This window comes from Camelina sativa, chromosome 9, assembly GCF_030686135.1.
Source record: "Camelina sativa cultivar CO46 ecotype springtype chromosome 9, ASM3068613v1".
Classification (NCBI taxonomy): Eukaryota; Viridiplantae; Streptophyta; class Magnoliopsida; order Brassicales; family Brassicaceae; genus Camelina; species Camelina sativa.
The window spans coordinates 9,889,282-9,961,370 of NC_141888.1; the positions used below are offsets into that span (position 1 = coordinate 9,889,282).

Here is a 72,089-nt window from a genome sequence, read left to right on the forward strand (position 1 = left end):
TACAGTGTTGACCAATGAAGTTGTTGCTGAAGATCCATCCACATCCCGCTTGCTTGTCTCCTTACTCCAAGCAGCATCCACTTGGTATACCACTACATCTCTTCCCATAGATTGAGGGGTTTCTCTAATTACCCGTGGTGTTGGTGTTTTTGGTGCTTCTTGGGCTTCACACCACTCTCTCCCCATCTTAATTGCATAAGTAAAGGTCTCCATCGGGGAGTATGATATATTCCTGAATCTTTTGTGATTTCGTGTGATCCATAGTGACCACAAAATCCACGGGTACAAGGGTCCTGTGCCTAAGCCACAGGGGGAAGGCAGGTCCAAGGCTTAGCAGCTTAAGCGTTCTTAAGCTTTGTATGGTACTGAGATCCGGTTGGGGTTGGAACCGGGCCATTCTCCAAATCTGCTGGGCGAAATGACACTTGATGAATAGGTGGTCACTTGATTCCGGTTCGTCGCAGAGGGGGCAGATGGTATCAACCCTTATATTTCGTTTCCTCAGATTCTCCCCCGTAGGTAAGGCTCCTTTCATTGCTTTCCATAAGAGTAGTTTATTCTTTGGAGATGTTTGAAGGTTCCAAATTTCACTTAACCAATTGAAATCTCTGACTGCAGGTGGGGGTAGAGAGTTGTGTGGATTTTCTCTCTTGATACTCTCAAAATAACCTGACTTGGAAGAATAAACACCATTCTTTGTTGGTAGCCATACAAAGGTATCTTCTGCCCCTTTAACACTCACTTTAATTTCCAGTATATCTTGTTCCAATCCTGGTAGCAGACGTTTGATTTTGTCTCTGTCCCAGTCTTTTGTGGTTGGTGAGATCAAGGTCGCTACAGTATCGTCTCGGGTGCTTTCAGTTGGCGGTCCCATTGGGGTCAAAGGGGAATCCAAATAGATCCAGGGCTTGCTCCAAATTGAGGTTTGACTACCAGATCCAATTACTTTTTCTAGCTGCTTTTTAGAAGCTCTTTGCCAATGCAAATACCCCTCCATCCATGGGAGGTATTAAGTCGAGGTGAGCTGCTTAGGAAAGGTTTTGAATGGCAATACCTGCCTAGAAGGATACGGGACATCAGGCAGTTTGGTGAAGTAAGTAGCCTCCAGCTTAATTTTGCTAGTAATGCATCATTGTAGCTTTCAATATCCCTAAGCCTAAGCCTCCTTCACCTTTTGTTCTGGTTAGAGTATCCCACGATATCCAACACATTATTTGCTTCTCTGGTGATGAGTCCCACCAGAATCTTGTTAACACCACTTGGATGAGTTTACAAAGGGAACCCAGTAACTTAAAGCGAGACATGGTGTAGGTTGGCATTGCAGCCAGGACAGATTTTAGCATCACCATCTTCCCTGGAGAGGATAGGAATTTTGAAGAACAGCTACGTGCTTTTTGTCTGATTTTATCCACAATACTAGTGAATAAATCCTTCTTCTTTCTTTCAAACAGTTCTAGGAGTCCCAAGTATTTTCCTTTTCCCCCCTCTTTATGTATCTTCAGTTGGGCTTTGATTTGCTCCTTGATGACTTTGCTTGTTTTTGCCGAGAAAGTAATGGCTGATTTATGAGGATTGATCATCTGACCACATGCCTCTTCATATTTCTTGAGGATTTCTAGCAGATTGGCGCATTCTTCTTTGTCTGCCTTGCAGAAGAACATGGTATCATCAACGAACAAGAGGTAGTTTAGCCAAGGGCTGTTTTTCCCAAGATTGATTCCTTCCATCTTCCCTTCTACCTGAGCTTTGTTGCATAGACCCGAGTGGACTTTGCTACATAGGATAAAGATAAAGGGTGATAAATGGTCTCCTTGCCTAATTCCACGCTATGGTAGGACTTGTCCTTGAGCTGTTCCATTCACCAGGTAAGAGTAAGATACTGTTGTTAGACATTGCATAATCCAATTAATCCAGATCTGATGGAACCCCATTCTCTCCATCACCATTTTAATGAAATCCCATTCCACTCTGTCATAGGCTTTGCTCATATCTGTCTTAACTGCCATGTAACACCTTTTCTTTGCTTTTGAAGTATGTAGGTAATGCAGTGCTTCATGTGTAATCAAGACGTTATCAGCAATGAATCTTTGGGGAACGAAAGCGGATTGGTTCTCTAACACAAGTGAGTGAAGATGTGGTATTAATATCTTGGTAAGCATTTTGGAGATGATTTTATAATACACTGGACAAAGGGCAATCGGTCTATAATCCTTCATGGTTTGGGGGCTCTTAATTTTTGGGATCAGTCTGACATGGGTGGTATTGATTTTTTCAGGTAGGCTTCCTGAGGAGAAGAATTCTTGTATCTCAGATACAATTTGTGATTCCACTGTTTTCCAATTGGATTGGAAAAAGCTAGCCAAGAATCCATCTGGTCCCGGGGCTTTGTTAGCATGGATGGAGAAACAAGCGTTCTGAATTTCCTTCTTAGGTTGTTTTGCAATCAGTTGGGAGTTCATAGCTTCAGTAACACAAGGTTGGATTGCCTCATCAATAACATGGCTTCTATCTCCTGGTTTGATAGTGAACAGGGTTTGCTAGTAATATGTGATTGCTTTCACTATCTTTTTTTTCCTCATAAAAGACTTCACCATTTTTGTTCTCTAAAACCGAAAATTTATTAATAGTTGTCCTTCCTTTGGTAACCGCATGGAAGAAGCCACTATTCTTATCGCCCAGGTTGAGCCACAATTGTCTACCTGCTCTGTTTCCAGAACTCTTCCTCCTCATTGTAGGCCTTTTGAAAATCACCAGTGATAGAGGCAGTGAGGACAGTTGTGCTATCTGGGTCGCTCATGACCTTCTCTAGGTTCTCCTTACACATGTTTATTTTTGCTTGGCTATTCATGTGTTTTTGTCTGCTCCATTTGATAATTGGCATCTTTGCATCTTCCAAGCTTAAGATCGAATTTTTCCTTTATTGTAGGTTTCCAGGTCTGGAACACCAGTTGTTTGATCTCCGGGTTCTTCCTCAATCGACGATCATATCTAAAGAGGCATTTCCTCTTTTTCTTCTTCAGGTCAAAATAGGTGATGACAGGTTTGTGGTCCGATGCTTCGAATTTGAGATATTCACTTCGTCCAGTGGGGTGAGCAAGAGCCCATTCAGAGTTTGACATAGCTCTGTCTAGTCTGCATAAAACTAGGTGTTCATGTCGTTCTCCCCTCCACGACAGGAAGTTACCCGAGTGTCTAAGATCATACAAATCACATTCAGACATGAATGTACGCAGGTCTATAAACGAGCCTTCTGGTCTTGTTGGGCCACCAGATTTCTCATATGAGACAATTATTTCGTTAAACTTCCCTGTTAGGATCCATGGTTCCTTCCACTCTTTTCCCACATTGGCTAGCTGATCCCAAATCTCTTTGCGTTTTGTTTTCTCAGGGTCGACATGTACAAAGGTAGCAAAGAAGGATCTTCTTTCAGCCTCGATCTGGATATCAATGAAGTTGTGGCACATATAGGACTTGTATTTTTATATCCGGTTTCCATAGGAGTTCGAGACCTTCACTTCCAGGGCTTAGTGGAGGTATTAGTTTAAGATCCGTGAAACCAAGGTCTTGTACAGTCTGGAGGACAATAGAATCCTGGTTCTTTGTCTCTTTGAGGAACATGATAGATGGAGATATAGCCCTGTTGATCTCATTTAAACGCCGGACTGTCATGGGGTTCCCCATCCCACAACAGTTCCAGTTGAGAAATCTTAAGGAAGAGGGGGAGGGGGATTGTGAAAATCTCCTTTCTTCTTTACAATTCTCGGAATTATGGTGTTTATGGGTGGGTTTGTTGGGACAGAAGGGCCTGCATCCGCTATGTAGGTTCCTCCTTGGACTCCTTTGTTCTGATTTAGTGTGGGAAGAGAAACTTCTTTAATCTGATCGGCTTTGTTTGAGCCAGTTCTTCTCTTAGGCGAGTTCTGGACCAACGTTAGATTACGCTTACAACTTTTTGTTCCTGCAAGTCTAAGGGGGCTTATGTTATCAGCCTTTTTGAGTGGGGGGCGACCTCGCTTCTTTCTTGGATCATTTGCCGTTAAAAGTGAGGTTGTTTGCATAGCTTCTGATGGTTGTAGCTCTTCAGTCGGGCCTAGGTCCTTGGGGGGAACAGTAGGTGAAGTTCTTTCTACTTGTTCTGCTATTTGTTCAGCTGTCTGAATTATATTAGCCACTGTTTCAGCCATTAAGCCTTTTGCTTCTCCTTGTAGGACTCTCTGTTTCTGAGCAAGACTTTCAGTTGGGTCCGCGCAAGAGGTGTATTGAATAGTAACTTCCCGCAGTTCCCTCATAACTTCCTCATTGGTGGGAATGGATAGTGGTAGGGGTAGCATTCTTTCTTGGTTTGAGGTTCTTTCCAGAGGTGGTCTTCTTTCTCTTGAGGTTTCAGAAGATTCTGACCAGAGTAGTTCTCTTGGTGTAGTTTTTTCCCTCCACTGGAGTTTTAAGGTTTGAGGACCGTCGTAATGTCTATTCCGGTGACTTGATGAATCTCGTCGGTAGGGTCCATAGGACCTTGGAGGGGATCTGGTAGGTATTGCTCCTTTGCGGTTATACGTCTTTGCTGAGTACTGTCTTTTTTCTCTACCATCTCTATCCTCTCTCGGTCTTTTTCCTAGAGTATGCCCCTCCTGATTACTTGGTCTGGAATAGATAGGTTTTGGGGAGTAGTGATGTTATCTACTTGTCCTACTGGTAAGACTTGTGGTTCTTCCTTCTTTGGGAAGATCTCTTAGATTAAGGCCCAGTCTATCCATGGACGGGACTCTGAAGTTATCCTTCGGTGTATAGTAGTCTCTTGAGATAGGTTTTTGCTGTACGGATCTTGGTGGTTGAGATGTAATCCTATCAGGATTCTGATGTTGTAGGCCTGGGCACGGCTTCTCCTCATGAGTAAGGGGGGGTTATTGGTTTGGGATTTAAGGAGAATTTTAATGACTTTAAAAGTTATGTAAAATATGTTGTTATTCAATCAAGATTTTTCAAGACTCTTTTAAAATTTTGTGTTATTAGTTGTGGATTTGTAAAAAGTTATCCAAAATCTTCATAAATCTAGTGTTATTGGATTAAGAGTTTGATCAAGTCATTAAAAGTTTTATGTTATTCAAACAAAACAAAAGAATCGTGGATTGTTGATGAATTCAACTATTATGTTATTGGTTTAGGATTCTATATTATTTTCTTCATAAAAAAATCATGTAAACACTGGCATCAAATAGAGAGATTGTGAGAATCATAGTCCATGACTTTTTGGGAAGCAGATAAGAAGATCCACGTTTGCAAATTCCCAATCATCTTCTATCATATCTCCACCCATCTCAACCAAACTCATATACCCAGCAAAAAAAATAGACAGAGTTACGTTTCACAACTCCGGTCACCAGAAAAATCTCCTACCATGTGCATGTGAAATAGAGAGAGGATCATGTGTAATAGAGAGCAGAGACGAGAAGAGAGCAATGAACAAAATACACAAAACAAAAACTTCTGAAATAGAGAGTGGAACATGTGCATCCTCATGAGACAGAGAGGTCAATGTATATAATATTCATCTCTCTCTATATCTCTTTCTTCTATGTGTGTGTGCAAGTTTGTTTACGTCACGCCGATCATGATATCTCCCTTTTTTGTATCATCACTTACGTAAGAACAAGTGGGAAACAGAGCAAAACCTCCCACCATCTCCTCCTCCCAATCTCTTTCTCTCTTTGTCTTTATTTATTTTTTACTTTCATTTTTTGACAAAAGAGTTGATTAATCAAGAGAATATTGTGCAATATATTTTGAGAAAGTTTGCAAGATTTTATAAAAGATTTTACAAGATTAGGAAAAACAAATCTGTCAGATTTTAAAGAACTTCCAAACAATCTCTTAAAATCCTTCATTTTAAAGTCATTAAAATTCTCTTTAAATCTCAAACCAATACCACCCCCTAAGTCTGTAACAATAGTTACAGTGATTCTTCAAATTTTTATACTCCTGATGAACTACTACTTCACTTCCATTTGAGAATTCGATTACTTTGTCTTTTGTCCGGTGTTGGAGGCCATCCAGAAAGATCTTTACTTTGGCATAGGAATAGGTAATATCGAAATCCAGGAATTCACCTAGCTCATCTCCAATGGTTTGGAGCATCTCGGTCTTCCAGAAATGTTTTGGTAAACCTTGAACTTCTACCCAAAAAGGTATCATAGAGGGGAAGGTTTCTAAGATGACTGGTTCCCATTTATGCAGGATGATTATCCATTGTCGAAAGGGTACGGTCTGTTATCCAAGACTTTATGGAGGTCCTCCTCATATTCAAACTTAAACTGGAAACATCCTCTGCCCAGGTCCGCCCCCGTGGCTTTACGTTTAAGGGTCCATCGGTTTGCAAGGAAAGGAAACAAGGCGTAGATTCTTTGGATCGAAGGGTTTGTTAGGCGTCCCATGAGGGTGGGCAAGTCTTCCTCAATTGGATCTGAGTTATCCATCTCTGGCGCTTAGATTCTTTTCTTGGGAGGGGGAGAATAACCTCTTTCTAAACCTTTCCTTTTTGCAGGTAAGAAAGGCACTTTTCCATGGTTAGGTTTACTGGGGAAACTATGTAGTAGCAGAACAGTCTTTGAGGGTGGAAGCAGTGAGGGTAGGTTTTGCAAGGGTTTACAAGCTTAAAAGTATTGAGAAAGAGAACGTCGAGGGTGATCGGTCTAGTCCGTACAACTGTCTGTACGATTATGAGTTGGACCGTCCGTACAAGTCCATGAGCCCGATCACCAAGACTTGAATAAGAGGCCAAGTGTCTCCTCTACAAAGGCCCATGAGAAGAGAAGGATCAAGAAGACATCTTGTAGCCGTTGGAGTCACATGTTTCCTTAAGGGAAACCCCGAGATGTCACTATCACCATAGGGAATCGTCCCCTCTCTCTCTTTGTGTCATTATCAAGCTTGTAAAGGGTGTAGCCCTAGTATCATTTTCTATTTAAGGCTTCTAGCCGACATTGTAAAATAACTATTCTAATAGAATCTCTTTTCTTCATTCACTTTGTCCAACCTTATATCTTCCCTATTCTCTCTCAACGATTTACTCTTACCATACTAAACTCACAATTCTTCACTCTTGTTCCGCTTAAACTAACATGGTATCAGAGCAAGTTTTTCGATTCACCACTCTCTAAAATCACTCTCTCCTTACTCTGTTCCTTTACTCTCTAGAAAACTATATTCTCTGTCTCGCCAGGGAAGCCGCAAAGCCGATAGTTACTCGGGTGGTCCTCAAAGGCGCTAACTATCTCTCGTGGAAAAGAACAACGAAGACCGCTATTAGTGGCCGGGGACTCTGGATTCATGTTGAAACAAACCAACTCCCTAAGAAAGCCAACAAAGAATACGGCAAAGAAGAAAAGGAAGAAGACAAGGAGGCTGAGCTCGAAAAGGAAATCAAATGGTTCCAAGAAGATCAGACCGTGCTTGCTATCCTCCAAAACTCGCTAGACGCGCCCATCTTAGAAGCCTACTTGTATTGTGAGACGGCGAAGGAACTATGGGACACGCTAGCTAATGTGTACAGGAATGTTACAAACCTAACCCGTGTGTTTGAAGTTAAAATGGCTATTAACAGTCTTCATCAAGAAGACTTGGAGTTTACCAAGCACTTTGGGAAGTTTCGGTCCTTATGGGCCGAACTCGAGATGCTCAGGCCGAGTACCATCGATCCGGCAATTCTGAACGAAAGGAAGGAGCAAGACAAATTCCTTGGCTTGCTTCTCACCCTCAACCCTGCTTTTAACGATCTCATTAAGCACATACTCCGCGGTGACAAGCTTCCCACTCTCGATGACGTATGTGCTCAAGTTCAAAAAGAACAAGGGTCCCTCGGTCTCTTTAGTGGAAAGGGTGAGCTGATTACCGCTAACAAGGGAGTATACAGACCAGATGAGAGGAAGACTGTGGTATGTGACCACTGTAAGAAGAAAGGTCACGTGAAGGACAAGTGTTGGATCCTTCACCCACATCTCAAGCCGGCTAAGTTTAAGGCGAACATATTGCATGAAGGTACAAGTGGTCAAGCACCCGGAACGGTGAACCAGGGAGAGACGATGGCTATCACGCATCCTACGGAGACTTTATGAGGATGTCGGACTTGGAGGCTCTCATTAAGTCCATTGTTGCACTCAAAGATTCCGGTACCACCTTCTTTGCTTCTAAACCTAGTAAAATGCTTGTCATTGACTCGGGGGCTTCTCACCATATGATTAGCAACTGAGTCTATTAGACAATATTCAACCGGCTCTAGGTAATGTTGTTATTGCTAATGGAGATAGAATTCCTGTGAAAGGGGTTGGTAACTTGAAATTGTTTGAACAAAACTCTAAAGCGTTTTACATGCCAACCTTTACCTCTAATCTCCTATCGGTAAAGAAAGCAACTATGATTTGAATTGCTATACTGTTTTTGGTCCTAATAGCGTTCATTTTCAGGATATTAAGACCGGAAAGATACTTGGGGAAGGGAATGGAACCGGAGATCTTTATGTCTTAGAGAATACTTCACAAAGTCCCTCTAATTCAATCTCTTTTACCTCTTGTCTCTCGTCTAATAATAATAATGCACTGTGGCATGCTAGACTAGGCCATCCCCACTCTCGTGCCCTTGAGTTGTTCTTGCCTAATGTTTCTTTTAATTGTTCTAGTTGTGAGTCGTGTATTCTTGGAAAACATTGTAGAACTGTGTTTCCTAAATCCTCTACTATTTATGAAAACTGTTTTGACTTAGTTCATTCGGATGTTTGGACATCACCATGCTTGTCTAGAGATAACAACAAATATTTTGTGACATTTATTGATGAGAAGTCAAAATATACTTGGTTAACGTTGTTGCCCTCTAAAGATCGCGTGTATGATGCATTCATAAATTTCCAAACTTATGTTACTAATCATTTTAATGCCAAGATCAAAGTACTTAGGTTCTATAATGGAGGAGAATACACAAGTCAGAAGCTCAAAGAACATTTATCTAGGCACGGCATTCTTCAACAAACGAGCTATCCATACACTCCTTAACAAAACGGTGTGGCGGAAAGGAAGAATAGGCATCTTATGGAAGTGGCTAGGTTGATGATGTTCCATATGAATGTACCAAAGAGGTTTTGGGGAGACGCGGTCATGACAGCCTGCTACCTTATCAATAAGACGCCAACAAAAATCCTAAGCGACTAAACTCCATTTGAAGTTCTTACTAAGACTAAACCTTCATTAGACCATTTACGAGTATTTGGCTGTGTGTGTTTTGTCTTAATTCCAGGAGAACAGAGGAGCAAACTCGATGCAAAGAGTACCAAGAGTGTGTTTATTGGCTATTCCACTACACAAAAGGGCTACAAGTGCTATGATCCGGGCAACAGCCGTATGTATGTGTCTCGAGACGTCAAATTCATGGAGGATCAAGGCTACTATGAGACGAAGGATTGGAAAAGCCTCAAAGACCTCTCACATTAAACTACTGATCGTGCAACAAACCTTCGGTTCCTCCTCGATCATCTTGGTGTCACCAAACCACCATATCCCGAGGCGTCTCTACCAAAACCACCATTCGATGGACCTACAATATTACCGGAACCTCCAGAAACTCCTGATGCTTCTCCTTCCCGTTCGGAGGAAACTATTCAAGAGCCAAGAGAGACACAATCCGAAGGAGCCTTGACTACATCACCTGATCTATCACCTGACGATAGTACAGCTGAGACAGGCTAGCCCACACCATCTCCACCACCACTTCGGGGCAGTGAACGTTTAAAACAACCGCGGCGTAGTGAAAGGTTAAAGAATCAACGAGTTTACTACAACAATCAGGCTATCTCCCACCCTATTCAAGCCGTATGTTCGCTTGAGCTTATCTCCTCGGATCACGCTGCCTTCCTCGGTAAGCTTGATGAGCACTTTGTTCCTCAAACCTACGAGGAAGCTAAGCAATATAAGGAGTGGCTTGATGCGGTGGACGATGAAGCGGCGGCTATGATCCGGAATCGAACGTGGGACGAGGCTGATCTCCCTAAAGGTAAAAAGGCTGTCAGCTCCAAGTGGGTGTTCACTATTAAATACCTTAGCACTGGAGACATCGAGCGTTACAAAGCCCGCTTGGTCACACGCGGCTTCACTCAAACCTATGGGCTTGACTACACGGACACCTTTGCTCTGGTGGCCAAACTCCACACAGTCCGGGTCGTCTTGTCCTTGGCCACTAACCTCTCTTGGGTGCTCTGTCAAATGGACGTCAAGAATGCCTTTCTTCAGGGGGAGCTGACCGAGGAAGTCTACATGCATCCTCCACCGGGTTTAGAGCACATTCTTGCTCCGGGTAAAGTTCTCCGGCTCCACAAGGCGATCTACGGTCTCAAGCAATCTCCAAGGGCGTGGTACCACAAGCTCAGCTCTACCCTACGCACGAATGGTTTCAAGCGCTCTGAGGCTGATCATACGCTGTTCACTCTCCACACCAACGGTGGCCGAGTCGTCGTTCTCGTCTATGTCGATGACATTATTATCACCGGTGATGATAAGGAGGTTATTTGTGCCACTAAGGCTCTTCTTAACTCTACCTTTGATATTAAAGATTTGGGTGAACTTAAATACTTCCTTGGTATAGAAATCTCTCGCTCTCCGGAGGGATTGTTTCTTTCCCGAAGGAGGTATACACTTGACCTTTTACATGAGACAGGAAAGATGGGAGCCAAACTGCTGTCGACGCCAGTTGAGGAAGGTTACCAGGTCAAGCGAAAGGGGGAGAAGCCAACACCCGGTGCTCCAGTTAACAAGTCGCACGAGCCATATGAAGATGTGGGACGCTATCGGAGGCTGGTGGGCCAGCTTATCTATCTCACGATCACGAGGCCGGACATATGCTATGCGTTGAACCAAGTCAGTCAACACATGAAGGCTCCAACAAACTTTGACTTGCAAACACTCGAGTGGATCCTATGTTATCTCAAGGGTAGTCCAGGGCAAGGCATTTGGATGGGAAAGAACAACAACACGGAACTTGTCGGCTACTGTGACGCGGACTATGCTGGTGATACAATCGATAGGAGGTCCACGACAGGATATTGTACGTTCGTTGGAGGGAACCTAGTAACCTGGAAGTCGAAGAAACAGAAAGTTGTATCTCAATCAAATGCCGAGTCGGAATATAGGGTGATGAAGAAGCTAACCAACGAGCTCACATGGCTCAAAGGCCTCCTCATGGATCTTGGAGTGGAGTCTGATCAACCAATCACTATGCATTGTGACAATAAGGCGGCGATACACATAGCAACCAACTCGGTCTTCCATGAAAGAACTAAACATATCGAGGTAGATTGTCATAAAGTGCGAGAAAAGATCGAGGAAGGTGTAGTCTTACCTTGTTACACGCCCAGCAAAGACCAATTGGCGGACATCTTCACAAAGGCCACTAGTCGTCAAATTTGCGAATACATCTCCAGCAAGCTTGGACTAGTAGATCCTACACACCCATGAGAAACTCCTCTTATCCGTAGGGATCATATTCTTTTCCTTAACATGGTTTTGTCCCACGTGGTTTTCTATGTTGAGGTTTTTAATGAGGTGATCCTTTACGGATTCCAAGCTTAACCGTTTCACTTGGCTAAGCTTGAGGGGGAGTATGATCGGTCTTGTCCGTACAACCGTCCGAACGGTTATGAGTTGGACCGTCCGTACAAGTACATGAGCCCGATCACCAAGACTTGAATAAGAGGCCAAGTGTCTCCTCTACAAAGGCCCATGAGAAGAGAAGGATCAAGAAGACATCTTGTAGCCGTATGAGTCACATGTTTCCTTAAGGGAAACCCCGAGATGTCACTATCACCATAGGGAATCGTCCCCTCTCTCTCTTTGTGTCGTTATCAAGCTTGTAAAGGGTGTAGCCCTACTATCATTTACTATTTAAGGCTTCTACCCGACATTGTAAAACAACTATTCTAATAGAATCTCTTTTCTTCATTCTCTTTGTCCAACCTTATATCTTCCCTATTCTCTCTCAACGATTTACTCTTACCATACTAAACTCACAATTCTTCACTCTTGTTCCGCTTAAACTAACAAAAAGGGTTCAAGTAAGGAGCAAGCGAAGGGGTAAGGTGGTGAAGAGAGGCGTTACCTGGTTAAGGATGGAGGTCGGAGCAAGCTTTAGAACACAGTCGCTATGGGGTTTTGAGTCTCAGGCCGGCAGGAGTCGTCGGAAGAAGTCTCGGAAGCATTGACAGTCCGTTGGTTTGAAACATTTTTGGTGAAGGACCATTGGTTCTTACTCCTTTTGGTACTAAAAGGTTGGTGAGATGCGGTTTTTCAAAAGCTTTATTCTTCTTTGGGCTTGCATAGGGAGCCGGGCCTGAGAGAAAAAAGTCGCGTCCACCTCTTATTTACAAAGTTAATCTCATACAAATTGCAAAAAAAAAAAAATCAATTAGATTCCTAATATCTCTACAAATTTGGTTTATAGTTTCCTAATATATCTAAATTTATTACACTTAATAACAGATGCCAAAAATACTTTTTCCTTTAAAAACTCTAATATTCAATAATAAATATACTAATTGAGATGAACAATTAAAATCTTTAATGGTTATTTTTTTTGTTTTTTTTTTTTTTGTCAACCAAACATTAAAGGTTGGTAGCCCAAATCGGAGGAAAAGAGTTTACAAAAGAAATTGCATAAATTAAAGATCTTGAAGAGCGGGCAAGACAATCTGCCTGTACATTGGTCGTACGTGGAATCCTCGAGAGATTGAAGGAAGGAAAGGATGAACGAAGCAAACAGAATTCATCCGGTAAATTGGAGAAAGCTGGCCATTCATCAGGACATTGCACCATCGCCACTAAATCAGCACAATCTGACTCGAAGATCTGACAGTCAACACCAGACTCCAATATAGATTTCATTGCCCAAATCAACGCTTGCAGCTCCGAGTGTAAGGGTGAAGGACTGCATCGCTGACTCAGTGCTCTTAGCAGTAACGTTGAATCCTCACTGCTGCATAACCACCAACCTAAACCTTCCAAAGGATCTGATGCCTTCCAAGATCCATCAACCTAACACCGGGGGACAGGATCCCAAGACTCCAAAGATAAAGGATCCAGAGGAACCGCATTGAAAGATTTGGCCTCCTCCCATAACAACTTTTCAGAAGCCGCCTGATTAATAACCTCTACTGGCGCTGCCTCACAACCCTGAAAAACTTTTTTATTCATGTCTTTCGAAATTGACCAAACAAGCCACGGTAAGCTCAACCTTAAATCCGAAGCAATCGGCGCCCTCCAAAACAGGAAATCTAAATTCGTAAATATAGAACTATGGGGAAATCCATCACTACAGGAATCCACCAGGGATAAAACCCAGATCCGACGCGAACGGGCATACTCAAAAAGTGCATGATTGATAGTCTCCGCTTCCATACCACATCTTTGACAAAGAGTATCACATCAGACCCCCCGATGAGCCAGACGATCCATCACGGGGAGGGAACCAGAGGCGATTTGCCAGAAAATATGCTGAATCTTAGGGGGAACCTCAAGTTTCCAAGCCTGAGCCTTAAGAATCGTGCATGTCGGTCCGTACTCAACCTCTTTAATTAAATCATGTGCCAACCGATATCCCGAGTTAACCGAATACCTTCCTGATCTTGAATAATGTCAAATCAATTTATATGGTTTAAAAGATTTACTGATTTCCATCGATAGTATGATTTGGATATCCGCCGGATCCATGAACTCTTCCAGGATCGGCAAATGCCACTCCTTCGTAATTGGATTAATCAAATGATTGACCATTAGATTTGGATGTAAATACCTTCCTCGGCCATTTACAGGTCTCGGCTGACTGTCCGGAATCCACGGATCTCGCCAGACCGAGACGTCACATCCAGAACCTATCGCCCATCGCGATCCATATTCCACCAATCCTTTAGTTGCAAAAATACTCCGCCAAGCAAACGAAGGGGAATAAGGCTTCTTAGCGTGTAGAGGGTGTTTATTCCAAAAATATCTACCTCGCAAGACCCAAGCCATCAGAGACGATGGATAATGAATTAACCTCCAATACTGTTTAGCCAACATTGCATCATTGAATTGTTCCAGAGCACGGAAACCCAATCCGCCTTCACATTTATCCATACATAACTTATCCCAAGCGACCCAGTGACCGATTTAATCATAACTTCCTTTCCACCTTTTGATAAATACTTTGCAGACCAACCATTTACACGATCATCCAAACGCTCATTAACGTAACTAAAAACCCTAGATCTCGAACCCTGAAGATTTTTAGGAATACCCAAATACGAACCCATACTACCTTCCTTGGAAATTCCCATTACAGATTGTAATTGAACCCTTAATTCCGCGGGCACCTTTTTACCAAACATGATGGATGACTTCTCCAAATTAACCTCCTGTCCCAATGCTTTCTCGTAATCACTTATGATTCCCATAACCGCAGTACATTCAGCTGCCTCTGCCTTACAGAAGAACAAACTATCATCAGCAAACAACAAATGTGAGATGGTGGGGCTATCCCGAGCGAGCTTGATACCCGTGATCCTCTGTTTGCGTTCCGCCTTTTTGAAATTAGCAATCAAAACCTCCATGCATAAAATAAACAGATAAGGAGATAAAGGATCCCCCTGACGTAACCCTCGCTGTGGCTTAATATATCCTCTAGCCTGACCATTTATAAGAACCTGATACGAAACGGAGGATACACACCACACAAACCAAGAAATCCATTTTCTATCGAAACCCAGTTTGACCATTACCACTTCCAAAAGATCCCACTCAACACGATCATAAGCCTTACTAATATCCGTCTTGAAAGCCAAAAACTCCGATTTACACCGTGGATTGGTGTTTAAGCCATGAAACATTTCCTGGGCTACTAGAATATTGTTTGTAATTAAACGACCAGAAACAAACGCCGATTGTGTTTTGGAAACAAGAGATGGGAGAAACCGCTTAAGCCGGCACACAATATTTTAGAGATGATCTTATAACACACATTACAAAGGCTAATGGGCCTAAATTCTGTCATCCGTTCGAGCCTTTCCGTTTTAGGGATGAGGCAAATATTCGTTTCATTCAACCGAGGATCAAAACGATCTGTACGAAAAAAAATTTCACCAGAGCCACCAAATCTCCTTTAAGAGAGGACCAAAAGCGTTTGAAAAATAATGCTATCATCCCATCTGGTCATGGGGTCTTCTCAGGATGCATCGCAAACAAAGCTTTGCGAATCTCTGATTCCGTGATCTCCTTGGTTAAAGTTCTATTCATACTATCGGAGACTAAAGGAAGAACTTCCTGAAGCAACTGTGAGACACCCCTCCCATCCGACCGTTTAAAAAGATCTGCAAAATAATTTGATGCAATAGCCTCCATACCTGAATCCGACTCAGTCCAGGTATCGTCAGGCCCAAACAGACCCGTAATCCTATTCCTTACCCTCCGTTGTTTTGTGGATGCATGAAAGAATTTCGTATTTTTTTCACCCACCCGTAACCGAAACTTCCTACTTTTCTGCTGCCAATATACTTCTTCATCCCTATAAGCCTCCTATACTTTCCTTTCAATACTACAAATTTCCTCCTGTGAAATCGAATCATCCATCTTTGCCTCCTGCAAGGCCGTCTTCAGAGAGGAAATAACCGTAGGCCTAGTAACAAAATTATTCTTCCTCCACCAAGAAATCGAATTTCGACAGTTTTTTAATTTATCCACAAAGACCGGGACTCTAAAGTTCTTAGTATGATTCCATCCAGACTCTACCGCTCCAGACAACCCGTCTTTCCCTAGCCAGCGCTTATCAAAACGAAACTATCGATGCCTTCTCAAATTTGTTTTAAAACAAGTTGCCAAAATAGGACAATGGTCAGAACCAATCATCTCTAAATAATCAACCTTTGAATGTGGAAAAAAACAATGCCAATCCTCATTCCCCAATGCCCGATCTAGTCTACACCGGACAACCTGATTATTCCGTCTATTACCCCGCCATGAGAGTTGCTCCCTGTAACATGGAAATTCTAACATGCCACAATGTCGGATCATAGAAGAAAAGGGTACAAAGGAAGAGGCTGGTCTCAAAGCCCCTCCTGATTTCTCATGATTGCCTATGAGTTCATTAAAATCGTCGATCATAAACCATGGATCAATCCGGAATGAACCAATATCAATAAACTTATCCCAAACCTTATGTCTATGTTGAGGAACGGGATCCCCATAAACAAAAGATAAAAAAAAACACTTATTGTCCAAAATAGGCTTGAGCATCAATTAAACGATTGCTCTCATATAAAATAGAAAGTTTTATTTCATCCATATAAAAAACAGCCAAACCACCCCGGGATCCGCAAGGATCAACCGAATACAATTTTTCATAACCAAATTTATTCAGAAACTTCTATAAATAAGGAAAACACTTTTTTGTTTCTGATAAAAATAAAATATCTGGACGATGCTTTCGCCACAAATCTCCCAAATAGCTCGATGTCAGGTCAGCCCCAATGCCCTGACAGTTCCAACTCATGATTTTCACGTTTGAGCCGGCGGTTTCGGGAGAGCCACCATCCCCTTCTTAATTGGTCGACCACCACCAGCAGGTTTGCCTTCCATGTCCTTGTTCCCTTGTTTCCCTGACCCTTTCTGTTTGTGACCTTCACCTGCAGGTTTAGATAAAGCTTTAGCTAGCAAACGTTTGCCGGGAGATGCTAAATACACAACCGGTTTTTTGACTACTTTCTTTGTCTGAAAAGTAGACCTCTGTAAGACGTCATTTGTCTTGCGACCTAGAGAAACCTCTTGCAAGGCAGAACTAACAACATTCACAACCAAGTCAATCGAAGAGGAGGAAGGAATACCTTGCAGTTTGTCCTCAGTGACCGCATTACTGCCCAATCCCATACCTCCGAAAGACACATTTCCCTGCCCAGCCTCAACCTCACCCTCCTCATGAAAGTTACCGTCTAGAGTTTCTCCCTCCTCTAGGAGATCATCATTGGCTTCATCAAAATCCAATCCTACCACATCCTTACCAATTCCGTTTGTAGGAGAATTCTCCATGTCTGTATCCCGTTGAGAAACACCCTAATCAGTAACAGCCGAATCATCTCCAAGGACCTCTTGCAACTACTTATCCTTGTGACCAGATTTAGCCCTGTATAACGGTTTCGGCCATGCAGTCCCTGTCCCCTTGCGGTTAAGGGGAAGGGGATTAGCCTGCCCATGTACACTCCTGGGCCCATCTTAGCCCCCCGCTTACCTCCCATATTCATAGCAACCACACTATACAAATGTTTTTGTTCCCAGACTACACCATGATCTCGATCCTACTGGTAAGACCCAGAGCTACCCACCCCAGCTATGAACTCATGAGGATGAAAATCCAAGGCTCTCTTAGCAGACTTCCTAGGCTTCTCCCAGTCACCATCATTGTGATACCCACCTTGTTTTGCTACCCCATGATGCCGAGGAGCAGCACCTCGTTTATCCGCTTGGTTCTCAAAAACGTGACCCCTAACTGCCTTGTGAAGCTCTAGACAACTTCTCTCGTCATGAGTGAGTCAATAACAAGTATCACAATAACCCGTTAACTTCTCATACTCGAGAGTCACAGTCACTTCATCACCCGATTTAAAAGGCAAAACCATCTTGAAAAGGAGAGGGTTGAAACCATTGACGGTAACACAAACACTACCAGTCTCTTCATCAATGTCTCCAATGATACCAATCTTCTTACCAATAGCCTCCAAAGTAGCAATCTCCCAAAGATGCATCGGAATACCAGCAACTCTCACCCAGAAATTGATGGCGGAAGGATAGGTGGAAGAAATGATAGGCTCCCACTTCACCAAGGAGATCATCCAACTATCAAAATGGTAAGGACCATACTGTAAGACCCCTTGCAAATCAGACTCTTCAGCGAAATTGAATTGAAAGGTACCTTGTCCCAAATCAGCACCCACCACTTTGTCTTCAAGCTTCCAAATCTTAGGCAAAGTGGATACCAAGGGCTCCATCCTCTGAACCGAAGGATTCATCAATCTCCCTATAAGAGTGAGAGAGAACTGCTGAATCCTCTGAGCCAGCACCGAGTTGGAGATTTTGACAGTCTTCATGCGCACCAAAGGGGCCTTACCCTTGAGAAACGTTGATTGAGCCATGAAGAAACTCGCAGACGTCAATACCCAAAAACTTATCACAACAAGACACCTCCAATCGCACCAGACAAAACGAAGAAAACAATAGATGGATCGAATGAAACCCAGTCCCCAAATAAATACTCGAATGTCCATCCTAATACCTCGACGCAATTGATGGGATAATCCAATCAACGAGATTCGAAAACAGCACCCCCAGATCATGGCACCATCAATTCTGTATCACAGGATCCACGCAATATAGAAGCCACACCTTCCAAAACAATGGTACCATTGAATCGTTGCCATAAAACACACGACCAAAAGCTCCAACATAAATATCAACAAATCCCAATCCGGATCCAAAAACAAACCCGCAATCCCGAACCTTTCATCCCCCCCAGATATGAAACTTCAAATCCAGCCAGATCAAATCATTATGATCCGAAATCAACGGAATTCTCCATTTAAAACCGTGATCTGATACCAACGGGAAACCTATTGAAAATCAGAATCAGACTTCCGATCTGATCCCGATCACTCTTACCTAATGGAGAACGTGAGAGATCCTCTCTCCATCTCCCAAACACACCGGAACCCAACATTCAAAACTTATATCCAATCGTCGCCGTCGTCGTCATTCTTTTCGTACAGGTATGTTTTAAATGTTATTAAGCAATATAATGGTCATTAATATGCTGGAAAAAATTTGTAAAAAAAAAATATTTCACGGGTTAAATCTAATAAATTGGAGTATTTATAATATAATTTAACTCGCAGCATAATAACTTTTACGGATATAATTCTTTCACCGGTTAAAACTAAAAAAATAAACTTACGGGTTAAATTTAAAAATACTAAAAATTTGAAAATATAATAATGTAAGATTAATTCTTTCATGGGTTAAGTCTAAAAAGCATAAAACCTTAAATTTTAATAACCATAAGAAATTCGATACGGTAGGTCAAATTTGAGAATTAACAATCAAAATACAATTATACAATCTTAACCACTAAACAAAAGAAACAAAATTAAGAATCAATTATAATTTTATAAATTTTTAGTTTTTTATATAAAAATATTATCCCGCGGTGTACCGCGGGTTAAATTCTAGTATTATACATTTTTGTGTTTTTGTGTTGGTTGCTGGTTGTTGTTGTTGTATGTGTTAAAGAAAAAACAAATTAAATAACATTTTAAAAGGTTAATTATATATTTTAATTTTAGAGACTATATGATATGTATCTTACATTTTTTTATGTTTTTTTCAAGATTCATCTCTATTGTCCCTAGAACAAACATTCTCAAAATCAATCTATATATTACAACTTACCACTTAATGAGCTCATATTATAAATAACTCGTGAACATACAGCTAGCCTAGATTTTAAAATTAAATTTTTTCTCAAATAGCATATATTGCTTAACTGAAGCCCTACTGATGGAACCTGGGACAACGGCCAGGAGGCGTACCAGGACGGAACCGGACAGGTAGAAGCGGACGTGGCCGCGACCACATCAAGACGGTCATCGACCCATGCACCAAATTTGATGCCCGGAGCAACCACAAGGAGCGGGACAGCAGCTAGGGCGGCCAAAAAGAAGTGCCTCATCTTTGTCCAAGCATTCGTGCGAGATCAAGAGGAGTTCAAGCATGGAGCCATTCAAGCCGCAGGACGGCTGACCGGGGTTCCTCTCTTGGTCTTCATCATTACTCAAAGGTGAAGACCTCCAAGTCATTAGGGGAAATAGTACTCTTTTCTTACCTTAGGTTTGTCCCAATTGGTTTACCAAGGAGGTTTTAACGAGGCTACGAACCCTAGTGCATTGTCACGGCCGTGGACCACTCCCGGCCACGTGGCCATCCTATCTTTTGCTTTTATCCTTTGTTTTACCTTTGTGACCGTTGTCTTTTAAATTTGTTCTTGGACGCTGCATTTTGTTTTAACCCATGTGTTTAGGGTTTGGGAGTTCCCTTGTAATGGCTAGCCTATTTAAAGGACCTAGACCCCATAATCCAAAGGCAGATTAGTAATAAGAATCAAAGTTGTTTCCTTTATCTCTCGTTTTCAGCAATTGAACTGAAACCCTAGAAGCTTCACGAACCGGGTTAGTAACCTTCTAGCTTGGCCGTATCACAAGGAGATCCATCCCTTGCATGTTGCTACATCGATCCACCTTCTATCTCCAACAAACCGAGAGACTAACGAGTTGAGCATCTCCTCATGAACCTCTTCCGCCTCTATCTTCATTGTACCAAGAGACTAACGAGTCGAGCATCTCCTCGTGAACCTCTTCCATCCGTTCCTATCGATCGTTGGAGCCGCACAGACCTGATTCCATCAGTTCCAGTCCCGTCCGTACGTTCGTGAATCACGGCCGTCGTCCGGGGTTACATCAGCTGGTACCAGAGCTGAAAGTTCCTTGCAAGGTCGTATCTTTCCACTCTTTACGTTTCTTGTTTTCTATTTTGAGTTTTGAGTCTTAGTGTTAAAGGTTTGTTCTTGCTAGGTTCGTTGGTGTTCTTGAGTGTTCTTAGTTTTGCTAGTCTAGATCTTTAAAGTTAACTCCTTTGCGTTTGGTCTTTGTTTGTGGTGGCCTAAAAATTACGTGTGGTGTCGTTAGTCCTAGCACGTGTAGTCAGTCGTTTGTTTGGTCTTAGGTTATTGTCTCGTAGTGCTTTGCTTTTTGCTTTTGCTTTTTCTTTTTGTCCCAATCATTAGCTGTCCAAAGAGTTTGTGCTGTGTTGATCTTGTTGAACAGAGAACCCACACGTTGAATATTGTCTTGTAGAATTCGTCCAAACAGTCACGCGTCACGGATCGGCCGACGAGAGCACCCGCTGCCGACCAACGTTGCCATACACCGGAGGATCTCTTGACAACCGTCGCACCTCTCTGCGACCGCTGCTGGTACCACTTCTCCAACCAGCCCATACTGGAGACCGCCGTCCGACCAGTACCTAGACGCCGTCCGTTCAACCGCCGCCGTCCGTTCAACCGCCCTCCATACAACTCCTTCAATGAACTCTTACATATCGCGATGCAAGTCGAGCAACAGATCAAGAAGAAGATCAACAGCACCAACCGTGCTCGCGTTCAAGGGACGCCCAGTTGGTCTCCTAATTCGTCCCGACGGCCGGAGGTCATCACGGCCACGACAAGTCCAAGGCCATTGCCATTGACTCGCGGTTCAAGTCAAGGGAGCTGGCCAGAGACGCACGTAATGAACCAAAGCCGCAGCAGACCAAAGGAAGAAGCAGAGATATCGTGTGTTACAAGTGTCAAGGCAGAGGGCACTATGCCCAAGAATGTCCTAACCCATGCACCATGACCATTACCGCGTCCGGAGAAATTGAGTCTGTGAATGGTGTTGACCAAGATGAACAGGACGACGCCTTGGAGATCGAAGAAGCTGTGGCCAAGCCGGACAAGGGAGAACTACTCATGATCCGACGAGTCCTCAACACCAGCCAATCACCGGACGATACGCATCAGCGAGACAACATTTTCCCTATGCGTTGCATTGTAAGTGGGAAGGTTTGTGGATTGATCATCGATGTTGGATCTTGCACTAATGTTGCAAGTTCTTACATGGTCAAGAAACTATCTCTTAACACCAAAAGCCACCCAAAACCTTATAAGCTCAAATGGTTGAATGACAAAACCATGATTCAAGTTAATGAACAAGTCACGGTTCTGTTTAGTGTAAGCCCTTATAAAGACCAAGTCTTGTGTGATCTGGTGCCAATGCAAGCTAGCCACCTCCTTTTGGGGAGTCCATGGCAGTTTGACAAAAGGACCTCTCATTGCGCCACACCAACCAATATTCTTTTGTGCATGATAACAAGCGTTATTTGTTTGAAACCTTTGAGTCCTACACAAGTTTGTGAGATGCAATCGAAATTGTCTAAGGATCCAGACGCTAAAATGAACTTTTTGATCACTGCTAGTGTTGTTAGGAGATCACTTAGTGACTCCGCTTGTCAAGTGTTATTGATGGTGTTTAAAGATGATGTGAGTGCAGATCATGAACAGGATGATGTTCCGGCCGTGATCAAGTCACTCCTACGGCGTTATCAAGACATCTTTCCAGAAGAGTTACCGCACGGCCTACCACCATTGCGAGGCATTGATCACCAGATCGATCTCCTACCCAGCGCACAACTACCTAATAGACCCGCGTACCGCGTGAACCCTGAAGAGGCCAAAGAGTTAGAACGTCAAGTAGCCGATCTCATGAAGCAAGGATACTTGCGAGAGAGCCTAAGTCCGTGTGCGGTGCCGGTCCTGTTGGTTCCAAAGAAGGATGGGACGTGGCGCATGTGCGTAGATTGCCGAGCAGTGAACAACATCACCATTAAGTACCGCCATCATATCCCACGCCTGGACGACATGCTTGATGAACTTAGCGGTTCCACCATCTTCTCCAAGATATTCCTTAAAAGTGGCTATCATCAAGTGAGGATGAAAGAGGGAGATGAGTGGAAAACCGCGTTCAAAACCAAGCAAGGTTTGTACGAAAGGTTGGTAATGCCATTCGGTTTGTCGAATGCTCCCTCCACCTTTATGAGATTGATGAATCATGTTCTTAGAGCTTACATTAATAAATTTGTGGTGGTATACTTTGATGATATTCTTGTTTATAGCAAGAGTCTTGATGAGCATTTAGATCATTTGTCCTTAGTCTTGAACACTCTTAGGGAAAACAAGTTATATGCTAATTTGAAGAAATGTGTGCTCGGAGCTACTAAACTTGTTTTTCTAGGCTTTGTTGTGAGTGCGCAGGGGCTTAAAGTGGATAATTATAAGATCAAGGCCATTGAAGAGTGGCCAACCCCGACCAACATCAGTCAAGTCCGAAGCTTCCATGGCCTAGCCAGTTTCTATAGGCGGTTCGTGCAAGACTTTAGTTTGATAGCAGCGCCGCTCACAGCCACCATCAAAAGAATGTCGAGTTCAAGTGGGGACCAACTCAAGAGGCAACGTTCCGCGAACTTAAGAGGCGGCTGACGCAAGCGCCACTATTGGCCCTTCCGGACTTCAGCAAGACTTTTGAAGTGGAGTGCAATGCGTCCAGAGCGGGCATCGGTGCCGTCCTGACACAATGAGGCAAACCTATTGTGTATTTCAGTGAGAAGCTCAGCAGATCGACGCTCAACTACCCGACCTACAACAAGGAGCTGTACGCATTAGTTCGCGCCATGAAGACTTTGCAACACTATCTTTTGGCCAAAGAGTGCGTCATTCACACCGATCACGAGACGTTGAAGCACTTGCGCGGGCACATTAACCTCAAGAAGAGGCACGCCAAGTGGCTGGAGTTTTATAGAAACTTTTCCTTACGTGATCAAGTATAAGAAGGGAAAAGAAAACATGGTGGCTGACGCCCTTTCACGACACCACACGCTGATCACCACCATGGACGCGCGAATCCTCGGGTTTGAAAGTATCAAGGACACTTACGCCACCGATCCTGAGTATGCGGAGTGTTATCGAGAGCACGGCAAAGGCAACTATACCAAGTTCTTTGTGCATGATGGGTTTCTGTTCAAAGGGAGGCGGCTATGTATTCCAAGCGGATCGATGAAGGAGGCACACGAAGGTGGGCTTACGGGTCACTTTGGCGTGGCCAAGACAATGGCTGTTCTGAAGGAGCATTTCTATTGGCCTAAGATGAAGCGCATGGTGGAAAAGTTTTGTGGTTGGTGCATTCCGTGCAGGGCGGCCAAGTCAACTACGCGTCCCTATGGTCTCTACACGCCACTGCCGATCATTTCAAGCCCATGGGTTGACCTATCAATGGACTTTGTCCTTGGTCTTCCCCCATGCGACAAAAAGGACGCTATCTTCGTCATAGTGGACCGATTCTCCAAGATGGCCCACTTTGTTCCTTGCAATAAGACCAACGACGCCACCAATATCGCCGATCTGTTCTTCTGCGAAGTGGTAAGGCTACATGGCCTGCCCTTCACGATCGTGTCCGGCCAAGAGCCCAAGTTCCTCGGTCATTTCTGGCGAACCTTGTAGAGAAAGCTAGGCACGCGGCTTTGGTACTCTACCGTGTGTCACCCGCAGACGGACGGCCAAACAGACGTCGTCAACCGCACCCTTGGAGCGTTACTACGGACCACTGTAAGCGGTAACAAGAAAAACTGGGTTGAGTGCCTGCCCTTGGTGGAGTTCGCGTACAATCTGGTTGTTCACCGCACTACTAAGAAGTTGCCGTTCGAAGTTGCATATGGTTTCAAACCTCTTACCCCCATTGATGTGCTGCCTTTACCACCCGGTGAAGTAGTGAACCAAGACGGAGAAAGCAAGGCCGATCTCGTAAAGAAGATTCATGCGGACGTAAGGGCCAACATCGAGAGGCAATCGAACACTATGCGCGGACGGCCAACAAAGGCCGCAAGACCATGGTGTACAAGGAGGGCGACTTGGTTTGGTTACATTTACGTCCAGAACGGTTTCCATTGAAGAGGAAAGACAAGCTGAGCTCGCGCGGAGATGGCCCATTGTGAGTACTTGACATCGACATCGTTCAATGTTTCTGACTTGGCCCCATTTGATGCAGGTACCGAGGAAGATATTTTGAGGGCAAAACCTTTTCAAGAGGGAGGGAATGATGGAACATGGGACGACGGCCAGGACCAGGATGCGTACCAGGACAGAACCGGACGAGAAGACGCGGACGCGGCCGCAACCGCATCAAGATGGCCATCGACCCATGCACAAAATTTGATGCCCGGAGCAACCAGAAGGAGCCGGACAGCACCTAGGGCGGCCAAAAAGAAGTGCCTCATATTTGTCCAAGCATTCATGCGAGATCAAGAGGAGTTCGAGCATGGAGCCATTCAAGCCGCCGAACGGCCGACCGAGGTTCCTTTCTCGGTCTTCACCATTACTCAAGGGTGAAGACCTCCAAGTCATTAGGGCAAATAGTACTCTTTCTCGGTCTTCACCATTACTCAAGGGTGGACCACTCCCGGCCACGTGGCCATCCTATCTTTTAAATTTGTTCCTGGACGCTGCGTTTTGTTTTAACCCACATGTTTAGGGTTTGGGAGTTCCCTTGTAATGGCTAGCCTATTTAAAGGACCTAGACCCCATAATGTAAAGGCAGACTAGTAATAAAAATCAAAGGTGTTTCCTTTATCTCTTGTTTTCAGCGATTGAAACGAAACCCTAGAAGCTTCACGAACCGGATTCGTAACCTTCTAGCTTGGCCGTATCACAAGGAGATCCATCCCTTGCGTGTCGCTACATCGATCCACCTTCTATCTCCAACAAACCGAGAGACTAACGAGTCGAGCATCTCCTCGTGAACCTCTTCCGCCTCTATCTTCATTGTACCAAGAGACTAACGTGTCGAGCATCTCCTCGTGAACCTCTTCCATCCGTTCCTATCGATCGTTGGAGCCGCACGGACCCGATTTCATCAGTTCCAGTCCAGTCCCTACGTTCGTGAGTCACGGCCGTTATCCGGGGTTACATCACCTACCTTCCTGTCTCCAAACTAAATTACCAAAGAGTTCCATAAAAAGTAGTAATGTCTAAATTCTCTTACCATATGAGACACACATCCACTTCTGAATCCCGATAGTTCAAGAACCGCCGCTCTATTAGGTGATTAGTCACATATTTAAAGTAGATATATTTTATATGTAGATTATATTATATTAAATTTAGCTGCTTCCATCAGCTAATCCCTATTTTTAATTTTAAAGCACCACCAGAAAAACAAACCTATTATCAAAGAATCTGATGAGAGTTTGGTGAGTAGGCCACAGTATGATCATGCCCTGGAAGATGATGTACCACTCTCTCAATGAAGATACAAAAAGGGATTCAATGTTAACCTTCTTTCCTCATCAGCTACATTCTGCTTTTTTTTCCTGGATTTTAATATATACGCCAATAATTAACAAAAATATTTTTGTATATCTCAGAAAGTAATTAAAAATTCCTCATATCTTTTTATTTTATTAATTCTTATATATGAGCTTCAAGAAGATATATGAGTTTTATGCACGCTCATACCACACAAACTAAGCATACCACCTGTCCTATCAAGCTCAAATATTAAATTGTCACTCTATTTAAATCAATTCATAACGCAAACCTCCAGCCCAAAGGTTTATTACTACTTTTAATTTTAACTTCCAAAACTATTGCAAATAAATATTACAATCCAAATACAAATTACAATAATTATATTATTCTCCTTTTCTAAAATACATTTATATTCAAATTTTTGAAAGCATATATTTGGGCTTATGGTTTATTTTAAACTAAATTTGATATTTAATTATATCCCAAACTATCAACAAAATCATCCAAACAAAAATAAGGTCATCGCCTATATAATTATGTGTTCTAATATCATACTTACACAATATATTACTTTCTCTCAAAATGTTCTTATTACCTATTAATATTAATTCATTTGCTGATTAGGATAGAACAAAGATATAGATGTGTCGTTATGCTTTACCATCCTTTAAATTCTTCGTATATATAGTGCATATTTTTATAACGATTGATTTTTGTAGTAAATATGATCATTTTGTTAATTTCTTTTCATAACACATACGAGGAATGGATGACATCGAAATACATAAAAGTAGTTTTTTTCCAAATACATAAAAGTATATTTTTTCCATACTATTTTCCGACGGAGTTTGTGTATGCAAATATAGATCATTTTTTGGGTCCTAAAAAACCAGGTTTTCAAATATCGGCTTTTTCTTCGCTTATTTGGTAAATCTGGAAAGCGAGGAACACACGAGTTTTGAGAATAAGGACGAGCGGTCCGAAGAGGTTGTTCGGATAGCAGAAGGTGAGGCGAAGATATGTCATCAAGCTCAGGTGGAGTGTGAAGTTGAGGATCTTCCCTAAACCCTGATCGTTTCTAACCCTCAGCCGAGGTGGCTGCAGATTCCCTTCCCACTATTTATTCGGGTTATGGGTGATTTGTAGATGGATCATGGAAAGAGAGTGATAAATTTGCAGGTGCAGGATAGTTTTGTACGTTGTTTCAGGATTCATCGCCGACTACGGGAGCCACCAATTTTTGTTGTAGTCTCTCCCCCTTACATGCTGAAGTAGAAGCTTTCATTTGGGCATTGTGGTGCATGGTCGGACATGACTATCGGTATGTTGCTTTCTATACAGACTGCTCAGACTTGGTGAAGGACCGTAGATTCTCTTCCTACTATTTATTCGGGTTATCGATGCTTTGTAGATGGATCATGGAAGAGTGTGATAAATTTGCAGGTGTAGGATGGTTTTGTACGTTGTTTCAGGATTCATCGCCGACTATGGGAGCCATCAATTTTCGTCGTAGTCTCTCCCCCTTACATGCTGAAATAGAAGCTTTCATTTGGGCTTTGTGGTGCTTGATCGGACATGACTATCAGGATATGGCTTTCTATACAAACTGCTCAGACTTGGTGAAGCTAGTGTCTTCTCCTTTAGACTGGTCATCATTCTCAACGTACCTCAACAATATCAAGATTGACAGGGAGGAGTTTACTTCTTTCTCTTTATCTCTTATTTTTAGAAATGCAAATGTAAGTGCGGATTTTTTACCATGCCAAGTGCGTATATCTTCGCATAATGTTTTGTATGTAAACAGTTCCCACCCAATTGGCTCATATGAGCTAATCTTTTACTGTCAAAAAAAACAAAAAAACTTGGTCAACTCCCAAAATTATTTATATAGGCAAATTATATTTTATTATTATTAAAAGAGAATTATTATCAGGTATTTAACTAAAGGGAAGATGGACTTAGTTTTTGTATTGCAAAAGTAAATATGTGTAATTTATAATGGTATAGTACGAAGATTTGTAGATATAGTAGTGATATGATGTGAATATTGGCAAGCATTACCAATAAGAACTACTTCGAAAAAATATTTTTCAAATATAATATTAATCAAATTTGAAAGATTTTACACCACAAATTTTATCATGAATGTATTGCAGGCTGGTTACTTCACAAAACAACAAATCATAATTGTAGAATAGATATAGTATAAGTTTTAATACATTTTTTAATCCAACAAAACAACCATAAATAATAAAATTATTTTCAAACTACGTAACTTGTTTTTACTTCTTTAATCATTTAAAAAAGGTGAGCAAATATTGTTATATATATTTAAAACAAAAGGCAATGAAAAAAAATACAAATTCTAAAAATACAAAAACACATATAAAATAAATAAATAAAATATATAAAAGAGAATGTCTATTCTCTAATAAGATGAACAAAAAGTAATTAGAATTCAATTTATAGAAAGAAAAATGTTAAAAACAATAAACAACAAACAGTGCAACGCATGGAACTATACCTAGTAACAAATATTTATTGGTACTATATAATTGTATTTTGTATATTTCAGAGCTCCCTTCAGTTTCTCAGTCTGTAGTAATTCAGTTATGGTTCTTTGGATGATGGAGGAGTCTAGGATAAATTCGAGTATGTATATCGGTTTCGGTTCAGTGGTTTCCAATTTGGATTGGTTCCTGTTTCATTCTTCGTATCTGGATATTTTAATTATGCCTAATTGGGGATTTGATCTCGCAAGGTTTCAGAGACAATTTTTTTGTTAGTTGTCTTTTTGTAAAGTTTTTGATTTTTTATTTCCCATCTTTGGTAAAACTATTTTAAACTGACTTAATTCTGATAGTATTTTACTCTAATATAGTTTTAATTTCTATCTTAGCCTATTATGCTGCAAAGTATTTGTTATCTAACTTATTCGTCCACAAAAATTTACAAGAATGTTTTCTATTAGAAGATTTGAAGAATATTAAGGTTTGACTAAGAAGAGATTTGTTACCAAAAACGGATTCTTGACTTTGAAAACATAAGTTATCTTATAGATGATGTATTCATGCATGTTTTAGATAAGAATGGAGTGTCTAAAGTATACTGGAAAAAAAAATTATGTTAAAACGGTTCGATCAAAATGATTTATTTGAATACAATTTTACTATTCGAAACTCATGGGCATATAATCTGCAAAAAATACTTCAAACTATGTCTTTGGGCATGAGAACAAAGCTTCACTTCTGTTAGAGATAGATTCTCATCGTTTGGAACAAAGAATTTGAAAACATTACTTTGATCACTTGATGACTTCAACATATATTCATGTCTAATGATATTTTCATTTCAATTGGGATTTCTTTAATTCTTAAAGAATTATTCTGAATTTATAATGCTATTTCGGTAGTTATATACCATTTTAGTTGTATCCTAGTTAACTATCCCATTGTTGGGAACTGCCGTACGTATGTGTAAGCTATTACTGGTGTGCATTTTGGATTCTTTGTTTGGTTTTGCAATCAGAGTCAAAGAAAAAACAAAGAAAAAGAATAAGTGAGATTTACCCAGTTTGGCACAAATATGAGATCTAATTACTAGTTTAACTCTCGGAATTATACTCGAATTAGATTGACCCAACATTTTTGTAAAAAGACTAAAAAGGCTAAGTTGTTTTTATTACTCAATTGTATTTAACAAAAAAAAAAAAAAAAAAAAAAATATTACAAAGGGGAAAAAAATCTACTCGACCATATTTTTTTTCCCCGACGGACACTTAACCAAAAAAATAACTTTGGTTCTTCCTCTTTGCATCTTTCACTTCCCCGGCGAGGTAGAGGTCGAATCGCATCAATTTTTTCGTCAAATTGACAATAAGAACCCTAATCGCCGCCGCTGCTCCTTGTTTTGTTCGCCGGCGCAGTCGAAGCTTTGTTACAACCGCTGCTGCTCTCTGTCGATTTCACCACAAACATAATCCGGCGAATCTAAAAGCCATGGAACCAAAACGAGGAGTTTGTTGTTGGTCTGATTTGGTAAGTATCATGTGTTGCATGTTGTTTGGATTCAATTTAGTTTCGGGTTGATTATAATCGGTGGTGCTCTCGATTTTTGGCTTGTTTAATTTATCCCCTTTTTGTTGCAGATCTTGCTCCTCAATTGTTTCGGTGGTCCTCAAAATAATCGGTGGCTTTTAGTTTCATAAATAATTTCCCCCAATTTGACAGTGAATGATTTAATTTGTGAATTGTTACAGCTACCGACCACTGTGTTTTCTCAAACCGGTGACTGAAATTTCCGGCAGTGCTGTTTACCTTCCAGCAAGAAGTTCTTTCTTCCATTGTTCTCAAATTTAGTCCTTTGGTGAGTTTCGTTTAACTTCATCGGGATATCTTTTGGTGATTTCTTTGGCCAAATTCTTGTTTGATATAGATTTTTATTGATTTAGACACATATTTATGCAATGTTAAATATTGATTTAGACACATATTTATGCAATGTTAAATATTTTGGTGATCAATTTTTATTGATCTCATTCACACATGTTTTTGTTCCCGTTTTGTTGCAGATCTTGCTCCAATATTGCTTTGGTGGTTCTCAAAATTATCGGTGGATTCAATTTTCAGTGGGTTCAATTTTCTGTGGCTTCAATTTTCATTTTTCTGGTAAGAATTATTTCTAATTTGATGGACTTTCTTTAGATAAATTAATTTGCCCCCAGTTCAACAATGAATGATTTGAAAGTTGATTGTTATAGCTACAAATTTATTTCATTGTTTTACTTAAGTGACAGTTTTTTTTTTCATTCTCGTGGTTGAGAATCGGATATGTTTGGTCTTCAGCCAGCTAAATTTTTTAGATTGTTTTGTTGGATTAGTGTAATATTTTACAGATGTTTTGTTTGTGATGGGTTTAAAATGTGTTCGAAGCTAATCCTATCATTATATTTGTTGACTCATGATTTAAATTTCAATATTTATAGGAATGGCATCCTCGAGTACAGTCTCAAAATATCCTCCTCGCCTCTATGAAGAAGGAAGATCTCCCTTGCAAAATAGGAGCATGAACCACAATTGCTATTTGTCAAAAATTGGGAAAATGAAAGAGGGTTTAGGCTTGGATGTGTGGCGTAAGTTGAAGGAATCATCGCTTGGAGTATTTATTAAGTTATCTGAAGTATCATACATATGGTCTGCTGCAAAAGTTCACTATATCCTTACACATCCGCTAGCAGTCAACAATTCGCATGAGGTATGGTTGTTGATTGATGGTAGACCTATCAGATTTTCGTTAAATGAGTTTGCTGAAATAACGGGAATAAACTGTCATCCAATTGACTCGTCGGAGAACATAGATGTTGATCATCATGCATTTTGGAGAGAAATGGATATTGAAACAACTTCAGACGGTCCAAAGTACACTGAGTTGGAAAAGGTTATGGATTTTAGTAAGAACTGGTCTGAAGAGAAAAGGATGATGGTTGGTAGGCTAATGTTATTATCTGTTGCAATACATGGCATACATCATGGCTCTAGGATCCCTCTGTAACGCCCGTGTCCCAAGGAAAAGTGGAAGAACCGATCAATTTATGTGAAATCATGAAATTGCCCGGTTTGGTTTAAGTTCACCCGGTTTAGAGCAGGTTTTGGGAAACCCTAAGTGATATATTTATAATGAAATGGACGCCTCTTCTCTCTATTTGGTCGTGGCTGTTATTTAATACTTGTGTTGAGAGGAAGAAAGAGATATAGAGAGAGGAGAGAGCCTATTGTGGTGTGAAGGAGATTAAAGGAGAAGGAGCAGAATCGTTAGGGTTTAGGAAGAAACAGTTTCGATATATCAAATCGTTGTCAAAGATAACGAAATTTGGTAATATTATTTTCAAGCCTTTCATCGTCATTCTCCTTTTTACAGAAGTGGATTTGGATTTAAACTCGATGAGTTATATGCAGTTTCGTGAGACACGTTTTCTCAGACGCGAGTTGGAACCATCGGGGATTGTAACTAAGATCGTGGTCTCGTCTGGTTTCTCATCGGCACGAAATTTTGTGGGAAGCTTCATGACGTCTCGGACTAGCTTTTCACTGGAGGGATTTGATAGTTAACGGTTGGTTTTTATTTTAGGGTTTCGTCTTTAAGATTGTTCTGTTCTGATGTTTCTGTCCAGTTTGCTTCAAGGTTGTTTTTGGTTGTGTCACTTGTTGTAGGACGTTTCTGGACTGTTTCAGACGCAAGGAGAATTTCTCAACTGGTTATATTTGTTGTTAGAATCAGCTTGATAAGGTGAGTGCGTGACCATGAGCTTATCTAAGCGATTGGGTTGTATAACTTGTTTTGTGTGAAGTTGTGTAGGTGTGATGAATGTGTTATTGGATGTTCTGTTCAATGTCTGGTTTGTTATGTTTTATTTGTGGTTGTACTCTTGATTTGCTTGTGTGTATAGCTCGTAGATGGGAGGATCGTCTCACTAGGTATTTCTGGTAATACTCACGCATCTCATTGTGTTTGTGGTGCAGGTATTGTGTAGTGTGGAATCATGGCGATGAGGAGGAGGATGATCTAGGGTCTCGGTTGTGTGTTGTTGGACTTGGTTATATTGTTTATGTTGGAACCTTGGATAGAGTTATGCTAGGTTGATGGATAGAATGCTTAGGAATGTTATTGCATTGATGATGTGTTGGTTCTGTATGTTGGTATGTTTCCGCTGTGCATATTGGTTGTGATCGGTTTAATGAGGAATTGTGGTTTGGGTGGTTTAATTAAGTAGTATGAGATGCTTAATTATGTATTGTACTTATTTTAAAAAAAACGGGTCCGGTTGTTTTACCCTCTTTCAAGTGCTAAAAGGGTGTTCGATCCAGATGGTTTTGAAAAACATCCTTGGGGTCGAGTGGCTTTTACTTCCTTAGTCAATTCAGTCAAGATTGTTGATTTAGATAAAGACTCTTAGACCGTACAAGGATGTGTGCATGCTTTGTTGATTTGGTTGTATGAGAGTGTGCTTGGCATTGGAAAACTGTATGGGTTGAGAAGGTCTACGAGTACTGGCATTCCTTTGCTTGATTGGTAATCAACACGGAAAGGTATCAAGATGAATGAATTGATAAAGGATGAGTATTCTAAACATGGACAGGTTTGTTTTCGAATTTATGACAACACCATTTGTTTTATAATTTGTCTCTGTTTAGCCTTTTTCATGTTACGATGAACACTTATATTTTAATTCTATGATATATATAGGTCCGTGTAAAGCATATGGTTCATGTTTCAGAGGATCATATGTATCCTGAATAGAGTGACGATGAAGAGAATAAGGATCCAGCCCTAGACAAATTGATTAATGATATTGTCCATGATTGCTTACCTTCAGATGTTTGGAGAGTTGACACAACAGTGAGCATGGGAAGAAAAAAACGAAAAGCTAAAGGAAATGAGACTGGCGAGTGTCGAAGCAGTGCTAAAAAATTGAAAACGAAAGCTGATTTCACAATCGATGAAGAAGGAGAAAAAGATGTAATGAAGAAGGAGAAGAAAGGCAAGGAACATATGGAGGTTAGTTATTTATTCACTTGCATATTCAATATTGTTTCTTAAGTTATTATTAACAGTTCTATAAACACATGCTTATTTCTTAAGTTATTAAAACACATGTTTCTTAAGTTATTATTCACTTGCATATTCAATATTGTTTCTTAAGTAATATAGTAACAATTAAATCACTGCAGGATGTTGAAGATGAGAGAAAAAGCTTGTTGGATATTTGGAGGATGATAGAAAAAATGAATGAGTCAATTAGCGACTTGGGCAAAAATTTAATCAGTAGGATGGATGCATTAGAAGGTAAATTTGAAGCTTTTGTTGAGAAGAGAATGGTTGTGTTAGATGAGAAGCTTAGTGATAGGATTAGAATGGTGGAGGTAGATCTGAAAGGGATGAAAGAAACAAAACCCACTAATGTCCCAGTTGATTCGACTGCAAACAACAATGAAGAGGATGAGGCTAATAGTCATCAACCAGTAAGTTTTATTTTGGTATTTAATTTGCAGTTTTTTAATTTTGTCTCCAATATTGTAATACGATTTCATTATGTCATTTTTTTCAATCTTTGCAGTCTTGGATGGTAGAGATGAAAGAGACATCAAAAGATGAATTTCCAGTCCATCAAGTGGTGAAGAAGACAAACACTGTGAGTAATAAAAAGAAAAGTCAGAAACTGAAGTATCTGCTGATCTTCCTCTGTGTGAGCAGACTTATGTCACTCAAGATCATCAGAAGAACTTAGTGGGTGATGTTTTAAAGAAACTTGGTCGCAAGAATGTTCGGCCAGCTGCTGTCAAAGTTGAAAAGGACAAGGGAAAGAGGCCAACTGCTGATGGTAGTGAACTTGAAGATATTACTGACAAAGTTGTTGCTCTTGATACAAAAATGGCTTCTAGTTCAGAAGATACATGGGATGACCCTCAACAACAGTTGGTTAGTAAAAGGCTTGATGCAACATTGACACGACTTGGAGAGCATTTAAAAATTTTGGATGGAGATACGACACTAGCAAAACGAGTTCCGCAGTTGGCAAAATCTCAAAAGTATCCATTTGTTGGTAACTCTAATGTGAAACGAATAATCTCTTCCAACGTGTCTTATGATCATCTAAAGCCAGCTGAAGATGCTAAGTTACAGAAACTTATGGATTTCCTGAAGCTTGATGAGTAAGTATTATCTTTATGATACTTTGTACACATTAGCCTTATGTCGGTTTACATGTTCTTGATGAGTAAGTATTATGCTTTGTATTTTCTATTAGTACACATTAGCCTTTTGTCGGTTTACATGTTTACAGGGAGGCACCTTTGCAAACTGGGAATCCAGATGTTAGATGTTATTGGCAGATTATGACACCAATATTGGACTGGCCTAGTTTTTATTATGGATGGTTGAAAGACTTTGTAAGTGTATACATATTGGTTTCTATTTGCTTTTTTTTTGTGGTGTTGTTATGATCATTTCTAACGTGAATTTGCTTGTAATGTAGCACATGGGCGCTGCCATGAAGATGTTCCGCAACAGATTCATCCGTGATCCTTCTCAGTACTCTAACCAACACATAGCCTTTTTGGATCAAGATATGCTCTCATCACTATTGAGAGATTTCGACCAGTTTGCACTTTCACGAAGAAATTTCTTGTTCAGAGACATGTACTTGGAGCACTACAATATTTTAGCTCATGTTGACTCGCAGACAAAGAAGAAGTGGTACGTTGATGTGGATCATTTATACGCTTGCCTTTTTGTCAACAAAAATCATTGGGTGGCTCTGGATATTGACTTGCCAGCTAGAACCATATACGTGTATGATAGCATTCCATCCTTGGTGAAAGATTCTGATTTGGTGAAAGAATGCATTGCACTTAGGCGAATGATCCCTGCATTGTTAAGTCAAGCAATTTCTCCACAGTTTCGCAAGAAAAGCTATGCCATGCTAGAGGTGAAACGAGTGACACAAGGTGTGCCATTGAATAAAGATCCAGGCGATTGTGGTGTGTTTGCTCTAAAGTATATTGAGTGCTTGGCCCTTGGGAAAAAATTTGATGGGATATGCGATGAGAACATCCCGGCGATTCGGATAAAACTTGCATGTGAGTTATTTGATGAAGTTGGTGAGAGTCTTGGCCATAGAATGACTACTATTTTGTCTCAGCCTAATCAGTTTGTAATACCCCACCTTATTGATGAATCCCTCACTTCATTGATGAGTGATGAGTGATAGTTTGTTTTGGGTTTAAAACCTTTTATGGTGGTGTCTTTGTTTTTGTTGTAATTCATGTTTACTAACGATCATGTGGAATTCATGTTTACAAACGATCATGTGGAATTCATGTTTACTAACGATCATGTATTTGTTTTGGGTTTAAAACCTTAGTTTACTAACGATCATGTCTTCGTTTTGGTTAAGTGTCGTAAGTCAAGTCTTGTTTTATGTTTAAGGCATTGAATTTGAATTTGAGAAACCTGCAGTTTTTGAGAAACCTGCAGTTTTAAGTCAAGTCTAGTTAAGTCTAGAGCCTCTTAGTCAAGTCTGGTTAAGTCTAAGTCAAGTCTTGTTGTCTTGCTATTATTTTTGCAAACCAAAAATATTACAGTCGAAACTAAAACAAAATCGAAGATAGTTTAACAATTACCAGAAGTGTATTCGAAGGGCAAAAAAAAAACAAAAACACAAACTGAACTGAAAATGATACTCTAGTTATTACATGTCTTTCTATTATGTCCTACTTGATTGCAATTACCACAAGTGTATTGTTTTCTTGGTTTTTTCCTTTGCATCGCAATCTCCAAAGCATACTTCATTCTTGAATTCTTTGGCCTTCCAGGTTTGTTTTTAGGTATCGGTGGTAAAGCAACCTTGCTCACAACTTGTTCAGGAACTGGTGTACCAAAATCTCGTGGCATGATGGCAGTTGCATAGGAATCACACAAGTAGCTTCTACGGAAATAAGGATGACACATCCTTATTCGAGATATGTTCCTCTTTTCACAAGCCGCAATCGCATGTGCACAAGGCAACTTCTCCAAGTCAAACCTGCGACATGTACACCTTCTATATTTCAAATTTACAACGTGGAGAGATGATCCACTTGTAACTTGTACTTGATTAGCATCTATATCTTGCACAGTAAGTAGCTTAGCATACTCTACACGACTCTGTCAAACAACATAAAATCATTATTAGTTTAACAACAAGTTATGATTAGAGAATATATACGACAATAAGAAGAGAATATATACCTGTAGAACTTTCTCAACACCACGAGTTAGAGATGCAGTCATTTTTAATGCATCATTCCTTCGATCTGAAAACCATCTAGTCATCATGGACCTAATTGTTTCTAACAGTTCCACAATAGGATAACTTCTAGCGTGTGACATCACCTTATTCATTGATTCTGCAATGTTACTAGTAAGCAAGTTGTACCTATCACCAGGGAAATGTGCATGTGTCCAGAGTCGCACATCTGCTTGGACAAGGTAATGATGAAGTGCAGGGTTCAAAGCTTCAATCTGATCAAAAATGGTTTGAAAATCGACTACTCTGTAAGCATTCGCCGCCTTCTTAACCAAACCAAATGCTTCCCGACCTTTAAATCGAACCAATATATTTTTGTACAAATGGTATGTATATATTCCCCTACTAGACTTCGGATAAACCTCCTTAATTGCTTTTCCAATAGATTTGTGCCTATCAGAAATTATGGCTAGACCTTCGTCATCTGGTATCACACACCGGAGTTGTTTGAAAAACCAGTCCCATGATTCATCATTTCTGTATCAACCACGGCCCATGCTATAGGAAAAATCTGAAAATTGCCATCTTGAGCTGTGGCCGTCAGAAGTGTCCCTTTGTATTTTCCTTGTAAAAAAGTACCATTAACAACCAACACTTTCCTCATGAAAGGAAATCCATTCAAGCTTGCACCATAAGCTAGAAACAAGTACTTAAATCTATCAGCATCATCAAGTTCAAGCTGCGTATATGTTCCTAGATTTGCCTTCTTTAACATGTACAAGTAAGTAATTAGCTGCATATAACCACTCTCTGGACTACCCCTAACCAATTCACGAGCATGTCGTAGTGTCCGATACGCCTTCCAGTATTCCATCTGCAAAACGAATTATTAACGATAACTTTAGCTAAAACTGTGTTAAAAATATTGAATCTTAAACCAAGCAATGTACCTTGATCTGGAAGTGTTTGTTTAACGCTTCTGCAACATACATTGGCAATACCTTCGGCCCAACTCCACCAACGAAATCCTTGTACAACGCTCCTAGAATCTCATGAGTTGCTTGTCGGGTACGTGAAAAATGCTCTGTCACTGAACATGTATGTTGTGAAATAAACACACGGACATGAAACGTTGGATAGTCTTTTCCTGTTGTAGCTCTCACCCTCCACTTACAACCTTTTACCCAGCATTTGACAATTAGCAACCTTGGGTTCGATTTATATTTGTAGTAATCAAACTTCTCTACTACGGTTAGTATTTTCAATCGTGTCTCCAAATGATTCTTTGTTTCATAACATTGACCAACAGCCAACTTAAGAGAAGACAAGTCTAACTTTGCATAATTATCATCTTCCTTCTGTTCTTCAATGAATATACCTGAACTTGTCTTCTTATTTGGTGAAATTGCAGTAGGTTTTTCTTCTTCTTCTTCTGGTGGAATCCCATACATGCTAAAATTTTCATCATCGGAATCTGTTCCATCAGAATCATCACAGTAATCAAATATCATTTCTTCATCGTCCACTTATGAATCTTCATTAGTAATGTCTCCGTCAGCCAATTCAGTATCTACTTCAACCAACATATTATCATCTCTGGCTCTTTTTCTCGATCCACTCTTAACTTTAGCCGTCACTTCAACACAAAGTCGAAGTTTGTCCCTCTTCAATTGCTTTAGAAAACCATGAAACTGTCGAGAATTGGTGATAAATACTGGTGGTGTATCGCTTGGTAAGTTTTGTAATAACACCTTTGAAATCTTGTAACTCAACCCAATATCATATATTTCTTATCCAAACCGTAATCTTCATACACCAATTGGATACAATCATCGTAACTCATTTGGTTGTTACACTCTAGAATACGACCCCCTCTCTTATTATCAACAACAAACAACCACTTGACTTCATCAAAGATCCATTTGCCACAGACCACAATCACGTGATCTATGCCAAACCCAAAAAAGAAAAATCGTTTAGAAGATTGAAAAGGAGAGATTTAATTGACTGTGAACCCAAAGGGAAAAAACGATGTTCAATGGAGTATAGAGGCGCCGTCGTGCTATAGATGGAGAAAAAATAGGAAACCGTTTAGGGAAAACCCTAAAAATTTAATGTTTACGTGACATACATGGAAACAAAAATAAAAAGTCTGCCACACCTACAATAAGTCTGTCAATGTTTAGTTCAAAAAAAAAAATCTGTCAGTATATAAAAATTAAAAACTGTCATAACCAAAAGAAATGACTCGAACAAACAAAAAACCTGTCACAACATTAAACCAATTTGTAAGGTCATTCTAGCAATTTTTATTTTCCTTAAATAAATCTGTCATTAAACGACAGATTATTGGAAAAATAATCAAAAACTGCCATAACATAAAATAAATCTGCCATAACGTGCTACAAAGTGTAGGTCAAACTAGCAATTTCAAATTTTGATTAAAAATCTGCTATCTCTCTGCAGATGATTGGTAAAATTATTAAAATCTGTTGTAATTAAATATAAATCTGTTATCAATAAACGTCAAACTAGTAATTTTTTTTTCCTCAAAAAATCTGTCAAGTTACAACAGATATTTAGTTTAAGAAAAAAAACTGTAACAACTAAAATAAAAAGTCGGCCACAAATTATAACAAACCGGCTGAAATAATAACAAGTTTGTTGTCTCGTTTAAAAAAGTCTGCCGTTTCGAACAAAATCAGCCGTAAAAAAAAACTGTCACAACTGATTTTTAAAAGTCTGTCAACCAAAATAAATCTGCCAAAGTAAATCTGCCATTTACAAAAAAAACCTGTGACAATCAAATTAATCTGTCACCACATACCACAGATTTTATAATTTTCCCTCTCCTAATCGCTGGAAAATATTATAAGGGTATTATGGTATTTTTTTTTCCTAACAAAGCACTAAAGAGTATTTTAGACATGAAAATAACCCAATTGACCTTAATATTTTAAGAGTTAAACTAGCAATTATTCCCTTGTTTTGGGTTAATCTAGTAACTTTCCCTAAGAATAAACATATGAAAGTTAGGAATTTGAACTAAAAAAAAAAAACTAGGAATGTATGCAAAAGCCTCCCTCTACTACTGTCCAAATGAAAAACGTTCATATGGTTCATAACTAATATTTATAATCGAGAACCTTTTAGACAATGATGACCGTTGTGACATATTGATCTAGATTGACGAATATGATTTCAGCACTGATGTACGAATATGGTTTCTAAAGTGAAAATTCCCCTGGATAAGTTTGATAAGATTAAAGAGTTTGTGTGTTTCTCAGATGGATAGTTTAGCACAAAGTGTAATACTGTACTTTAGCCTTATAATAATATCACTTCTTTTCGACCACATTTCTAGAACTTATTTTAGCATCCGTAACCGGACTAAACCCCATCATCCTTAAAAAGAAAAGAGACTAACATATTTAAGACCATGGCTGTGATATCCTATTAATGGGGTTGGGCATATGTTTATTATAAACTTATTTTCATTCTTCAAACACGATCAGACAAACATTTCGTTCTAGTTCTCCAGAAGTAAAATATCTCCATATCTTCGTAAAGCTTCATCGAAACTATTGTCATCGTCGTCGTAGGTGTTAATTTATGAATACGTTTCCGAATATAAATATACAATCTAAATCAACTTTTCAGCATTTCATTTTCTTTTTAACCCTAGTTCTAAAGAGAATAAAGAGAACACCATTTATTTTGTCTATTACTATATTGATAGGATTAGTGGGGTTTTTTGTTCGTTGGTGTTGCGGCTCTGATTTATGGGTTTGCAAAGGTTATACTAACATATGATGCAACATTGGCTTAGTTATAAGTTTCATGGGTTACATTTTTGCTGACAAGAACTTGTTGGTTTTTTAGAAGGAGAATATGTTCTTTTCACCTCTTGTACAAACAAACTACAAAGTACAAACTTAATCATTAAAAATGAATAAGTGAAAGATTGTTAAAGATTGTTAGAGAGTTTTGTTGATTAGTTTTCTAAAATCTTGTAAAGTCCTCCAAACAATCCTGTATTTTTATGATATTTTCCATGACTTTATTTTGTAAAGAAAGTGTTTAAAATCATGAACCAATAACATAATAATTGAACTCATTAACAATCCTAGATTCTTTTGTTTTAATTGAATAACACAAAACTTTTAATGACTTTATAAAAGTCTGAATCCAATAATCCAGATTTGTTAAGATTTTAAATGACTTTTTACAAATCACAAACTAATAACACTAAACTTTAACAGAGTTTAACAAAATCTTGATCTAATAACAACAGATTCTACATAACATTTAAAATCTTTAAAACTCTGTTCAAATCTTAAACCAATAACCCCATTTAACTATAATGACTATATTACTTTAGCTGATACTAAACCAACGAAACCCATTTATAATTGGGCTTTTAAGTCAGTTATGCCCAAAGGCCTTTTTCTTTCTTCGTAACCCTTCTACTTACTACCAACACTTCTTTCTCTTCTATGGCTTAAGATTCTTCTTTTTTTTTTTTTTTTTTTTTTTTTTTTTTTTTTTATGGCTTAAGATTCTTGATTCTTCATGCTCTTGTGCAGGAGGAGCAGAGGACGAAACTTCATCTTCATGCTCTCATCTTATGAACTTTTTATTCGAAAGCGAACATGCGTGCTTGATAAATATCTCTGTCACAAAATGATTATGGTTTCGGAGAAGTTGAGTTAGTGTTTCTATGATGCATCTTTGATTTTTCTGTTTTATAATTTTAAGTGTTTGTGATGTTTTGCTATGGTTAAAAATATTATCATTATTCGTTATATATTCTTCCAAAAGCTTAACTTTTTGGCCTTAATTTGGATTTTTTTTTCTTTATCAACTTTGTGTTGTTGAAAGAAAGAAATTAAGAGACACAAAATAAATTTTGAATCTCAACATACAATGACAATTCTTAATGCTTCAAAATACATTTCAAAAGAAGTCCACTCGGTACCTCGGTCTTTAACAAAAAAAATAACTATCTTTATTTTCTAAAAAATTAACTCTCTATTTTTGTTACGTATTATACCGTTTTTTGTTTTATTACTGTTTTATAATCAATGTATTACCATTTTCCGATTGATTTCTAATTTATCGTTTGTTAGAATCCCCTATATAATAAAACGGAAGTACACAACCTTTTTTGTAGACTATATAATATGGATTATAAAATTAATTATTTGATTATTTGATAGGTTATAGGTTATGTTTGGGCAAAAAATAAACCGTTCGTCTAGAGACTACGGAGAACGAAAGAAAATAGTCGAATATATTCTGTTTATTTATCAAATTATTGATAGTAGAAATACAAGATCCAATACATTATGAAGCTATAGACCCTAGCCTTGGATCTTGTATTTCTACTATCAATAATTTGATAAATAAATAGAATATATTCGACTATTTTCTTTCGTTCTCCGTAGTCTCTAGACGAACGGTTTATTTTTTGTCCAAACACGTTATATGGATTGTAACCATTAGTTAAATTTCGATTTCATATCCTTTTAAAAAGGATATTCCAAAAAAAAAATCTCAGAATATTTAATTAACTATATATAGGCAACAAAATCTTAAAAATTAATCACTCTACCGCAGATTAAGAGTGATTTTCGATTATACTAGCAACAAAATCTCAAAAAAAATTCAAGTCCTCATATTTAGCATATGATTTTATTGCATAATGTTTTATTCACAACAACTTTTAAAAACAAATTTGATATAAAAATTACAATATAAATAAAAGAAATTTCAACATATGCTCTAGCACCGGTCCTAATCTAGTAATTGTATAACATTTGATAAACACATATCTTTTTTGTTTTAAAATATATATATATATATATATATATATATATATATATATATATGTTTTTAACTAATCACCTATTGTTTTGGCTTTAGTTTTCCATCTTGTATTTCCCGTATATCGGGCTTAAGCTTTCAGAGATATTTTTGTTTTCTGCCAGTTTTAGGATTCCAAAAACGCATTCTACCCTTGTATTTCATTTTTTGTAAAATATAATGAAAATGTTATAGTGAAAAAAAAAAAGTTTAATCACCTATTGTTTTTACGTACAACGTAAGTGGTTATCTCAAGGAAGACATAATGGAGTCGATGGAAAAAGCCGGCTAGTGATCACATCAAGGCATGTTGCTATCAGCCTACAGATCGTACCATAAGGACACAATATATTGATTTAGAATCCTTAAGCCCACGAGGGGGCAACGTGAACTTGGGGCTAACAAATTCACCTTTTTCCTCTTTTGTTCTTTTCATCATCCATTACACACATATCCATTCCATATATATACTGATATATATATACATGATAATTGATAAATATATACAATAATATAGACAATACCAGAGAAAATTAATGGAAAACTCAAAATACATAGTTTTCTATTAAGTAATTTTCTGAAATTTCTTATACTTCCTTATCTTTTTTTTTTTTTTGTTTCTTTTTTTGAACAACCACTTATATTTCCTTATCTTAGCTCAAAAATTAATACAATAACCATCTTATCACATGAAACAGATCATGTCACCATCCTGTTATACTATACATCGTCATGAACAAGCGTAACTAAAGTTGGGAATTTTGTAATACTTTTGGTATGTTGCATCAAAATGTAACCCCACATGAGAGTGTCGATGTAGGGTGGAAAAAGGCACACCACATGGTAGTCCACTGGTGTATGGAGAGTTTGTCTTAGTATCTGCTATTGTTGAACTTGAACGTACAGTAAAAGCTATAAAAATTAATGTTGGAATTAGGATATTTTATTAATTTATTGATAAATTAATAATTTTATAGAGAAATTTAACTAAATTTATATTTGAAACATCTATATAATAATAAGAAATTTTCTTTGTAATACATATTTTGTTTCTTTGTAATATATATTCTTACAGAACTAATTACCCGAAAGAGAAATAAATATTGCATCTAAAATCTTTAATTTTTGTTATGTATTTAGAGTAAACAACAATAAAAATTAATAAAAATAGTAGAAATAAGATCCAACAATAATGCAAACTAAAAAAACAAATAAAAAATATCACTTCAGGCTTTTCACTAATTTTTTTATATGTATTTTATATTAAATTAAAAAAATAAATTATTTTTAATGTATGATATTATTTCTAATTTATGATATTAATATCATACATTTACATAGAGTTTCAAAAAAAATATTATCTTATTGAATTGCTAACTATTCATTGACAAAACTTACGACCATAAAATTTTATCAATTCTATGATAAATGAATATGTCGTTAGCATAATTTTATGAGCTTCTGCTATGTTAATTGTGATAAGAGTCGTGTTTTGTTTTTTTAATCTTATAAGTTCGAGAGATGTTAGAGTGAAAAAAAATTATTGGGCACGAAATCCGAGAATTTAAATTACTTTTTGTTTTTTAGGTAGATCGGTTTCTAGATCTAATTTTTGTCGCGTTGTGGTCTCTTTTCAATAGTGGTCAGAGTTAACCTACCCTGCCTTCTTTCTTTCCATCTTCACTTATGGGTAGAGAGCTTTATGATTGAATCTCGGCTAGAAGTTTTCAGATCTACTTCAGCAGATTCCCAAATTGAAACTTTCATATCTACTTTTGTCAATATGGTTGGACGCTTCTCTTATGCTGAGAAAGGCAAGGCAATCGCCTCCTCTTCAGTACAACTGAAACGACCCGACCCGTTTTTTTTAATAATAAATAATAAATATAATAATAATAATAATAATAATTACTCTAAACTAGTGGTCTCATACCCACTAGCCATCTAACCACAATCAAAGCAAACAGCGGAAAATATTCAATACCAATAAACCATTAAATAACCAATATTCATTAACCAGTAAATATCATAATATTTAAACCAACAATCCAGCAATATGAAACAAGGTACCAGCAACCAAGCAATGTTATATTGACCCAACTCTAGCAACCTAACAGAAGCTAGACAGCAAACAATCGAGCCAGTAGAACATCCTCCTCTTCACTGCCTTGATTCCACGATCACACTTTACCTTTACCTGCACCACAAACACAAATTGAGATGCATGAGTATTTGATAAACACTCAGTGAGACAATCATCCCATCTACTGGGCTATACACACAAGCAACTGAGATACCAATGTCCAAAACGATCAACAACCAAAACAAACAAACCAGGAAAACAAGTATTGTCTTGCTGGAAGGGAGGTGTCGACGGATACCAGACAAGTGTCAACCAACACTGGCTCTTGGTGTCAACCGACACTACCCCATAGTATCGATCGATGCTGAATTCCTGGTGTCGACCGACACCCTCCTGGTGTCGATCGACACTCACTCTGCAACCGCAATCCGCTCGAAGCCGAGAGTCGAATCTCGCTTCTCATCACCTCCAATCCGTCCAAAACTCAATCCCAAAGCCATATGAATCCGTAGAAACCCTATAGCAACCATAACAAGCAAGAAAACACCACAAACAACACAAAACAAGCAAGACAAAGGAAATATCAGACTTAGATCAGACATGGTCATGCACTCACCTCTTTGCAGGAAGATTCTTACCAACAGCAACGAATCCAACCCTCCTAGCAAGCTTCTAGCACCTTCCTAGCTTCAGATCTCCCAAGAACATCCAAGAAATCTCACAATCTCTCCCAAATCCTCAAGAACACCTCTTTTCTCTCAAAAACAATGAAACGGCGACCAAACAAACCTTCCAAAACCCTTTATATCGACAAATCCATTAAATATCTCGGTTCAATGATTTTCCTTAAACCAAACCGACCCAAATCGACAATTAAGTCAATCTGGTTGAACCAGAAATTAATGGAGTCAATGCCCCCGACAGCGACAACTCCATTTTGCTTCTTTGTCATAAACTCACGCTCATTGGACGGGTTACAAACCCGGTGGTGCAGCGAGCATGGTCATTGATTCCCTTCGTTACGGACTATTGGAAAACTTCTTCCAAACCACTGGGAGCAGATTAAGATCATGGGCACTTCCAGTTCCAATTTTCCTCCAAGGAAGACCTTCAAGTGGTGTTAGCAAGCAGACCCTACCATTTTGCGGGATTAATGCTTGTCCTGCAGAGATGGCAACCCACCATCTCAAGATCTTTTCCCTCAGAGATCCTGTTTTGGATTCAAGTTACTAGAATCCCAGTCCATCTTTGGACCGAAGAGTTGATTCAGAGTATTGGAGAGGATATCAGAACAGTGGAGCATCTTGATGTCTCCTCCATAGTGGCTCGGATGAGAGTGTGTATTAATGGTCTCCAACCCCTTGTGAAGATCGCCAGTGTTGAGTTCAAAAATGAAGAAGAAATTGAAGTTGAACTGGTTTACGAAAGACTCAAGAAGTATTGCAAGTTGTGCTATGGGCTGGACCACGATGACAAAGATTGTCCATCAATTAAGATAACTAGAAACCTTCCTCTGCTGCGACATTCGTCACAGGGAAGAAATGATAGATCCTTTAAACATTCGGAAGACAATTCGCGCTCTTCTAGGCGGGATACTTCTGCCCATGGTATTCATGGGAATCATTCACGTGCAAAAGATCGTGATTATCAACAGAGAGAGTCAAGATCGCAGGATCTTCAACAGTCTAGCAGGAAGGACTTCTCCTTCTGCTAGTTGATATTCCACAGAGCGTAGAGGGGGATATAGGCAGCATTCAAGTACCCATACAAGGCTTTTATCGCATCAAATTTGCTCAGATGAGATGAGAAATAGTTCGTGTAGGAATCAAGAACAGAACACAAGTACTTAATAAGAATATCTCTCTTATGAATCTTAAGGAAAATTACTCAAAACTTTAAGCCTCAAATCTCATAAGTTATGCCACAAGCTAGCACCTCCTTATACAGAGAAAACTCAAAAACCAAAACCCAAATTGGATAACTCTAAACATATGTTTTAGATTCTGCTAAAACATATTTGACCTTATCACATGTATATTTAGATCCTCCTAAATATACATGGCCTTATCATTTTATTATTACAAGCTTCCAACAACATTTTCCCCCCTAAGCTTGGAATCTTCTTCACTCACATTATGAACTCCCATAAGAGCTCTCATCCCCTTAAACTTCACTCTTCCAAGGGCCTTGGTTAGGATATCTGCTTTCTGCTCATCTCCATGAACATGTTCGACACTCACCTGCTCGTTCTCAACACATTCTCGGATGAAATGGAACCGAGTGTGTATGTGTTTGCTATGGCCATGGAACACAAGATTCTTGGTGAGTGCAATAGTTGACTTGTTGTCGATCTGGATAACCACCTTCTCATTTCTCTGACCAGTCACCTTGTCTAGGAGTTCTTGCAACCATATCGCCTATTTGGCAGCTTCAGTAGCTGCCATAAACTCTGCCTCGCAAGATGACAAGGCAACAATCTCTTGTTTTTGTGAACGCCAAGTAATTGGTGAATCACCAAGATAGAACATATGCCCTGTGGTACTCTTGCCATCATCCACATCTACATTGTAAGAACTATCACTGTAACCCACAAGACATACCTTACATGTGCGTTTATAGAACAAGCCATAAGAACACGTTCCTCGAAGATATCTGAGAACCTGCTTCAAACTTGCAGCATGAGATTCCTTAGGTTCTGTCATATATTTGCTCAACACACCAACACTGTAAGCAAGGTCTGGCCGTGTGTGAATCAAGTATCTCAGGCAACCTATTACTCTGCGATACCTCCGTTCTTCAACAGCTGCTTCATCCTGCAACTTGGAAAGTTTCAGATTCATGTCCATCGGTATATGAGTGGGGTTGCATTCACTCATTCCAGTCTCTTCAAGTATCCTGAGAGCATATCTCTCTTGTTTCAGAATAATTCCCGACTCAAGTTGTTTCACTTCGATACCAAGATAATATGTGAGCAGTCCAAGGTCACTCATCTCGAATTTTTCAGCCATCTTCTTCTTGAAGTCAATGATTGAAGACCGGTCAGAACCTATAACAAGTAAATCGTCGACGTACACTGCTATAATAAGAAGTTCTTCTCTGTTATTCTTGTAGTACAAAGATGGTTCCTTCGAGCACCTCTGAAAACCCATTCCTCTTAGAGTCATATTTAGCTTAACATTCCATGCTCTAGGTGCTTGTTTTAAACCATAGAGAGCTTTGTTTAACTTGTAAACCTTGCTTTCACTTCCCTTGACCACAAATCCTTCTGGTTGTTTAACAAACACTTCTTCCTTCAGATCACCATACAAGAAAGTTGTCTTTACATCCAGGTGATGTATCTCCCAACCATACGAAGCAGAGTGACCAATGATGAGCCTTATTGTTTCCATGCGAGCCACGGGTGCAAAGACTTCTTCGTAGTCGATTCCATGCTGTTGAACATACCCTTTTGCCACTAACCTTGCTTTGTGCTTGTTTACACTTCCATCTGAATTCCTCTTTATCTTGAAAACCCATTTTAGTCTGATAGGTTTAACTCTATAAGGCAGATCAACCAAGTTCCAGGTTTTGTTCTTTTCGATCGAGGCAAGCTCATCATCACAAGCTTTTATCCATACTTCAGCATCTGAGGCTTCAGCGAAATCCCAGGGTTCTTCATCTATTGACAGTAGAAGACGGTCTAACTCTTCATCATGTGTAACATAATCGGACAAATAATTTGGTGGGTTCGAAACTCGTGTAGACCTTCGAACCATCGACTGTTGCGGTTCAATGTTACCATCATCACTCAAATCAATATCATTTTTCTCCTTATCCGACTCACTCACTTCTTCACCCTGAACCTCATTACCGTTCTCTTCTTCGCCTTGTGTTTGTTCTAGCAAGCGAACTCCTTTGTTCCCAGAAGTACCAATATTAACAGAAAAACCTGCAGAATTCCCAAATTCCTCTGTTTCACCTCTCTTCCAGTTCCATCCTCTGCTTTCATCAAACCTTACATCACGACTGACAATAATTCTTTGAGTTGAAGGGTCGAGTAATCGATAAGCCTTTGAGCCAGGTTCAGTTCCTAGGTGCACCAAGACTCTTGATCTGTCATCTAGTTTTTTTCCTCCCACTGCCTGCTTTTTTGCATATACAATGCAACCAAACGTCCTTAAGTGATCAAGGTTTGGTTTTAGTCCTTTCAGCATCTCATACGGAGTTTTATCAACCAACGACCTTGTTGCAATCCTGTCAATCAAGTAAGTGGAGTGTCTAATGGCTTCTCCCCACAGATAGTTCGGCAGCTCCATATGCTTTAGGATGCTCCTCGTCATTCCCAAAAGCGTCCTGTTTCTTCTTTCAACAACTCCATTTTTCTGAGGAGAGTATGGAGCTGTCAACTGTCTCATGATTCCATTTCTCTCACAAAATGAATTGAACTCAGCCAAAGTAAATTCCCCACCTCTATCGGTTCTGAAAGTCTTGATTGCAAACTTTGTTTCTCGTTCAGCAAGAACCTTAAAGCACTTGAACTTGTCAAGTGCTTCGCTCTTCTCCTTCAATAGGACTGTCCACATATAGCGAGTAAAGTCATCTATGATCACCAAAAAATACATTTTCTGGGCCGGTGTAGATGGTGTGATAGGTCCACAGAGGTTGCCGTGTATCAGTTCCAGAGGCTGAGCAGCTTTGTATATGGTTGTTCTTGGAATAGGGTCCCTCGTTTGTTTACGAAGCAAACATGACATACAAGTCTGTCTCTCCACTTTAATGTCTGGTATGCCAGTTACCAAATCTCTACTTATCATCAGCCTCATTGTGTCAGTATTGATATGACCTAGTCATGCGTGCCATGTAGTTGACTCGCTTGTAGTTACCAATTTCAGACACTTGACGCTTTCAACCTCCATCACCACTTTATAAAGTCGATTCTTGGACCTTGTTGTTCTCACGATCAACTTACCAGCACGGTCAAAGAGCATCAACTTGTTTCCCAGCATTCGTATCTCACATCCAGCTTCAGTGGCTTGACCCAAACTCACGATATTACTCTTCAAATCTGGTATGTAATAGATGTTATGCAGGGCTTTCTTCGCACCATTCTCAAGCAGAAACTTTATGGATCCCTTTCCCTTGATGTCAACTCGTGAATCATCCCCAAATCGAACCTTCCCTGTGACATCCTCATTAAGTTTATAAAAGAAACTCCAATTTCCACTCATGTGGTTACTAGCTCCATTATCTAGATACCATATATCATTGGTGTCCATGCTTGACTCAAAGATGCTTGGTTTTACTTTGTCTTCCTGTAGATATACAACTTCATGCATCATTAACTCATTAGCTATGTGGGTATCTTCTTCCTTCTTCTCTACAGTCTCTTGAAGTTTAAGTAGTCTGTCAGGACAGTCAAAAGCATAGTGGCCTTGTTTATCACACCTGAAACATGTGATGTGAGATAAATCATGGTCCTTCTCCTTCGTTTGAAAGTTAAATTTGTCACGTCCTCTTCCTCTGGAAGAACGACCTCCTCGTCCCCTTCCTCTGTAGCTACCGAGCGAATTTGTATTGACAAACATGAGTTTGCCTTGATCATTGTCATGATCTACCTCCTCTTCTCCAATTTGCTCTTCATAAGCTTTCAGGCGACCTACGATATTCTTGAAGCTTGTTTTATTCAGATCAAGCACTTGCTCGAGAGAAGCTACTATGTGAATAAAAGTCTTTCGAGGAAGGCTTGACATAAACTTCTTGACTATCATAGGTTCTGGCAACTCTTTGCCCAAAGCAGCCGATTTAGTTGAGATTGCCGAAAGCTTTTCAACAAACTCATCAATCTTTTCAGTGTCTTTAATCCTCAGTCGATCAAACTCTGCCATTAGAGTCTGCAGTCTCGCCTCTTTAACCATATCTGCTCCTATGTGTCTTGATCTTATGGCTTCCCATATCTCTTTTGCAGTCTCTAGAACACCAACCTGAAGAGTAAGAGATTCAGGAATAGATTGCACTATCAGAGCAATCGCCAGGTCGTTCTTTGTTTCATTAATGTTTCCCTTCTCAATCACCTCCCAAGCCTTGTGTACCCTGAGTAAGATTTTCATCTTCATGGACCACACCATGTAGTTACTCGGGTTCAGCATGGAACATTTGATGGACGAAGATCCTCCTTCAGCCGATGGTAATGGTCCGGTATCATCATCTTTTCTTGTTGACAAAATTTTGCCTTTTTCTCCTCCCGTCAAAGCTTTGACATCTTCTCCTGCCATTGATTCAAGCTCTGATACCACGTGTAGTGAATCAAGAACAGAACACAGGTACTTAATAAGAATATCTCTCTTATTAATCTTAAGGAAAATTACTCAAAACCTTAAGCCTCAAATCTCATAAGTTATGCCACAAGCTAGCACCTCCTTATATAGACAAAACTCAAAAACCAAAACCCAAATTGGATAACTCTAAACATATGTTTTAGATTCTCCTAAAACATATTTGACCTTATCACATGTATATTTAGATCCTCCTAAATATATTTGGCTTTATCCTTTTATTATTACAAGCTTACAACAACAGTTCATCTCACCATGTCGATGAGAAAGATCTAGATACTACTCTAGTAGCTATAGACCGGGAGATAAAAGGCATGAGGGTTTTAGACAATCAGGTTCTAAAGACCTCTCAAGTAAAGCAGTGTACAGAGAGGTTCCTACTAGAGAGGATACTACTTCTCGTCATAAAAGTCAAGAACTGCCTCAGGAGGCAATCGAAATGGCCCTCTGTGAAGTTAGAAATGTAATGGAACAATAAGTTAGTTGTCCTGATCCAATGGAGAGTGCAGCTAGGAGGGAGAGATTATGGCAAGCGGAAGCCCACGGGCAGCTAAAGGAAACAGCAGAACATATGGCAAGGAATAGTTGCAGCCTTCAACTCCTACTGATTCACGAATTGATTCCACTGAAAGGTCTAATAGCCACAAGTGAATTCTAGCAGCTTTTAGGCTTGGTCCAGTTAACATTCCATCTATCTCTCCCAAGCCAAGGAAGAATATTGTAATTGAAAGGAAACCTGAAAGACCTCATGGTCGTGCTTCCAGAAAATCTCAAGCTGCCAAGAAAGCTAACCAAGTCCGACTGCTATGCCCTGAAGAAGGACAAAAAAGAAGAGAATTTTCCTCGTAAACGCTTCACCAAGAAGAAGACTGAATATGGATACTCTACAAGAAGCTGGACATGGCGTAAGGGGTTCAGAATAAGGATTGATCAAGCGATTATGGGAAGCAGTTCATGTATGAAGGATTTCAGAACCCCCATCTCCCCCTTCCTTAGATATTATCTCTTGGAACTGTGAGGGATTGGGGAACCCCAAGACAGTTCATCGGGTTAGAGAGATGCACCGTGTATTCTTTCCCAAGATACCGATAGCTTGAGGGTTTGCGGTCCTGAGGGTGGCAGAGGAGATGGGGTTCTCCTAGTACTGAGATCTTATGGGTGATGCCCCGAGGATGAGACGGTATGGCTCGAAGACAGGGGTCTGAGAGTGGGATCAGTATGGCTCGAAGACGGGAGGGCTGAGAGTGAGATCGATATGACTCAAAAGTTGCAGCCTAAAGGTATATGAGATGGGAGCAAAAGTATCAAGGACGTGGGGATAAGCATAGTAACTGGATGCGAATGTCGGAGATTGATGGGGGTTCAATCTCAGATTTCCCTGTTGGTCTTGACCGGGAGGGTCAAAATTGTGCTTGCTGGGAGGGCTAGAGTTGGGTTGACTAGTGGGGTCGGGTGGTGGTGCATACTGTTGCGACGTTTGTTGGAGGCGTTCGGCAGATAGACTGTAGTGGTTTCAGATTCGAGAACGAATCTATGATTTCCCTGTTGGTCTTGACCGGGAGGGTCAAGATTGTGCTTGCCGAGAGGGCTAGAGTTGGGTTGACTAGTGGGGTCAGGTGGTGGTGCATACCGTTGTGACGTTTGTTGGAGGCGTTTGGCAGATAGACTGTAGTTGTTTCAGATTCGAGAACGAATATATGGTTAAACGGGGAGGATTGTAACATCCCGGTTTCCTAATTTTAGAAATTGGCCGGTTTGGTTTAAGTTCACAGGTTTGGTTTGAGTTTGCCGGTTTAGTGTTGGTTCTAAGAAGTGTTTTATAAGTCTCGACACCTTCTCCTTGCTGCTGTTGTTGTTGATTTCGAGCTTGGGCTGTGAATAAGCAAAGAAAGAGCAAGAGAGAGAAGCTTGATGTGGTGTTAAGGAGATTAAGGAGAAATCAGAATCATTAAGGTTTGGTAGTAAAAGGATTCGACATAGCAAATCGTTCCCAAAGGTAATGAAACATGTCGGAGTTATACATAAGCCTTGTATCTAGATTCTCCTTTTTACGGATTTGGATTTGATTTAATAATCAAGGAGATATCTACAGTTTCGTGAGGTGATTCGTCTCAGATATGAACTGAAACCAGCGGGGACGCTAAGTGCGATCGTGGTCTCGCCTGTTACATGATAGGCACGAGATTTTTCAGGAAGCTTTGTGACATGTAGGGCTAGCTCTCTAACGGAGGGATTTGATAGGTAACGGTTGGTTTTCGTCTTAGGGTTTCGTCTTTAAGACTGAAGTATACTGTTATTTCTGTCAGTTTTGCTTCAAGGTTGTTTTGGTTGTGTGACTTGTTGTAAAGCGTTGCCGGGCAGTTGCAGACGCAAGGAGAATATCTCCTGGTTGTAATTGTTGTTTTAATCACCTTGATAAGGTGAGTGTGTGACCATGAGCTTATCTAAGCGATTGGGTTGTATGACTTGTTTTGGGTGATGATGTGTAGGTGTGATGAATGTGTTATTGGGTGTTCTGTTCAATAGATGGTTTGTTATGTTTTATTTATGTTTGTACTTTTGATTTTCTATTGTGTATAGCTCGTAGATAGGAGGACCGCCTCACTGAGTATTTCTGGTAATACTCACGCTTCTCATTATGTTTGTGGTGAAGGTAATGTGTGGCATGGAATCATGGCGATGAGGAGGAGGATGATCTAGGGTCTTGGTTGTACTATTGGCCATGTTATTTATATAGAATCTGGTTTATAAGCATGTTAGGTCGATGGTTTTTATTGGTTATAATTAATATGATATTTATATTAAATTTGAGTTGATTTAGTTTGTCTTCCGCTGTGAATGTTGATTTGTTGTTAGTTTATTAATTGTTTGGGTTGTAATTGTAAATTATGGGGTATTTAATTATCTATTATTGATATGCTCAAATTTACTCTATAGCTACTCTCTCAAATTAAGAGATCACTACAATACTTAGGGATTGAATCCACAAGGACTATATGTTTACACAATAGATTTAATAATCTTTTAATTAAACTAAACAGAAATATTGTAATTAAATAAAAGGCTAGAAAAGCAAATAAAAGTTTTGTAAAATTCAGATGTAAGAAACATTAGGCCTAGGGAAATTCTCAGGAAATCACAGAAAATTAGATCAATCAATTAATCAAGCAGGATCCAACAATTAAGCATAGTTCGTTAACTCTAAACACAATTGTAAAATAAATCAGTGTAAATATTATCTAAGTTTAAAACTCGAAAATCAACATCTCTTTGCAAAATCCAAGTTAAAAACCAGCAATAAAATCAAGTTTAGATTTGTTCACAAAATCAATAATTCAAATCTCTTTGCAAAAAGTAATTTTGCTCACCAAAGGTTTTTGTCAGGAAAATCAATTATATTTTCATATCAATTAATATTCCTAAGATCTAAATCCAGATGACTAATCAAAATCTATCTTTAAAAACAACATATGGTGAAGAACAAGAAAGATAATGAATCCAAATAATCAATCAATCTAACAATCCATGAAATCCCTAATGAGAAACCCTAAACATAACAAGCAGATCTACTCAGACATGATCAATGAAACACAAATCATATTATGAATAAATTGCATTAAGAAATTAAAAGAAGAAGAAAATGAGTTCTGAATCTTCTCTAAAGGAATTTTGATTCTTCTCTCCAAAATCTCTCTAAAAATCTTTTCGGGTCTTACAAAAATAAAGCATATGCCTACACAATGATCTAAAAATCATATATATAGGGTAAAACATGTCTTGGGCCTTAATTGCAAATAAGGAAAACTTCTAGGCCAAATTTGGAAATCTTCTAAATTTCAAAAAGATGGGATTTTCAGTTGCCGTCAGAATGACGTATCGCTCGACACAGGATCTGCATCGATCGATGCACTACATCAATTTTGCTCCCCGAGTTCGTTTCTCGAGATTGTTCCACTTGATGCTCCAAAATGCTCCAAAATCTACAAATAAGTCCAAGACATACCTAAACCTGCAAAAACTCAAAAAGACTCTAAAAACAAGAAAAATACTCTATAAATAAGACTTATATCATGGCTAAAAACCATGATATATCAATTATTATTTAAAAAACGAGTCGAGTTGTTTCAGTTTGGTATCAGAGCCCTTGCGGTTCTAGAGCGGGTTAATAGATGGTTTAGAACAGTTTAGGAAATTTAACTGGTTGAATTTTTTTCCTGGTGTATAATGTTGTGAAACTGTTGGTTGTCTGTTGGAAATTGATTATGAGTAGTTAGTAAATTTAAGTACCAGGACCGGATGGTTTCTCTGCTTGTTTCTTTTAGTCGAACTGAGTTGCGGTGGGACTTGCCATTTTTACAAAAGTTCAATTTTTCTTCTCATCTGGTATCATGCCTCATAATTTAAATAAAACTTTCATCCGACTGATTGCAAAAGAACATGGACCAAGGAAATTAGTGGATTGCAGGCCTATAGCGCTTTGCAATGTGTATTACAAAGCTATTTCAAAGCTTCTATCTAGGAGGTTGCAACCTATCATGGATAGTATTGTGTCTGAAAACCAGTCTGCTTTAAATCCTAGTAGAACTATAGCTAATAATGTCTTGATCACGCATGAGACTTTGCATTTCATTAAGAATTCAGAAGCAAAGAAGTATTGGTCTTTGGCGGTCAAGCCTAATATGGGTAAGGCGTATGATCGAGTTGAATGGCGCTTTGGGGAGTTGGTGTTTCAGCGGCTTGGTTTTCACCTAATATGGGTGAATTTGATAATGCAGTGTATCACCACGATGAAGTACTCTTTCTTGGTGAATGATACTCCTAGAGGAAGAGTCATCCCATTGAGAAGGATACATCAAGGGGACCCGTTGTCTCATTCTCTGCAGAGAACTCTTGTCGGGTTTGTGTAAGAAGGCTTAGTCATCAGGTCAGTTGTCAGGCATTCACGTAGCAAATGGCTATCCACGAATAAATCACCTCTTATTTGCCGATGACACTATATTTTTCTTGCAATAGTGGTGATAAAGCTTGCAAAGCACTCAAAGGTAATATGAGAAAGTATCAGGAAAAATAATAAATACGCTCAAGCCATCCATCTCTTTCTCTAGGAAAATGCCTCCAGATAGACGACAAAAGGTGAAACAAATTCTGGAGATCTCTAAGGAGAGAGGCATAGGGAAGTACTTAGGTCTCCCTGAACACTTGGACGAAAGAAGAAGGATTTATTTTCTTCTATCATGGACATGATTCGTCATAAATATCATGGTCCAATAGATTTCTCTCTAGAGCAGGAAAATTGACATTGTTGAAGAGTGTGTTGATAGCAATGCCTTCGTATGCCATGTCATGTTTTCAAACACCAGTTTCTCTATGCAAAAGGATTCAGTCAGTATTGACCAGATTATAGTGGGATTCAAAATTAGAGAAAAAGGCATGTGTTGGGTTGCTTGGGAGAAGCTCACACAGTCTAAACAAGATGGAGAGTTGGGTCTGAGAGACCTTGAATGCTTTAATGCAGCTTTGTTAGGAAAATAAGCTTGGTGAATCCTGAATAATCCTTCCTGCCTGCTTGCTCGTGTACTAATGGGAAAATATTATGGTTCATCCTCTTTCTTGGAAGGTACTTGTCCAAATTCGGCATCTCATGGGTGGAGAAGTATCCTAATAGGAAGGGATCTTTTTAAAAAGTTTCTTGGGTGGGTTCTAGGAAATGGTCTCTCTATAAATGTTTGTACTCACCACTAGATTTCCACGAGTAAGGTGGTGAGACCAATGGGGCCACCCCCTTTGTGGAGCAAAGATGGTGTGGTTAATGATCTTTTTCTCCCAGGCTCCATTGACTGAGATGAAGCCAAAGTGAATGAAATGTTTCCATCACTGGGCTCGAAGATTCTAGTTATCAAACAAAATCGTTTAGGAGCGGTGGGTAAGCAAGTTTGGCTTGGTACTCCTTTGGAAGTTTACTCCACCAAGGCGGGTTACTATGTAGCAATAGAAGAGACCCATATTACAACTATGGGAATCTATGAGAGAGCGGTAAAATGGAAAGAGTAAGTTGGTCTTTGCACACTTCACCTAAAGTGAAGATTGTTTTGCGAAAAGTATTACATTGAGCCCTCTAAACAAGAAGACAACTAGCAATGAGACATGTCCCGGCGAATGAGGTGTGTAGTAATTGTGAAAGTCCATAGACCATTCTCCACTTGTTATTTCTCTGCCCTTTTGCCATCCAGGTTTGGGAACGAGCACCGTTTTCAGTAGGTTGTAACACCAAAATGACATAAACAGTTCGAGAAGGGATGTTGGTAGTTAATCAGTTGACATATTTACCATCCATAGGTCTTACTCCTTTAACTCCATAGATCTGTTAGAGTCTTTGGAAATCTAGAAACCAACGAGTGTTTAACTCCAGATCGTTCAGCATAGAGGAAACTTTACAAAAAGCTATCATAGATGCGAAACAATGGTCTGCAGCGCAAACAACGGACCACAAACCAGCTTTATCTCTTCTCGGTGGAAAAAGGCCGTCTCACAACTCTTTTCCTAGTTATGGTGTCTCATGCAGATGGCGCTTGGAGGAAAGACTTAAGAGCTGCTGGACTCGGATGGATTGTAACAACCCAAGAAGCTTGACTTCACGATTACTGAAACAACCCTTCCCGTTTTTTTTTTTTTTTTTTTAATACCTTAATTTACTAGTGGTCCCATACCCACTAACATCCTAACATCAATCAATAACCGCGGATAATCAAATAAAACAAATTCCATTAAACCAAAAGAATTCCAACATTCAAATCCAATAACCAATAACATCAATCAAATAAAGAGATAACCAACAACTAACATCCTACAATGTTCCTTTGACTTAATCTAGCAACCTAACAACAGCTAGACCACAATCAATCAAGTCTCTAGAACATCCTCCTCCTCATAGCCCTTGACTCCACGATCACACTTTTCCTTTACCTGCACACCACAAACAACAATTGAGATGCGTAAGTATTATCATAAATACTTAGTGAGGCCATCCTCCCATCTACTGGGTTATACACACAAGCAGATGAGACCCTCAAGTTCAAGCAAAACAAACAACACACAACAATACATCAAACCAGAAAAACAAGTCTCGGATAAGACTAGTGTCGACCGATGCCAAACGGTGTCGATCGATGCTACAACAAGGTGTCGACCGATGCCAAACAGTGTCGACCGATGCCCATCAAATTGGTGTCGACCGATGCTCCTGAGTGTCGATCGATGCCTCCTCTGCAGACACGATCTGCGCGAAACCCAGCGACGAACTCCGACTCCAATCGAACCCAGAAATTAGTGGTGTCGATCGATGCCACTAGGGTGTCGATCGACACTCCTTCCAAAATCCCAAATTCTGGTTCGCGGATGTTACAATTCTCCCCCACCAATACGGATTCGTCCCTGAATCCCGCAATACCGTCCATCTGCCAAGGACCCCTGTGCCACCGTCATCACGGCCCGCACGTCCCCAGACCGGACTAAACACCATCAGTCAAGGTTTCCCGTGCCATTGTCGCAACAGCCCGCACACCTCTGACTGACCCTCGAGGTCTCCCTCTAGCCAATATACTCGCATCATAACACTATCTGCTCACAACTCAGTGCTTCCCCCGTCAGTGGTCGCAACCAACGAATCATGCCGGCTCGCTATCAGGCCAACCGCCTTAAGCTACGGCATCCAGGAAGTCACTCACACAAACACACACTCCCCCCGCTCTTAGGTCGCAACCTTCGAGTCATACCGGCTCACTGCCAGGCCACAGCCTACAGCTACGGTATCCAGGGAGTCTCACGCGCCCACTCCCCCCGCTCTCGGGTCGCAACCCTCGAGACATACCGGCTCACTGCCGAGCCGCGGCTCACAGCTACGGTATCCAGGGAGCCTCACATATCCCGCTCTTGGGTCGTCACCCTCAAGCGTGCTCTCGGATCGTCATCCGAAGCAACATACCACTCCCACTCTCTGGCCACAAAGTCCATCGAGCTATCGGTATCACGTGAGTTAGGCTCGCACGGCCTTGAGCAAAAACAAACACTGATGCCAACGAGTATCTCCCGGCTAGATCTACCTCACTTTTTCCACAAAACATTCCCATTTTAGAAACTACCTATTAATGGAAACCTTCCCTTTGTGGAAACTTTCTATTTATGGAAACCTTCCTTTTGTGGAAACTTTCTATTTATGGAAACTTTCCAAAAATAGAAACCCGAGCTATTTCTCTTTTCCCATGACAACAACAGTCAAACATAAAGAAAAATACTCATCTTATTAATCTCAAAAATTGTCATAATCGTTACAAACTCAACGAAAATACATCAGGAAACAAAAATACAACAACTGGAGCCATCAACCCGCATCCCGAGCACCACCTCATCTTGATACTTAGTCGCACAACCAACCACCCCTAAGCGACCAAAAATCAAGAGAGATGGGCTGGAATACTCCGTACCCGCTCCAGCCACGGACTACAACTCGGACCCGGCTAGACAAGCTCAAGCGGTCTGCTTCTCAAACCACTTCTTAAACCTTGCCTTCATCCTCGCCTCGGGCTCCCAAGTCTGCTCCTCTACTCCGTCACAGTCCCACAGGACTCTCATCAAAGGAATCTTCTTCTTCCGAAGTTCCTTGACTCTCCTCTCGAGCACCCTCACTGGTCTCGCCTCCAAAGTCATGTTAGGCTGAAGATCCTCAGGAATCTTAGCCAACAACTGATCACCCTCGTGAAGACACTTCCTCAGCATCGACACATGAAATACCTTGTGGAACGCACGCATAACCTCAGGCAACTCCAGCCTATATGCCACTGGTCCCACCCGCTCAACCACTCTGAACGGACCCATGTACCTCGGACTCAACTTAGTCTCTGTCAAAGACCTGTTCGGACCCCGCAACATGGCCATCTTGAGGTACACTCTATCACCAACCTGAAACTCAAGATCCTTTCTCCTCTTATCAGCATAGCTCTTCTGCCGATCCTGAGCCTCCTTCATGTTCAGCCTCAAAACCCGAATCTTCTCCGAGGTCTCCTGAACATAATCTGCACCAAATATGCTCCTCTCCCCCACCTGAGTCCAACATAAAGGTGTACGACACGGCCTCCCATACAGGGCCTCATAAGGAGCCATCCCAATACTAGCCTGGTAGCTGTTGTTATAAGCAAACTCCACCAAGCTCAAGTGATCTGCCCAATGACCACCCCAATCCAGCACACACATCCTCAATAAATCCTCCAAAATCTGGATCGTCCTCTCTGACTGACCGTCCGTCTGAGGATGATAGGCTGTACTCATATGCACCTTCGTGCCCAACTCTGCCTGAAACGCCCTCCAGAACACCGAAGTGAACTTGGAATCTCTATCAGACACAATACTAACAGGCACACCATGCAATCTGACTATCTCCCTCACATACTTCTTGGCCAAAACCGCTGCTCCATCAGTTTTCTTGATGGCCAGAAAATGTGCAGACTTAGTCAAACGGTCCACAATGACCCAAATAGCATCAAATGTCCTCGACACAGGTAAACCTACCACGAAGTCCATCGTGATCAAATCCCACTTCCACTCTGGAATGGGTAAACTCTGTAACAAACCACCAGGAACCTGATGCTCCGCCTTCACCAGCTGGCAAGTATCACACTTCGCCACCCAGTCAGCTACATCCTTCTTCATCCCGACCCAGTGATAATACCGCTTGAGATCACGGTACATCTTGGTCGCCCCTGGATGAATGGAGAACTTGCTCGAATGAGCCTCTCTCAGTATCTCCTGCCTCAAATCCTCACCCTTGGGCACACAGATCCGACCATGCACAAGGATAGTACCATTAGCAGAAACCTGATACTCTGCACCCGCAGCCTTAGAGGCATTCACCAGCCCCTCATCACTCTCCTGAGCTAACCTCACTCTGCTCAACAAATCTGCTCTATCAACTGCCTCCAAACCCAAAGGTTCTTGTGAGATAGCACACAAACTCAATGCACTAATCTCACCTACCAACACCTCCATATCCTGCTCCTGAGCCGAATGCTTCCGACTCAAGGCATCTGCAACCAGATTAGCTTTACAAGGATGGTAAGCTATGTCCAAATCATAATCTGCTACTAACTCCATCCAACGCCTCTGCCTCAAATTCAGCTCAGGCTGAGTAAAAATATACTTCAGACTCTTGTGATCTGTAAATACCTGTACCTTCCCACCATACAGATAGGATCTCCAAATCTTAAGAGCAAAGATCACTGCTGCCATCTCCAAATCATGAGTAGGGTAATTAGCTTCATGCTTCCGCAACTGCCGCGAAGCATAAGCTATAACCTTCCCCTGCTGCATAAGTACACAACCCAACCCCACTCTAGAAGCATCTGTATACACAACATAAGGCTCGTCCTGCTCAGGCAATGCTAACACCGGCGTGGTAGTCAACATCTGCTTGAGACTTGCAAAACTTGCCTCACACTCTGGTGACCACACAAACGGGACATCCTTCCCTGTAAGCTTAGTCATCGGCTGAGCCATACTCGCAAAACCCCGAACAAACCTCCTGTAGTAACCTGCTAACCCCAGGAAACTCCGAATCTCAGTGGCACTCTGCGGCCTCGGCCACTCCCTGATGGACTGAATCTTCTCTGGATCCACTGAAACTCCCTCAGCTGAAACAATATGACCCAAGAACCCCATCTCACGCTGCCAGAAACTGCACTTACTCAGCTTAGCAAACAACTTCTGCTCCCGCAGCTTCTCCAACACTGCTCTCAGATGTACTGCATGCTCCTCAGGACTCTTAGAATATACCAGGATGTCGTCGATGAAAATGATGACTGACACGTCCAGAAACTCCTGGAACACGCTGTTCATCAATCTCATAAACGCAGATGGCGCGTTTGTCAACCCAAACGGCATCACCACAAACTCATAGTGCCCATATCTCTTCCTGAAGGCTGTCTTCCTCACATCTGTCTCATGAATAGGGATCTGATGATAACTTGAAGCCAAGTCGATCTTGGAGAACCAAGTAGCACCCCTCAACTGATCCAACAACTCATCAATCCTCGGGAGAGGGTACTTGTTCTACACAGTAACTCGGTTCAAACCCCGGTAGTCAATACACAACCGAAAACTCCCATCCTTCTTCTTAACAAACAACACCGGAGCTCCCCACGGTGAACAACTAGGACGGATAAAACCCTTGCCCAACAAATCCTCCAGCTGCTTCTTCAGCTCTGCCATCTCTGCTGGAGCCATCCTGTAAGGAGCCTTGGATAACGCCATCGTCCCCGGTTCCAGCTCAATAGTAAAAGGATCCGACCGAGATGGTGGTAATCCCTGCAATGACTGGAACACATCCTCAAAGTCCTCCACAACCGGAATACCGCTAACCGTAGACTTCCCCACTGACTCTGGCATAGATATAGTAACCAGATAGGCCTCACGGCCCTTCTCGATCATCTTCCCTGCCTGAACGGCTGAGATCACGAGACTCCCCGAAGTCGGTCTAATACCCTGAAAAACCAACTTCCCTCCTGGACGCTCAAACTCCACTCTACCCCGATAGCAATCCAAATGCACCTTATACCGATGCAACCAATCCATACCAAGAATGACGTCATACAACTCCACTGGACTGATAAGCAAATCCGCTGGCCACGACTCTCCTGCGATCTGAATATCAACTCCTCCAGCTCGTCCAATAACCCTCAGAAACTTGCCTCCAGCAACTCTGACAACTCCTGAACGCTCTCCAGAATCCCCTCTGATCCCCGCACTCACGGCACACTCCGGAGTAATGAAGCTATGAGATGGGAACCTAACATGGGACTTAAACCCGCCCACCAACAAGGTCCCTACACAAATCTCATGTGTTGAGAACCTAACACTTGACCACAAGCAAAAACAAATATAATCTGAACTATTGAATTGACTAAGTTCGAATCTCAGAAGTTATACCTGTGATCGCTCCTGCACTAGTGCCACCGGGCTCCTGGGTCGAGTACACCTGAGTCGTCGGCTCAATCCAACCCACCGGCTGCACACCGTGCTGCACACCCTGCTGCACCCCGGGCTGAGCTCCAGCCTGCAACACTGCTACTGCCCTCTGCTGCAACTTGGGACAACGAGGCTTGATATGCCCCGTCTCTCTGCAGTAGTAACACACTCGAGTATCGGTCCGCGGCTCCGTCACCGCCCGCTGCTCTGTCACTGCCCGCTGCTCACCTCTCTGTGGACAGCTAGTCACCTTGTGGTCCCTACTACCACACCCAAAGCATCTCGCACCCCCGTGCCTTGACCTCTGCATAGCATCAAACTTCCGCTTCTGCCCTTGCGCAGGCTTGCCGCCCTTGCTAGGAACAGAAGACGGCTGAGACTGCTGTGGCTGCACTGAAGAACCGACCACAACCACCTGTGACCTCAAGTCATCCTCTATCCCAGCTGCAACCTCAACCAACTCCGCTCTCGTAGCATAACTCCTCACTCTACACCGAGTCCTCAAATCATCCCGCAGAGCCAACAAAAACCTCCGCACCTGAGCCGCCTCTGGCTCCCATGCCCTGCCTGCATACCCTACAAGCCGACTGAACTCTGCATCCAGCTCCCGCACTGTACGGTTCCCCTGAGTCAGACCCAAGAACCGTGCCTCCATACGATCAAGAGCCTCCTGAGGAAAATTCTTGGAGTTAAACTCCCCCACAAAATCTCCCCAAGACATACCCCTCTGCACCCTCCGTGCTGTCACCGACCTCCACCACACACGAGCATCTCCTGACAAGTAAAACACTGCCAGATCCACCCTGTACCGGTCGGGACACCTAAGCGAAAGGAAAATATCCTCCATCCGCTCTCTCCACTCATCCGCTACACTCGGATCGGTACTTCCTGAGAAATACCCTGCTCCCACATGCCGCAGCTGCTCCATCATCCGAACATACTGAGCATCCACTACCTCGGCCCCCAGCTGCACACCTGCCTGCAAACCCGCTGCAGGCTGCACCACTGGAACCTGTCCACCACCCACTGGCGGCACTACTGGATCCTGCCCACCAACCACTGGCGGCACAACTGCTGGAAGTCGCTGCAAAGCCTAAGCTACCTGAGCTAGCAAGTCCATCAAGACATCCTCCCTGCCTGGAGCACCTCCCGCTGCAACCCCCACACCCGGGGCAACACCGTGACCGACGCCGGGCCCATCCGCCCTGCCGTCACCCAAACCAGCCTGGTCTCCAGACACACTAGGATGAACCTGTGACTCCGCCACCTCCTCACTGGCCATGCTCTGGGTCACACTCACACTGGCCTCAGGAACCTGACCTCGTCCCCGACCCCGACCACGACCACGCCCACGACCACGACCGCGACCAACAGCATCCTCACCCCTAACCATCTGTATCATCCAAGAACAGAAGGCTAAGCAAACAATAATTCTAATACACAAGAAACACAACTCACCGTGGAATCACAATCAGGCTCGAAGAGGATGTTCTAGGACTTCATGCCACACACAATTGCCAATCACACAATCAATTATAGCATGTAATCCTAAACATCAACAGCAAAAGCACAATGAACCCTAGACCTAGAACCGTAAGGGCTCTGATACCAAATTGAAACAACCCTTCCCGTTTTTTTTTTTTTTTAATACCTTAATTTACTAGTGGTCCCATACCCACTAACATCCTAATATCAATCAATAACCGCGGATAATCAAATAAAACAAATTCCATTAAACCAAAAGAATTCCAACATTCAAATCCAATAACCAATAACATCAATCAAATAAAGAGATAACCAACAACTAACATCCTACAATGTTCCTTTGACTTAATCTAGCAACCTAACAACAGCTAGACCACAATCAATCAAGTCTCTAGAACATCCTCCTCCTCATAGCCCTTGATTCCACGATCACACTTTTCCTTTACCTGCACACCACAAACAACAATTGAGATGCGTAAGTATTATCATAAATACTTAGTGAGGCCATCCTCCCATCTACTGGGTTATACACACAAGCAGATGAGACCCTCAAGTTCAAGCAAAACAAACAACACACAACAATACATCAAACCAGAAAAACAAGTCTCGGATAAGACTAGTGTCGACCGATGCCAAATGGTGTCGATCGATGCTACAACAAGGTGTCGACCGATGCCAAACAGTGTCGACCGATGCCCATCAAATTGGTGTCGACCGATGCTCCTGAGTGTCGATCGATGCCTCCTCTGCAGACACGATCTGCGCGAAACCCAGCGACGAACTCTGACTCCAATCAACCCAAAATCGACTCCAATCAAGTCTAACCATCTCGGAATTCACTAGAAATCACACAAACAACGAACCCAAGCAACAAAACAACACAAACCACAAAGAAAACACACAAACAAGAGAGATCTCATGCTTAGATCAACCATGGTCAAGCACTCACCTCAAGAACAAGAAGTTTGGATTGAGAAACGTGGAAAACAACACCTCCAGAAGCTTCCCCTTCGATTCCAGCAACAGCTAACCCTCCTACAGCCTCAGATCTCTCCAAAATCACCAAGAACAAGCCCAGAAATCTCAGAAAACGTTTTTCTCTCTTTTCTCTCTTTCTTTTCACTCAACGGCGACAAAATGAGACTCTGAAACCCTAAAATTCGTCCTAAGACACTTATAACTCGACTTAGGGATTTTAATTGAACCAAACCGAACCAATTCGGCAATTAAATCAAACCGGTCGAACCCAGAAATTAGTGGTGTCGATCGATGCCACTAGGGTGTCGATCGACACTCCTTCCAAAATCCCAAATTCTGGTTCGCGGATGTTACAATTACGTAAACGTTCATGGACATCAGAAATGGTTGGAGTAGTATCCTTACCCTCAACTTGGTCAACAACAGGTTTGAAATCTTCAGAAAGACCTTCAAGTATCTTCTCAATTTGATCGTCATGATCCATAGGTTTACCAAGGGCTGCGAGTTCATCGAAACGAATAACAAGACCACGTATATATTCATCAATGGTTTTAGTCCCTTTGGTCCATACCTTGATTTGGGTGCGTATGCCGTGGACGTGACCACGACTCGGTTTTGCAAAGGTAGAGGCAAGGGTCTCCCAGACTGCAGCAGTAGTGGTGGCACGGGAGACTAGAGGTTGGACAGACGGAGACATCGCTCCAAGAAGAGAGCTAAACAGCAGACGGTCTTGGCGTTTCTAGAGAGCAAAGTCTGGATTGGGGATGGAGGTGGCTCCGTTCATCACCGTAGGAGCAGGAGCGACAGTGGATCCATCAAGGAATCCGGCAAGCTCATAACCATCCACCAAAGCGTGGATCTGAAGAATCCACATCAAGTAGTTGGTATCATTGAGTTTGGTGACATTGCTAGTGTTCACCATAAAGAGAGGTTGAGTTGTTGTCATGATGACTTCACCGGTGGAAGGAGAGACGTTGCCAGAGGTAGACATGGCGGCGGTGGCGTGAAAAAAAAAAAAATTTAGGGTTATTTCGATCGTTGCTCTGATATCATATAGAGCTGAATGTTTCTTATTTATTAAAATGAATGTGTTACACATATTTATACAATAGAGGAGGAGACTAGGGTTTAATATATTTACACATAGATCCCTAAACTTATATTTACATATTTGTATATCCTATAAACTTCTCCTCCTTGTGTAGTTTGCGAACATTTAGCTTCACCTCTTATGGCGGAAACTTTTGCATGTAGAGCGGCTATCTTGGATGCGGTTAGTTCAAGGGTTAAACACTTTCTTTTTGAATCTGACTTTCAATAACTAGTTGGAGCCATCAACTCTAGATGAGTTCTGCTCAAAGTTCACGGAGTCATCTCCGATATCTTTGTTGAGATTTCTAGTTTCTCTTCTTTTGTATGTAGGTTTATTCCTCGGTCTGCTAATATCGCATCTGATTCTCTTGCAAAACGTTGTTTATCTTTGTATGGCCATAACTCAGTTTGATTTTAACTAAAGTTTGGAAGTTTGGATGCACAAAAAAAAAGAAAAAAAAAATCTTATAAGTTCTATTTTGGATGTCATGATGATTGACAACATCTACCATTCAGTGGACGAAAGTCTATTTGTTGAGCGATAGGAAGACCATGGTATCTACATATAGAGTCTACAGTGATCTCTTAGCTATATTTGGTATTTGGTATGTGGTGAACCAAGTAGACTTTGTTTTCACCGATGATTCCTTCAAGACAGGTAGAACCAACATAATGATATTTTCATCTTCTCCAAAAGAATCTTTGGAAAAGATAGAATCTGAAGTATAAATTTTTCGCTACAAGTGCTTGTTTAAAAGCAAAATATGAACATAAAAAAACTTTGAACGTAAAACCATTGAAGATTCAAGGAGGAGATTTTGTTGGTTGATACAAGGTATAGGTTTTTTTTTTTTAACAGCGATAAATTTTTGACAACTAAATGATTTTTTAATATATATTTTAATGCTTATATATAGTATTCCAATTAAGATTATCTTTTGGATTTTTTATAATTTCCAGGTTATTTCATTAATAGCTTTTTATTTAATTACCTTTGAGATTTGGTAAACGAGTTCTGACAAGGTTTTTGAGAAAGGTTTTTAAAATTGGTATAAATAAAGGACACACAAAAGAGTTCTGATTTGCAAAGTTTCAAGAGGAACGTTTGGATACTTGTTTTATTGATACGATGACATCTATCTCGGAATTACTTGAACTATCTATTAGTGTGGAAGAGACAAGAGACACACGATCTTTAACGAGGTTCAGTAAATGTCTACGTCTTTAATTTTTGTTGGAAATACTTCTTGAACACAATTACAGTTAGTATTTAATATTGAACTTACACAACCCTAAGATCTTTTCTTAGTTTGTTCCCAATCTATTTATAACCCACTAAGAGATCACTAAGATCAACACAAATGATCTACCCTCAGGACTCTCACTTAGAAATAAAACCGTCACCCTTTTCTCCCAAAGATACCAAAAGGCTTACAAAGTTTTTCCTCTCTTTGTTACGTTATATAGAGAGAAGTTTCTAAGTTCTAGACCCTCTATATTTAAGGGATTTCGTGCCTCTTCCAAGGCTAACAACTTTCTTAAAATCAAGAGGAAATATTTCCTATCCCATTAAATCTTCTAAATATCTTCAAGCTTCCTTTTCTTCGTGCTTAACCTCCAAGTAATATCCTAAAACGTGTCTTAAGTATATCTTCATAAATCTTCAAAACCAAGACATACAGACAAGATCAACAGGCCTCTGATGCTCTTTTGTAGGACAAAGGCTTGAGTTTACATCAGATGCATGTGCCGAGACAGAAGCTTGTGCAGACATATTTTGTACAGCTTCCTGAACTTCATTTTCAACTTGAGCTTGCCCACATACACTTACATTCTCCCCCTTTTTACTGAGTTTTATAACTCAAGCACAACACTTCATGATTCTTGGAAATCCATAACACAACCTCTTGAAGACTCCCCCAAAATCAAACAACATCTTGGAAACTCCCCCATAATCAAGAATCATATTCTTCTTACACCATCTCCCCCTGCTTTAGTGGATGATTGCTCGAGTATTTACCCGATACACTTAACCGTAAGGCAGTATATGCGGGGTCAAATCTACAAGGACCAATTGTACACTAAAGATTTGCAAGACTTGTAAATAGCTAAAGCGAATAAAAGTTTGTTTGTTTGGTTTCAGAAATTGTAAATAAAAATGCAATAAATAAAATGATTTAACTTATGGGATTAAAACATTGGGCTATAGGGTATTTCAGAGATCAATGACCAATGGGGAAATGAAACAAGGAATTCAATAGTTAAGAACCGTTCTAGAACATGAACACAAGATTTGACTAACCCTCTTTCAAGGTATTAATCACTAAAGTTGACTACTCAATTACTAAACTTTCATTTGTAATCTCCTAATCAAATTTGCATTATCAAACAAGTTCACTAAGTTCACAATATCCCCTAACATCAACTTTCGTAGGTTAGAGAAATATTGCTCAATTTATATTGGTTCAGGCATTCTATCGAACACTTGTGATGCATAGAAAGACCTAGAATCTAGAACAAGGTGATCAGTCCTATTCTAGCATTAAGAGCATATGAATCAAAGAACCACAAAGAAAATAGAATTCCCAAGCAACAATTAAACAATTAAATCATTTGATCCCCTACTTAGAACCCTAAAACCCAATTAGGTGACTACTCACACATATTGAAAGCAACACCACAAAGAGAGGAAGAAGACATAATTAAATTGATTAAAATGTGAGGAAAGAGTTTAGAAGTCTTCTCCAAATTGTCAAAGAGGATGAATCTCTAATATCCAGAAATAGCTTACAAAAGTCTCCAGGTGCAGAAAAACTCAGAAAATAGCATATATCATAGCATCCCTTGCTCATTAAGTTTTGGGGGTATATGTAAGACCCCGACCCTAAAAACCCATACTCGGACCAAAACTGGCCGATAAAAATTTTTCTAGGGCCGACGAATTCTATGCGACAAATAACTAAGTACAACAGCGGATATGAATAACAGGTGAACTTTAACCTAAACTTGAGAATTTATTAAAATATTAAGAGGTTCAATTCAACGAAATAACAACTTGTCCCATGAATGGAAATAACGAAAACTAAATAAAAATAACGCCATGAATATTTCTACCCAAAGCCACACCATCCTTCCTCCTCCCTTGCCTCCGTCACACGAGCTGGTCAGCCACTAAAGTCCCGATCATCAGACCTATCTTTTCCTGCGTCCATAAAAGGAGGCGTAAGCAAACAAAGTTTACTTAGTGGAGCGGTCATCCCATCTCACTAGGCTCAGTTCAACGATCTCAATCTAATACAGGGAATATTCCAATCAAGTCACGCAAGTCAATCAAATACCATGGATAGTCGCCTAAATCTCTTAGACCAACCATCATTCATATTGCAATAGAAACCATAACCATAAGACAAGCAATTAACAAGATTAAATAAACCACGGGTCAAGAGAATCAACCATGGAACTCGGCCACAGTCACGCACTCACCTTCGGTATCGACCTAAGGTGTTGATCTCTCGGTTTCTATGCTCGGATCTGATCCCCGCTTCTACACGGACAGATCAATACCATTAATATCCGAGATAAATCCCCTAACTATAACCATACCATCGACGGATCAAGGTGGAAGAACACTTACCGTTCTTCTCGACTCTAGACTTAGGATCTCCCTCGCTCGACCGAAACTCTCCTCTTTCTCTTTTGCGGTGGCTCTCGGATTCTTATGCGGAACTAGGGAAATTCTTAAGGGTTTTATCCCTTATATAGGATCCACGAACCACCCTACGTTTCCTTGGAACGATAAGTCTCACCGCCCATAACTTCCCATAATTCTCGCATCTATCCTTATCCGATCACTTTTCCATTACCGCAAGTTTCCATTTCCCTCGGGTTTCCTTTCCCGTGAGTCGGCCTAAATCTCTGCGAGATTTCGAGTCCTTTTAGTCCATTATCGGCCCATCGGCCAAACCATGCCACCTTGTCCATCGGCCCGGTCCATCGATCGCTGATGCAACCATTTCCGGATAGTGCACTTCACTATCACTATCACTACACTACCACTATCACTACACTATCACTAACACTATCACTATCACTAGGACTTTCATTCCTATTTTACTCGGACTGTCTCTCAGACTAAGTATCGAAACCTCCCATCCCATTTCTCGGCAATTTACAGACCCGTTCGTCCGAACCAATTTTCATCCAGAAACTTGCAAGCCTAAATGATCTGATCACTGTAAACTTGGGATTCCATTTCCTCAGTTCAAACATCTGCTCACTACTTCAATAGTCTTGAACTCTCCATTTCCGTCGCCCAATCCCCATAATTTATCGAGTCTTAACGTCGGACTCTATCGTCGATGGTTACCGCGTTCTATCGGCAACTCTCGATACCAAGTATCGGCAACTCTCGGCAATCCTCGATAAAAATCCTCGATATAATTTCTCGATCCTCGATGCAATTCCTCGATACCATTCCTCGATCCTCGATGAAATTCCTCGATGAGCTCCTCGAGAGAATCCTCAAGAGAATCCTCGAGAGAATCCTCGAGAGAATCCTCGAGAGAATTCCTCGATAACTCGACTCGGATTTCTCGTCCCTCCCCTACCGAGGTTCCGGGTCGTTACATTTCTCCCCTACTTAGGACTAATTCGTCCTTGAATCTTTACTTTCCTTACGAGGGATCTCTCTCTTGTCGAACCACTTCTTGAAGTTTACTTTCATAACTTCTTCTGGTTCCCAAGTCATCTCCTCTATCCCTTCACAATCCCATACGACCTGAATTAACTTCGTCTTCTTCTTCTTATGCGGACCTCTCATCTTCGTACCAGTTATCCGAACCGGCCGACCGATGATAGTCATATTGACTTGTAGATCAGGTGGGGGTTCGGAGATCACATTCTCCCGTCCCGTGATGCACTTCCTTAGCATCGACACGTGAAACACCGGATGAAAAGCTGACATAGCCGGAGGTAACTCCAACTTGTAGGCCATCGGACCAATCCTCTCAAGGATTCGGTACGGTCCCATGTATCTAGGTGTCAACTTAGTGTTCAGTGCTACCCGATCCTTACCCTTATAAGTCACGGTTTTGAGATAAACCATATCTCCAACCTGAAACTCCAACTCCCTTCGGCGCTTATCCGCATAACTTTTCTGTCTATCTTGAGCTTCCTTCATCTTCAGCTTCAAGATTTTGATCTTCTCGGTCGTTTCGTCCACAAAATCTCGACCGTCAACACTTCGCTCCCCTACTTGTGTCCAGCACAAGGGTGTTCTGCAAGGTCGACCGTATAAAGCTTCGTACGGTGACATGCCTATACTAGCGTGGAAGCTATTGTTGTAGGCGAATTCTGCTAACGGCAGATGCCTTACCCATCTGTCTCCCCAATCCAAGACACTTGCTCGCAAAAGATCCTCGAGCGTCCATATGGTACGCTCGGACTGCCCGTTCGTTTGCGGATGGTTGGCCGTACTCATATCCATTCGCGT

General features: G+C 40.6%; 5 protein-coding genes and 2 pseudogenes across 7 annotated transcripts; 2 read left to right on the forward strand and 5 right to left on the reverse strand.

Annotated features, from left to right (window-relative positions):
- Positions 1 to 1,118: 1,118 nt before the first annotated feature.
- On the reverse strand, positions 1,119 to 2,824 carry LOC147937998 (uncharacterized). Its single transcript, XM_087465420.1, has 2 exons — positions 2,700 to 2,824; positions 1,119 to 1,773 (listed from the first exon to the last, which is right to left on the reverse strand). Exons 1-2 carry the CDS (start codon positions 2,822 to 2,824, stop codon positions 1,119 to 1,121), a joined length of 780 nt encoding a protein of 259 aa, XP_087321546.1.
- A 9,808-nt stretch (positions 2,825 to 12,632) lies between these two features.
- On the reverse strand, positions 12,633 to 14,890 carry LOC147937999 (uncharacterized). The gene is made up of 5 exons (XM_087465421.1): positions 14,224 to 14,890; positions 13,819 to 14,125; positions 13,458 to 13,650; positions 13,116 to 13,199; positions 12,633 to 13,061 (listed from the first exon to the last, which is right to left on the reverse strand). Exons 1-5 carry the CDS (start codon positions 14,888 to 14,890, stop codon positions 12,633 to 12,635), a joined length of 1,680 nt encoding a protein of 559 aa, XP_087321547.1.
- Positions 14,891 to 17,347: 2,457 nt separating this feature from the next.
- On the reverse strand, positions 17,348 to 18,136 carry LOC147938000 (uncharacterized). Its single transcript, XM_087465422.1, has 2 exons — positions 17,622 to 18,136; positions 17,348 to 17,561 (listed from the first exon to the last, which is right to left on the reverse strand). The coding sequence occupies exons 1-2, from the start codon at positions 18,134 to 18,136 to the stop codon at positions 17,348 to 17,350; spliced, it is 729 nt and encodes a 242-aa protein (XP_087321548.1).
- Positions 18,137 to 30,246: 12,110 nt separating this feature from the next.
- Positions 30,247 to 35,872, forward strand: LOC104715157 (uncharacterized; annotated as a pseudogene). The gene is made up of 10 exons (XR_015565768.1): positions 30,247 to 30,354; positions 30,560 to 30,656; positions 30,974 to 31,535; positions 32,260 to 32,274; positions 32,839 to 33,074; positions 33,263 to 33,543; positions 33,717 to 34,007; positions 34,103 to 34,697; positions 34,829 to 34,934; positions 35,021 to 35,872. The product of XR_015565768.1 is annotated as an uncharacterized LOC104715157 (transcript).
- A 327-nt stretch (positions 35,873 to 36,199) lies between these two features.
- On the reverse strand, positions 36,200 to 38,735 carry LOC147938001 (uncharacterized; annotated as a pseudogene). Its single transcript, XR_015566200.1, has 3 exons — positions 37,723 to 38,735; positions 36,775 to 37,646; positions 36,200 to 36,690 (listed from the first exon to the last, which is right to left on the reverse strand). The product of XR_015566200.1 is annotated as an uncharacterized LOC147938001 (transcript).
- Positions 38,736 to 49,546: 10,811 nt separating this feature from the next.
- On the reverse strand, positions 49,547 to 50,971 carry LOC147938002 (uncharacterized). Its single transcript, XM_087465423.1, has one exon. It carries the CDS (start codon positions 50,969 to 50,971, stop codon positions 49,547 to 49,549), a length of 1,425 nt encoding a protein of 474 aa, XP_087321549.1.
- Positions 50,972 to 55,566: 4,595 nt separating this feature from the next.
- LOC147938003 (uncharacterized) lies at positions 55,567 to 55,938 on the forward strand. Its single transcript, XM_087465424.1, has one exon. It carries the CDS (start codon positions 55,567 to 55,569, stop codon positions 55,936 to 55,938), a length of 372 nt encoding a protein of 123 aa, XP_087321550.1.
- Positions 55,939 to 72,089: the final 16,151 nt, after the last annotated feature.

Bases quoted from the DNA above. Each gene is read 5' to 3' on its own strand.
- LOC147937999 (XM_087465421.1), bottom strand. From the start codon at position 14,890: ATGTTTCATGGCTTAAACACCAATCCACGGTGTAAATCGGAGTTTTTG. The intron at 13,200-13,457 runs GTCTGATGTGAT...AAAGTTTTTCAG, and splicing joins ATCGTCTGGCTCATCGGGGG to GGTTGTGAGGCAGCGCCAGT. The intron at 13,062-13,115 runs GTTCCTCTGGAT...CCCCGGTGTTAG, and splicing joins AGGCCAAATCTTTCAATGCG to GTTGATGGATCTTGGAAGGC.
- LOC147938002 (XM_087465423.1), bottom strand. From the start codon at position 50,971: ATGGCAGGAGAAGATGTCAAAGCTTTGACGGGAGGAGAAAAAGGCAAA.
- LOC147938003 (XM_087465424.1), top strand. From the start codon at position 55,567: ATGGATAGTATTGTGTCTGAAAACCAGTCTGCTTTAAATCCTAGTAGA.
- LOC147937998 (XM_087465420.1), bottom strand. From the start codon at position 2,824: ATGTGTAAGGAGAACCTAGAGAAGGTCATGAGCGACCCAGATAGCACA. The intron at 1,774-2,699 runs GTAGACAATTGT...TATCCTATGTAG, and splicing joins GAGTTCTGGAAACAGAGCAG to CAAAGTCCACTCGGGTCTAT.
- LOC147938000 (XM_087465422.1), bottom strand. From the start codon at position 18,136: ATGAAGACTGTCAAAATCTCCAACTCGGTGCTGGCTCAGAGGATTCAG. The intron at 17,562-17,621 runs GTATGAGAAGTT...TGACGAGAGAAG, and splicing joins GAAGTGACTGTGACTCTCGA to TTGTCTAGAGCTTCACAAGG.